A 60,948-nucleotide genomic window follows, 5' to 3' on the forward strand; every position below is an offset into this window, starting at 1 on the left:
TGGTGATCAGTTTGAGTTTTCTATATAGACTAAAAGTTTTATTCATTAACCTAGAAAGCCTTACTTGTTAACCTTCAAACCAAGAATGCATCGCTAGAATGACTGAATCTACAAGCTGTTAATTTCCACAGAGGGAAATAAATAATTGCAGCCGTTTTTTATTATCCCCTTAGACAGTCATATCAGTGTCTGACTGATTGTTAAGTAGGATTGACTACTGGCTAGTTTTAATTTCAAGCCAAATCTTCCACCTGTTTCTTTTCTTGCACGTTGCTATGGTGAAGATTATCATAGACTGCATACAACAGTGAAACACAGAAGGATCATTGAAAAAAACATCCAGACAAAGACATGTAATAATAACTGAACAAAAGCATATTGCTTGGTAGGTGCCATTAAGCACTCATATTTTTCTGGCCATGTTTTGCTGCTGACCTATCCAGAAATATATTTGGAATCATAAACTTTAAATTGTTTCAATTTTCCTGAGAAAATCTTTCTAACAAATACAAAAAATTGTCATTACATGTCCCATTAGGTCAAGGGCTGTACTGTGTGCTGGCACTGCAGCTCCTACCTCTTTTGGCTACTTTCATTCACACCCCGTTAGCTCTCCTGGACTGTGATGCTTCAGTCACTGAGGATTAACATCCCACAGAGAGATGGGAATATTTTGCAGAGCTCAGGCCAGAAAAAGCCAAACAAAGTGCCCTTATCTGTAGGTGCCTGTGTGGGTAGGCTGTCACAGTCCAATGTAATTCATGAATGCTGGATATTTGCATTGCATATTCAAGTTCGGCAGAACTTGAAACCCAAAAGGCAAAGTATACCCTTGATAATCCTAGGAACTTATAAATGTTCCTCAGATATTACAGTAATGTCTGGAATTCAGTTTAAAAGCTTTATTTTAAAGACAAACACTTTATAATCGCTCCTCTAAAAGGACCCTCCCCACTGGACGACAATGCTTTGAAGGGAGAAGCAAAATACTAGCGCTAATCTTTCATTAAGTTCTCTTGCTGTTACTCCTGAAGTGCCAGATCTCAGTTTCATTTGAACTTCATTTCCCCTGAGATACAAGCCCCTTCTACCCTCTCAAATGGGTCTATTTACTTTTATGATGTCTTTCCAGTGGTTTCTTCATATATTGTTTCAGTGGGATGGGTATTATTGGGCAGCCACTAAAGTTCAAGATCTAACTCCAACAACCCTCTTGGGAGCATGTTTGAGTCCAAATGATTCAAACTCTTTCTTTGGCAAAAGACTCGTCCAGTTAAGTGGGAATCTTGCCTGTAAAAGAGAAATGGGGCCCAAATGTTCTTGTAAGAAGGATGTCCTGTGAAGGCATCTAATCTGTAGTAGCAGAAATGAATAAGATTGAAAATCACAAATGTCCTTCTAGCAGAACCTCTAGAGCTTTGGAAGATGATCAAGGCCATTTGGGACAGAATTGTCTGAGCAGAAGTCACAAAAGCAGAAAATTTTCTGGCAATATTCCAGTAATAGAAACAAGAGATTTCCGTAGTTTGAGGGGAAATAAAAAGTTCACTAAAATTTTAAAGACTGAAAAGGAATCATTTTTATTTCAAGTCCAAACTGAATTTATTCAGAACTATATATCCATCCTTAATTATTCTTCACTGAGCCCTCTCAAGCAGGACAGTCCAGAGCTACAAGTACCAAATGGGATGAAGTTTCTGTGTTCCACACTGGACCTGCCAGTGTTTCAGGATGTGTGCCTCAGCTCATATCCCTGCATGTCACTTTTCCCCAGTATAAAACTGTGGCATTCTTTCTGTTCTTGTAGGCTGGACCACACACTGTTTTTCAGATTTCATGGCAAATTATTAGGAACACGAGCTAATGGTATTAATTGTGCATTAATTATTTACTCAGTGGTCAATTATTAATTAGTAAAGGTCTTGTTTTACTCTAGGTTGAAATGGATTGCTAGGTACTTGGAAATTATTATTAATACACTGTAACTCCATCAGTTTTTGCAGCACTCTGTTTTGCAATTCAGTTTCAGTGGAATGTACTTTCCAAACCTTTACATTCAACAGTAAGGCAGATACAAACATTGAAGCCAAATGCTACAGTGAGATTCCTCAGCAGCACAGACACATGGTTAAGAGGTTTTAGCTTTCTTCATGAGGGATTACATACAACCTGAAATATTTGGCTGGTGCACTGTGCCTGGTTTGGTCCCTGCCTCTTAATAGGAATGCAAGAAGTGCAATCAGCAGCACTGTGTAAGTTGCCCAGAGTTATTCCTGGGACTAAAGCTACATCCCAACAGACAACCCATGTAAATAGGCCATGTGCAAACTTGTGGGATCATGAATGAATTCTCTTGTTTGGCTGCTGAGCCATTCTCTAAGGAGGCAGGGGATCCACCAACTATCTGCAAGGTGCCAAGCTAAGAACTGTAGAGTAATGCAGAGCATGGTTGTATCTTCTGGTGGTATAATTACATTCCTTCAGACACAAGAAAGAAAAAAAAGATGTCATAAACCTACCAGTTAACCCTTTAGCTCACACCTCCTTAGAACAGAAGGACCACTTTTCCACCCTAGAATAGAAGGTGTCCCTGCAGAGCTGATCCCTGCAATGAACAAAGACATAACTTCAGCTACTCCTTTTCTACTATGTTGAATGTCTCACCACAGGAACTGACTCAAATAAATAGTTGTGGCCCTTGTGGGTGTATTTTCCTCAGTGGTTCTGGCCTTTATGGAATCAAGTGTTAAGTCCTCCACGTCTGTCCTTAACACTGTTTCCTTGTGTCCAGCCTTATTCAGTGCTCTGGGATTTCCATTCCCTTTACACACCATGCCCAGATTTTGGCTTACATCCTCATGAGCCTCTCCTCAGAGATATCTAAGCCTCAGACATCTGTAAGTCAACTTTCAGTCCAAAATGGACTTACTGGGTTAAATAATTTAATCACTTACTGGAAATAATGACTAGGAAATAAACTAATTGTGATTCCACAGGCTTTAAAATAGCTTAGTGCTTCTTTGTGAAGATGTAAGAGCTTCCCGTTTTCACTGTTTTCATCTGGTTTTGGGAGCTTCATTTTTTATCTCAGTTTTTTTCCTTCTGCAACTGACAAGCAATGGCTTGTTAGAAGAACCTGAAGCTGGAATTAGGAAGGAGTTTAGAGCATATATATGAATGATCAGAAATGAGCTGGGGACCACCAAGGCAGAGTTTCACGACCCTGGAGCAAGAGATGTCCATCAAAGGCTCCAGGAGAACATAGTAAATGAGCCATAATAAGTCCCAGTGGGACTTGGAGAGTTTTAGTGGCCTCTTCCTGAGCTGCAAAGCACCCAGGGCAGCAGCCAGGCTGGCTCAACAAGGATTATGTGCCATAATGGTTAAAGTCTTGGCACCAATCTCAGGTCTTCTTCTATTCATATTCTCAGTGGTGGGTTTGTATCAGTGCTAGGAGATTTGGAAAAAATTATTAATATGAATACTTTGGTATTGTTTTATATGGAAGGTGCACAAACCCTAAAAAGACTATTCACAGCATAAAGTCAAGAGTTTGGCAGACAGACAAGCCTAAACTAGAGAGATGTCTGGTTAAAGGAATTCACCCCATGAAAGACCACCTGAAGGTGTAGGAATTTTGCACTGCACTAAACTACTCAAGGTTTCCGTTGGTGATGGCTCTCAAGTTTTTGAGGCTGCTCAACGTGCCTGAGTTTTACAAACTGCTGGAGGTATTTGTTAAAGCTTTTTGGGTTACTTGATTTCCTACTCCAAAGCAAATACCAATTTTTCAATTTTCCCCCCTCATAATATATGTAAATTTTGAAGTCTTGCTACAGAAATAAAATTGAGAAAGTCAGATTTAGAGGTAAAAAATAAGTCCTTTGGAAAGTATTAGAATTTTTTTCAGGAAAAATATTAGAGAAAATTAAGTATACTGCTATGAAATATGGGTTGAAGACCAGAAAAAAGTCATTAGCATGTGCTAATAGAAAAGGCAAAACAAAATATGACACAAAGATAAAATCCAAACTAAATGGTCTCCTTTGTTTGGATTAAACTTCCTCAATATCAACTTGTTCTGACAAAACATTTCAATTTTGCCAAAATTGCATTTTCTGGCAGAAATGGACTCTGTAAAAAGGTTTTGACTAGCACAAGTACATGTATGCCAAGTGATTCCTTTTGTGTGTTGTGGTTTTCATCCACCGTGGAGTGAACTTTTACTGAGCCTCATTCATTCATCTGCCCCACCATAAAAATGCACGGCTATTTTAAGCACGTTGTAAAGTGAACCATGTCACTTGGCCAGGCTGCCCAATTGTGGGAGTGTGGGACGGGAATCCCTCTCTGCACCCACCCACGCCCACCCTTGCCACCCCCCGGGATGCATCAACCCCGCAAGCCCAACGGGAGCAAGCGCAAAGTGCCTCCTTCTGGAGGTGTCTGTAACTTCAGCTCATCCGCAGCAGCCGGGATGGCTCATATAATGAGATATCTGCATTTCTCTTTCTCCCCCCTCTCAAACATCTTTCTTTACATAAGGAAAGCTGCTTTCTCCCTTCTGAGCACTGAGCCAATAAACCCATCACAAAAGGCATCTGTTGCCAGAGTCCAGAAAGGGTTAAGGCAGCAGTTGGAGAGGTTTGGGGTGACGTGTGCTTCTGGACGCCTGAGAAGTCTCTTGAAGGTAGTTCCCCTCTGGTGAGGATGGGAGCGTGCTGAGGTCTGAAATCCGAGATCCCTCGCAGCCTGGAGCTGGTGAGGTCCCAGTAAAAGCTGTTTGCCTGCTTTCCCTTCCTGAGCAGTCACACCGCTGCACTGGCCTGGGCAGCATGGAGCGAGCACCCTGGACACTTGTAGGACTCACTCTTCTCCAGCTCCTGCTCATCTCCTGCTTGCCAAGAGGTACTGTAAGAGAGCGTGTGCGTTCCCGGCATGGGCGAATGAGTCCCTTTCCTTCAGTGTGGTCAGAGGGGTTTCATCTCATGCGCTGTCATGGGAAGCAGAGAGATCTGCGGGGACAGCAATAATAGAAGGGGCTCTGCTTTATGTATTTTTTTTCTTGCCAGCATGGAGAGTGTGTGTGTGTGTGTGTAGGTTTACCCAGGAATGATTTTCAGGCAAACTTAATAGCCTTAAAAAGAAACAACTGGCTGAATTTGTTTGCCAATGGCCATTAAAAAAAAGGTATGCAATCACTTTGCTTATTACTCCTTTTATTTTCTCAACACTCAGTGCTACGGAAATGATGATAAAAAGAGGCATTTAAGTCTCTGAATTGTAAAGCGTAATTTGTTTACTTTGGCAAGACGAGATTTTCCTCTCCAGCCCCAACACCAAGAATGAAGGCAAGGGAGAAAAAAAGTGAAGGAAAAAAAGAAAACAAAACCCACACATTGTTTCCAATCTGGGATTTAGTTCTGCCAATATTATTCTTTCGAAGGGGAAGCCTTGTTAAAGCAGAACGATCTTTTTCATACTCAAGCCCCATCCCACTTTCTGCTGAACCAGCATGTATTATCTTGATAAGGTTGAGCAAAAAGCATTTACTGTTGAGCGCAAATTTGCTGTAGTTATGGCCACGAACCCGGGCTGTTTACACCTGGAGGTGTCTGGACCTGCTTGCAGCAGCCAGCTGTCAGCATCGTGGGCTGCTTTCTTGGGAGCTGCAGCCCTAAGGACTGGGAGGTGAGGTGCCCTGAAGTCACCCACCCTTGAAGCTGCTGCATATTTTGGCACTGCTGACTCCTCTTACCAGGGGACCTGTCAGATCGGCAGGCACTCGGATCTCAGTGACTGTAAAGAATTGGTGTCAAGGATGGTGGTTCAGAGCCCCCCTCACGAGGGGCCCTGGCAGAGGGTCTGCCTCTGCAGTGCCCTCCCCTGCTGACCCCTGAGGACGCAGGGAACAGGTGATGATCAGGGGTGTCTGCCCACCAGGCGGGCCACCAGCGCCTGGAGCCGTGCTGGGAGGCTGGCCTCCTGCCAAAGCTCCCCCTGGGTCGCAAGCACAGAGAGCTTCTCCCTACCTCTGGGCCACGTGCACGGACTTGTCCCTGCAGTGGCCTGTCCCTCAGACATGTGCCAGCTTGCACACTGGCCAAGCGAGGTGGCTCCATGGCATGTGCTGGAGTGGCACAGAACTAGCCCTGTCAGTGGCAGAGCATCCCCATGGCTGTCAGGCAGCTGGGTGGGCATAAACCCCTCCTGCTGCAGGGGCAGCACATCTTTCTCGTGGCAAGAATCTGGTCCACAGAGTAATCCAGCACCGAGTCCCCCCAGCAGCAGGGATGAGGGGAGGCAGGAGGAAGGACAACGATGGGCAGTGGGACACAAGGTCTGTGGGGCTGTGAGCTTTGGAGGGAGGGCGCTGGTTGCCCCAACACCCACTCCTCATGCACCAGGAGCAACGTGAGAAGAGCCTGTGGGACACATGGGTGTGAGCCATCCCCTCTCCCCCTGCCCTTCCTTGCCATGCCTCCCCTGCCCTGGTGCTGGTAGTGGAGCAGCTGGTGGCACTTGCCCAGCTGGCAGCATGAGGGGGCCAGGAGCTCCCCTGCAGCCACAGCAGGAGGGGCTCTCAGATACAGGGGAGCGACTCAGAAGTGCAGTGGCCTTAACATGTCAGGGCAGGTTGGAAAACAGCATTTTGTCTCCTCCTCACAGATGTATCCAATTTTTATCCATATTTATCACACCCAGTTGCACACGGCCTGCCTCGAGAGCTGGGGGCAGGAGTCAGGGCGGTCTGGGAATTTATTTTTTGGAATAAACTTGGAGTGCAAGTGACTCATGTTTCCTTAAAAATATATGTGTGGTTTTGTGTGTTTCTGCCTATCTAAACCCTTCCCAACCTCTCTTCCCCTCCCCCTCCAGCCTCTGTCTAGAGAAGTGAAGGCCAGATGCACTCAGACACATCCAGATGCATTCAATCTTACCAAATGGGTTACTTCAGTTCACAAGTTTAGGCTTCTAGCATGGACAAAGGGAAAGGGACTTGCTTTTTATTTTGGAAAAAAAGCTGGGGTTACTTGCTTTTGACCCTGAGGCCTCTTTAAGTAGCTCCCAGGTGTCACTGCAAGCCTGCCAGTGCCCAGGATTTTTCTCTCCACCAGCCCTGAAGGACCCCTCACCACCATAGGATGATGAAGTTGTCAGCAGCAGGACCTGCCTTGGGCATGTGGATGCTCCTCTCCCTCCTGCAAGACCAGGGACATGGTGAGGGGCAAACTGGAAGGAAGGTCACAGGGCAGGGAGGCAAGAGATCAGCAGGGACAGAGGCCTGGCAGACTGAGGGCATCTTCAGTCCTTGGTTAGGGCTGGACTACACACTCCAGGGGAGATGTAAGGACTAAAATTTGAGGAGAGTTGCCACTGTCTGTGTGGACTGTTTCTATCTGGACAACATTAACTGTGAACAAGTTGTCAACATGTTGCAGGTCTCACGCCATTACAAGAGAAGCCCTCAAGACAGGTCCAGCACCACTCCTCTACGTTTAGGACACGAGGACATTCTCATGTTATATGGTCATGAATTTCAATGCAGCAGCTGCTTCTTCTCTGCATATTTCCAAACATTCTCCTCTATTGCAGAAGTCTAACCTCATCAACTCTGTCACTAACTCAAAAGTTCTACGTTCATTACTTGTTCCTGTTCCTTGTCTTGCAGCACAGAGAAAACAAATTCTCTTCATGGTCATACTAGTACAATTTTTCTGCCCAGAATAAGATCTTGTCCCAGAAAGAATCAAAGCCTAAAGGGTAATGTGGCAACCTCTGAGTTTTAGCCTTAACCTGGCTATTTCTTCCTGTCACAGCTTTTCTCAGATGAAGCCACAAGGCCACAGCACCAATAATAAAATCACAAATGTCAGGTCATAAATACAGAGAAGAAACTAAAGAAGGGGGATATTTAAAAAGGACAGTCAAATTAGTGTGCATTTATTAAGATTCCACTTAGTATTGTATATTTCCTCCTGTGTTCTCCCACTGGGTTTGATTTTTTTTAAATAGAAATCCTTTCTTTCTGCCTCTCCCCACTTGCCACTTTGTGAAAGCACACACTACTGGCAGAAAAGGATGCTAACTGACTCTGTAGAAGCAGAAGTCTAATTATTCAGCAAAGGTCTCTGACCATAAAGTAAGCACAATGAGTAAAACTAAAACATGGATGTATTTTAGCTCCTCTTTCAATTAGCCCAGCTGCTGAAAAGAGTAATAGGTACATAATTTCTAAAGAGAAGCAAGTGATTTTAGAGACAGCATCATCTCTTTCATCCTCTTAACACATCAAATAGACAAATAGACATAATTTGCACAGTAGTTTATCTGAGGCAAAAAGGTTAACAATAAAGACCCGCACTTCCTTTATTATTGAGGGTTTGGGGTACATCATGTTCCAAGACCCCCAGTAAGAGTCTCTTAAAGGGAACATCCCTCTTCCCTTCCAAGGTCTCTTCCTCTTGGCCTTACTGAAATCAAGTGGAGAATTTTACTATTCATCCCAATGGAGCCACAGTTTCGGCCAGCGTTGTGCTCAGAGCATTTCCTGTTGTTAATGTCCACACACCTGATTCCTGTGGGGTGAGGCCCAGCTGCACAATGGCAGAAGAGCCAAGTGAGAAAGGAGCAGAAAAATGAGATGGACCTAAGGAAAGAGTAAGCTGCTACCAGGGTTCATCTCTGTTGAAGCTGTTTTTTCTTTAATGACAAAGCTTCCTTTCAGAACTATTACATGGCCAAACATTCCCTACTAACAGCCTTGAGAAACTGCTCCTTCAAATTCAACTGCTTGTTTCTTTGGCAGAAGACAGTAGTTGTTGTTGAGCAGCATGCTGAAAAATTAAGTTGAAATCAAATACAAAGGGGCATGTTCTCACCTGTGGAACATGAACTGGTTAAACAATCACTTTGAAAAAGTCATCCTCTATGGACTCAAATTCCACAGATGTATCTGTATCTCCTCTTACTGACACTACACAGTTACTGCAAATGACACTTTTCAAAGCAACTTGAAATAATATTTCTTTGAGCTTAAGTAGTGTTTACCAATGTACTGATGGATAAATTGAGGCATGGAAGGAGAACCTTTGCAGGATAACAGAATGGAATTGTGGGATAGGAAGTTCTCCCCAAGGACAGAGATGGCAAACTAGTTTTCTGCTCACACTAGTCTGATCCCTCCACATAGCAGCTACTGTCAGCACAAATACAGGGAGTGGGAATGGGAAGTCAGGGAGAGGAGAGAGAAAAATATCCCATCTCAGCAGCAGCACAGGCTTATATCATCTTAAAGTGACTGTACTCTAAAAAAATTCTCATTCTTCCAAAGAAGTGGCAGACACAAGAGATAATTGGTATAAGTGGGCTTGCTTCAATTCACCTTGGTTCTTAGCTATACAATTTTCCCAGATCTCAGATCTTTGGAGCAGAAATCCCTTTGTATTTTATGAGGTATCTATGATGTACAAATTCACTATGGCAAAAGATTAGTCAGCTCATGCTGACATTTTACCATGATGAGCTGCCTGACCCACCCCTGAGGCAGCAATGTGTTTCTGAATCTGCTCCTGAATCACCAAAGCTTTAAGCCTGATCTCAGCCCTGGGGATGAGGGGAGGCAGCAGCATCACCAAGGTGAATTGTTGTTGGACTGACACTTGCCAACAAGGCAGACATTGCCTGGGAGCATCGACTCCTACTGCTGTCCTTCAAAATCCATCACTGACAGCCTCTAGGATCTGACGTGTGCTGTAGGGATTAGGAGGTCTTGCTAGGTGCAGATGTCAATGGCAAGCATGAAAGTATTGCCATCTGAATCTGAAAATGTTGATCTCCCACCTCACAGTCCTCCTCAGGCTGGACCCAAAGCATCTGGTGAAGTGTTGTGTTGGGCTGTGCCAAGCTCCTGAGCCAAGCAGGTCTTCCCTCCAGCACACGCCCTGGACATTTGTGTGCTTTCCCAACACAGGCATTTCTTGCTTGGTTTCCATGGTCTTGACCTGCTTCTATGTGAGCTGTTTATGTCTGGATTTAATGGGCTTTTCTTCCATCATTAAAATCTCATAAATTAATCCACTGTTTATTTGCCTGTCCAGAGTCTTATTTGTTCTTTGCAGCTAAATATTTTGCATGGGTTGTCAAGCAGCTTCTCCCAGCTTGTCCAAAAATCAAAGACACAGTCACTGCCTGCAAGCCAGACTGCCTGCTTGGAAGATTATCAAAGTAAAGCTCACAAAACACCCCACAATTATCTCTGCCACAGCTGGCTGAGGCCTCGCTTTCAGTATTTTACTCAGTCAATAAATCTTCCCCCACTTTTCTCTGCCTCATTCTCTTCTGTTTTGGGGTGATAATGACCAAGTGTGTGGGGGGGGAGCTGCCAATGGTTACCCATCCCCAAACACACAAGTAGGAGCAGGGTTATGCCTCTGCCTCCCTGGAGCACAGGCTGAGCTCAGCCACACAAACAAACATTGATTACACACATAAGTGGCTCTGTGCATATCCCTCTTAAACTTCTGAGGCAAAGGTTTTATTTGCCTTTTTTTTTGGTAGCCCAGAGACAAAACAAAAGGAATCCTGCCATTATTAAAGGGGTGCAGAAAGTCTTCAATCAAATTTCTTTAAAGAATATCTTCTACAGAACCTCAAAATAATAGATTCCATGATTTCTGTGAAGAAAATCCTAGAAGGGCAACTTTAAAAAAATCTCAAATCCACATATTTCCTTGGCGAGGCTATATGAATTGCCCAAACTGCAGAAACCGAGAACCTGAAAGGGAATTAAATTGTCAGTAAATCAAAAGACAGTTTATTTTCATTGTCTAAGTTGAGACAAAGGCAAGAAGTGAGCAAACAGCATTTCTAGGTGGCAGCAAGTATATTTTTACAATTCTTTAAGCAGAGATCTGCTGCTCCCTTCTTAACACTAAATATTACCTCAAGGTCAACTTATTCTACAAATGCACACATTTGATCCACCAAGAATAAGTATGGCCTCTGGTTTTTGGCTCTGTTGTGTACACAAGCTCTTCATATAAAAATAAATATGCATATGCTCACATTCACACTCTCTACACACACACAAACACATGTGTAATATTTTAGGGAAGAATAGAGAACTTGGGTTGAAAGGGACATGGTCCAGCACATCTTGGTGCTAACTTGCAAGTTAAGTTGTGTTGCTCACAGCCTTATCTTGCCAGGGTTTGAGTTCCTGCAAGGATGGAGACATTCCTTTGTCACCCCAATGTAACTTTGCCTGTGAATATTTGGATCATTTTACAGACAGAAATTTCTTGGATAATATAGCCACTTTATTAATAAACTTTAGCAATCTTGAGATAAATTAGATTTCTAGCTTGAGTTAGAAAAGATGAGAATTTGAAGGAAGCCTTAGAAAATCTCTGAGTGTTGGGTAGTTATTTATTAGTCAGACTTTGGAGAGTACTGCTTCAGCAAGAAGTGAGACCCTCACTGCATACACCAGAGACACAGCTATTGTCTGTCTTGTATGGCAAGATGTACCAAACTGAGTGTCAGTTCTACTGAGATAATTAGATGCGTGTAATTAATTTTCCCTGGAATCTGAATCAGATACAATTCATAAATAAAAGGCTTAATTAAAAGAGAATAATAGCCATAGGTTAAGAAGTCCCAGCTTGGCCAGGTTGATTGACTGCCGTTCTGGGAATTAGAAGGCATGAATTTAATTCCTGACTCTGCTATTGTTTTTCTCTGGGACCTTGAGCAAAGTCACTTCACCTCCCTCGTGCTTCATTTTCCCATCTGGAAAGAGGACTTTGTAAAGCATGTCAAGATCTACAGACAAAAGGGTCTATAACTGCTGAACACTAAGGTTATTTCAATGCAAGATTCCACTACGGGAATAAAGAATTTTAGAACCTTATTGACATCTGACAGAAGCAGCTTTTTCTTTTTGGAATGATTGTAGGCACAGAGAGGGGGGATGGAAATGTTTCAGCGCAAACAGCAGCCTCATTCCTAAAGTTCGAGCAGCAGTGGACTCTCCCTGGTTGGTACACCAGGCATAAGGGAAAGGCTCAGTTCTGAGGAGCACAAAGGGCTGCATTTCATTTCCCAGCCAAAGGGGATAAAAAAAAAAGAAGAAACAGTTTGGTGGTCCTTTTTATATAGAGTCAGTAAAAATCATTAGGGGAGAAGATAAGCTTCCGGGAACCAGGCATGAGGTCATGAAGAGTCAAGTGAGACAGAGCAGCAAGGCTCAGTGGTAGGGAGCTGCAGCAGGCGCAGTAATTAGGTTATCAGCAACAATGAAACAAAAAACAGTTGTGTGAGAAGAGAGCCAGGTACAGGCACCGATGGGAGTGCTCCACCTTAGAGATGTATGGCTTGTTTCTTGTTTCATGACAAGGCAACCCTGTTTCAGAGTTTAATACACAAGGAAAAAGGTTGTTACCTAACCACAATTAAAAAAAAAAAAAAAAAAAAAAAAAAGAAAGAAAGAAAAAAGAGGAGGATAGAAGGGGAAAAAAGATCTAGTCTCATTATGTTTCCTTCATGTCTCATCTTTCTAGTCTGCTCTCTCTTTTTACTATCAAACTCCATGAAAGCAGTCATCAGGGCTGTCAGCTGGTTAGAAGGCATGCTGACAGCTCTGTGCACTCCTTAGATCTCTCTTTGTAGGATTTAGACAGCACACTGGTGGGGAAAGACAGGATCTGCACTTATTGTGGCAGTCCTGAGTCACAGTCTGAGGTTGTTTCTTAAAAGGGTACTTCCAGAATAGCTTAAATATCATATGAGGTTATGCTAAATAATAGAAAGATGTTACCATATTAGAAATGCCAGGCAAAATGAACCTTTAAAAATAACGAAAAATCTTGTTTCCTCTGGCAGTGAAGTCAAATGTAACAACATGCGCTTCTGAGTGAAAATAGGGAGTGAAACCAGCTAAAATCCAACTTTAAAAGTGGCCTTTCCTGGTGGGCCCCCTAGTTTTCAAAAATAGCAAATTCACAAGCAGAAATACAACCAGAACATGCTATCATAGTTTAAATAATCTAAACTACATATGATGCTGTAAAGCAGTCCTGCAATCTGAAGAAACGTTCTCATGTGATGTCATCCTCTGTGGATTTTTAAAGCTGTTTTCCTCACCACAGAAGTCGGAAGGCCTTGCAGAGAAAGTGAACATATTCCTTCCCTCTGGTCTGTTTGCAAAACTCCTGCATGTTCTTTAGGCACCCAAACCATGCTGACATTTCAGGCTCATGTTACCACATAGTTTGGGTTCTTCTGGGCCCAAGACCTTGGCCAGCCTCATGCCATCCATGATCTGACAAATCACTGGATAATAGATCCTGCCAGTCCTCACCAGATAATGGATTACTTCCGTGTGTCCTCCTCTCTGTTCTCTGCAGAGTACACAGTGATCAATGAAAACTGCCCAGGAGCTGAGTGGAATATCATGTGTCGGGAATGCTGCGAATATGACCAAATCGAGTGCATCTGCCCAGGACAGAAACAAAGAGTGGGCTACACCATTCCCTGCTGCAGGAATGAGGAGAACGAGTGTGACTCCTGTTTAATCCACCCAGGTATGTTTATGGCTGTCCTGCATTCACAGCAAATCTTTGGCCATGACATCATGGCAGATGCTGAGCAGGGCAGTGGTGAGCAGGCACATCTCACTGAGGCATGGGATTGTCTTGCATTTCCTCAGGAACTTCATCTGCCACTCTGCTGACAGCAGCAAGACACTTGGTAAGGTTCCCCCAAAGCGGGTAACATCACTGCCCAAAAAGAAATAACACACTTTCTACCAGCAGTGTTGTCCTCAGGATGTCTTGGGCAGGCTTGGGAGCTGCCAAAGGGTGACATGGTTGCTGGCTTCACACCAAGAGTGTTTTGGTGGTGCTCTGGGATGAGTTGCATCCCCAAAGCAAGAAAGCAGAGACAACTTGGAGGTCCCACTAGTAAAGAGGAAAAAGAAAAGTGAAAGGTGAGAGGAGGAGAGAGCAGGAGGAGCTAGGACCAGTTTAGAAGTCATCAGAATCATTTGGGCTGGGCCCGAGTGGCACCATCACACGCATTCAGACTCCTGAGAGAGGCATTTACAGTTGGAGCAATGAGATTTAGAGGTTTGGGCAAGTCGGACCGGGACTTTGGTTCCAAATCTCACAGTCTGAGCTGCCTAGGGCATGGCAGTTGGGTATGGTTCCAGTGGGGAAGCTGTCAGCACCACAGCAGTCACTAATGTCATTGGCATTTTCTGTGGAAAAGACAGAGAGGCTGCTCCTCTTCCTGAAGGACAATCCACCTTGGCTTTCATCTAACACAGTGGCGCTCTTTCTAGGCTGCACCATCTTTGAGAACTGCAAGTCCTGTCGCAATGGCTCCTGGGGAGGGACACTTGACGACTTCTACATCAAGGGTATCTACTGTGCAGAGTGCAGAGCCGGCTGGTACGGAGGGGACTGCATGAGTAAGTGTCCTACACGGGCAGGGAGGGATGCTGGGACAGGGAGTGGTGGGACAGAGCCAGCGCCATGCTGTGCCTTTGCAGCTATTCCTGTACTCTTGCAAAGGGCACAAGCAGGAGAGGGCAAACACAACCAGGCAGACAGCAGATCTACAATTAGGAAAACTTCTCTCCCAGTGCTTCTCTGAGAGGAATTGGACTGGGCCCCATGTCGTTAAGAACCCTACTAAATGTCTGGTTTGGTTTGGTTTATTTTAAAACTTTAACTACCCTGACTCCAGAAATGTTCTGTAATCTGCATTTCTTGGACGCAATTCATCACAGCCCCAGAGCATAAGAATAAACCTTTACAAGGCCAACAGCTTTATCAAAGAGCTTACCCTCTATCCTCCTTCAACCCCTGCTAGCCCCAAGGAAGTCCCATTGTTTCCTCCCTTTGTCACACATCTTCAACACACTCCAAGGCACCTCTAGAAAACACTGTCTTGCAACTTCTGACTCCATCATGACCATGAGTGTTTCAGGCCCTCGTAGCAATATCTAAAGGTTTTGTTCCTGATGGTGTGCAAAAGCTCCTGCTTTTTAGTTTTGCTAAGTTGTTAATCCCAATTCTGTCTTTCAATAATGAATTCCATCAGCGAATAGTATAGTGTTTAAGACTGGTATTTCCTTTACCAATTTCCCACCAGTGAAGGTGTAGCTCTCTCAAAATTTTTATTGACAGTCTCTTTGTTCATATTTATCTGGAAGGGATGAAAGCAGAGTCTGCTTTCCCTACTCTGTTCTGTCCATTGTGCTACATACCTTAGGTACCTTACCTAATGTCCTGTTAGTCATTCATTTTAAAGCAACAATTTAACTTGCTTTCACAACATTGCCCATGACCATTCAGGAGGTGAAAGCATATGAAATAAAATCATTGCTTCAAACAGCAGAATGAGCTTTGTCTCAGCAAAAGAGCTAACAGAGTCAGCAACAGAGCTAACTCAACCTTAAAGCTTTGGAAGTTGATAAACTTCTTCCCTTGCTGTTTATGGTGTGATTTCTGAGAGCACTTTAAAGTCCCATTTGCTCTAAGTCAATGTTAGAGCTTCTCTGGAATTTTCTTAAAAGCAGAGCCAAGAAAGAGTCATTAACTCATCTAATTTTTCCTCTATCTGCCTGAGTATATTGGTTGCCTACCATATATTTCAGTCTATTCTTCATACTTGAAGAAAATACGCCTTCATACAGAGGTCTATTTGGACTTTTTTTGCAGTACTGAAATTTTGGACAGCTTTGTCTTATAGTGTTTTTCTTACTATTTGCACTTTTAAGGGAACCAGTGTGACACTCAGATCTGGACTCTTTCATGTGATTCTGTGGTACTTGAGAGGTAGGGTAGGAAGGTCAGATAGTGCTGTTGTTGTCCCTTCCACTCTTAAAGTGGGGACACCGAGGATAGGTGTGACTCCGGCACATCCTGAGCTCCCCTTTTGTGGCTCTCATGGCTATCTCAATTCTGGTCTTGATGGTAGGCTTAGGCATGCAGAGACTGCATGTCTGGAAAGCAGCCTATAACCATGATGGGTGCTGGACTGCGGGCTCACAGCGGTGTGGCTTTGGGTCTGGAGGGTGGCCAGTAAGTAGCCTTTGAATGCCAGCAGGCACTGGCTGCTGGAGCCGTGGATGTGCTAACACATCACAGCTGGGAGAACACAGGAGGAGGCATCTCTCTTTGGTACCTGCACACGGCATCGCAGCTGAAACTTTGCAGCCAGCCTTGGGTACCTCGCCAGCGGCAGAGGGCAAGTAAATCCCAGAATTACAAGCAGTCGCCACCACGGTAATGGCGGGATGTAATCTGCCTACTTCGTCCTACATTGCCAATGCCAGAGCTGCCGGGGCTCGGCCCGGCCCCTCGGGCAGAGCGGGAGGCGCGGGCGGGCGGCAGCTCCCGGCTCCCGGCGGGGCGGCCCGCGGAGGGAGCGCCGGGCTCTGTCTCCCTCTCGTGGGGCCGGCGGGCGCTGCGCGGTGCTGCGGCTCCGGCGCCGGGCCCGACCGGGAGGGCGAGCACCGCTCCGGCCGCGTCCCTGCGCTGCCGGGCCGTGCTGGGGCTGCGGGCGCCGCGTCCTGCGGCCACCGCCCCGGCCGGCCGCGGGCCCCGCCGGCACCGGCGCCTCACGGGCGGTAGGTGGCGGCCGGGGGCCCCGCAGGAGGCCGCGCCGTGAGGCCCCGTCATCCCGGGGGAGAGGCGCGAGGAGGGGAGTGCGGGCATGCGGAGGATCCTGCGAGCAGGATCAGTGCCTGTTTAACACTGCCCGGCGGGGGAGCTGAATGCAGGGTCTGGGTACCCCCGGGAGAGCAATGAGGCCTGGCCCCGGGGCAGCGCTCGAGGGGCTGAGTGCGTTCACCAGCGCAGGGCGAGCCCCCGGGAGAGATTTGTGGGAACTGCCAGCAAAAGCAATGATGATGGAGGGCCGTGGCAAGGAAGAAGTACCATGGGATGGCTCATGGGTCTGTCCGGTTTGTAGTATCCACTGGCATAGCTGGAAGTGTGGGCATGGCTGAAAACCCACCAAAGGACACCAGACCATTTGGTAAAACGATAAATTATATAGGTTAGGTCAAAGGAGTGTTATTAGGAGATAAACACGCTGATTAGATTTATTTGGGTGCTAGGGCGTTTCCTAATGGGACTTCTATTGGATTGAATTATCATGACCTAAAAGGCACATCAGGTGTCATCAGAAGAAAACCAGCCCTGCCGAACCCTTTCCCCTGTACCATGCACTCCAACAGCTTTTGTCAACCCCCAGTTGTAATGTCACTTTAAGGCACATGCTCCATCAAAGCAGGGGAGAAAGTGGTGTTTTCTAACAGCTGTCCTCAGCTCTGCTGTCCAGATGTGGACCTTCTGCCAGACAACAGTATTTGTGGTTTCTGAAACTTTGTGAACATCAGTGTTTCACATAATACTGGTGACCAACAACCAACAGGAAGCAGCAAGTTGTGACAAGTGACAGCTGCCTTCCCATATCAGCCTGTTTCTGAATAGCAGTAACTTTTCTACTGTCTTTCTCCTCTGTTCAGTCATCTCGACCTTTGAAGGAGCCTCACATCTAAGATGCAGCACTCAAACAGAAGATAATGAGTTCTTACCAGAGGTCATCTCAGGACCTCTCCCTCCATCGACCCATGGGTCTCTGTGGGCTACAACTCAGAGGTCTCCTGAATTTTTTTATTCTCTGTTAGTAACAAGCCTTGGAGGAAATCTTACTGTGGCCCTGAAAGCTGCCTTTTTTTCAGGAACAGGAACGGAACAAGGATGCTGATACTCTGCCAAAGTGGTTTATTTTTTTGTAAATGAGGCAGAATTTGCCAGCATTTGTGTTTATGATGTAAATTATTTTTGAGAGCTTTCCAGGTCTCCCGCAGATTTAGAATAGGAAAAGAAAAGACTCTTTTTGATCAATGTATGATTGAACTGTTGGTCTGGGGAGTCAGCCTAACTTCTGCTAGAAGGGCTGGAGATTTAAGAGCACAGATTCGATGTGATCGCAAAGGTGCTTCGTGCAGAGACGGGTGGGAGCAAACCTGAGAACGTTCTTTTGGAGAGGGTCACTGAATGGCTCCTCTTTAGTCTCTGGACCACCTGCTTTGCTGGCCAAACCTACTTCCTCGGTGCCAGTGTTCAGAGAGTTCAGGCTGTACCACGGCAAACAGAGAAGTGTGTTTAGTATGCCATACATACAAGTATCTCTTTGCACCAGTTCTTTGGCTTTCCTTTGTTAAAGGCATTGAAAACTCAAAAGCCCTTCAGGACGAAAGGGAAACTTTCTTTGAGGTGGTCCAAGCCCCCTGTCAAACCCTCTGAAGATTTCTAGCAGCTTTGTCTCAGGCTGTTTTTGAGGCAGGAGCCAATGGCAGCACAAGGGCCTGTTTCTTGCTGTGGGAAGGAGCATTATCATTTTCACCACAGCAGATCCTGCTGTACTCGTTGAATCCTAATGTGGTTGCTGGGCACACTCATTAATCCTTGCCTTTTACAGAGGGAACTGAGCGAGCCACAGAAGAGGATGAAACACTTTTGAGGAACTCTTCTGAGCAGGTTTTCTGTTTCCTTGGGTCCTGCTTAATTAAGGGTAACTGAGGGTAAATGAACAAAGGGTATTTTATTTGAGCAACACTTTCTTAAGAAGAAAGAGGAGGAATTGACCTGCAGTCTTCATGTTTCCCCATAGACCAGATGCAGCAGGATTGATTTCCAGACACTATGATCAATGGGAACCACAGATGCTCGGTACTTCACCAAATCAGGTCACTGTCACCCTTTCTCCGTAGGGAAGGAAGGGCCCGGAGGCGAGTGTTAAAACCTGCTGTTTCAGTAGGAAACATTCATCCTGGGTTACTGGTTAAAAGCTATGGGTTTCTCTAGGGAAACAGATGGAAGCAGCAGTTCTGTTGGACTAAAGAGGTAAAAAGAAGTGAGAGAATTGCTGTGGAGGTCTTTTGGGTGATTTGACTTTTTACTTATCCTCATCTGTGGTGTGTAGGCTCTCCTGGTTAGGTGACGCTGTTAGACTGAATTGCAATTTTTGGCTTACGGATACAGCCTCACACTCCAGCAAAGCAACAGAAGGCTTACCAGGGGATGTAGCCATGTGCAAGAATCCACTCAGAAAGATGTAGTCAGGAAAGTAGAAACTGAGAAATTATCTCTGTCTGGTACATAGTGATTTAACTGTGCATTTTGCTAGGACTTGCATGTACAGATCACAGTAAGCTCTGCAAAAATCACTGAACAACTTTTCATCTTCCACAGAGGAAAATATCATTAGCCATATTTTATAGCTGGGAAAAAGGGAGAGGTTACCGAAGGTGAGAGAACTCTCTGGGCTAAAAATGTTCAGCATTCAAGATGAGGAATTAGGATAACTATCCCTGGACAGATGCCTAGGGACAGCTGCAGGATAGTCATGAAAAGATATTGCTTCCCCGGTGTGACCTTGTCTGCTGTTTGTTCAGCTCATTGTCCTCTGATGGTTTTCTTAGACTGGGCACAAATGACTGAAACACTTCATCTTATCCTGTTGGTGCTGGACACTGAAGTACATTCCATAGTATGGTGAAAAACTGAGAGCAGCACAGGCAGAGTGGAACAAGACTAGAGGAAGGATCAGAATGAACCTGAAAGAAGGGATAAGGGCTGTATATTCTGTGTGTGTCACACTGAGTCATCGGTGTCACAGTGATGACAGAGGAGCTGTGATGTTTATATATCTTCACTGGCATGGTGGCATTAATATGAAAGGATGATGTAGTGAATCCTGAGGACAAAGGTGTCTTCTGGGAATACATCAGCTCTTTTTCCTCCTAGAGTCTCCTTATGAAGGACTAGAAACCATGATGTTGGGTGCCACAGATTTTTCTCTCATTCTTTTGCTCACTTGAGCTAATTCAAGTGTTCATTTTAGTTTTGTCACTTTCTCACCAGCTTCCTCAGCTTCAGGGGTTGCAAATGTCAACATGGGCTCCATCAAAACTATTCTGAGCTAGAGCATCAGCCAGGTGAGTGGGTGGGCTAATTAACAGAGAGGCAAAAGCTGCAAGAAATGGTTTCATGGGGCTACATTGCAAACCAGGGAGAAGCAATCAACTACAGCTTTCCCAGGGGTACTCTCAGCATAGACAATACTTCAATATAGTCATAACTCTTTACAACTGTTGTGTGGCTATCCCAATATTTTATACACTGCCTTGTAAGAAGGAGTGTATCTTCCTAAGCCATCTTGTCTTCTCATTCAGGTGTTGTTTCTACATATATTTTCTTCAAATGTCTCTTGCAGGTCCTTCACACAATTTTTTTTTGGTTTTTTGCTCCCCAGGGTGCGGGCAGGTTCTTCGGGCTTCTAGAGGTCAGATTTTGCTGGAGGGTTACCCACTGAATGCACGATGTGAATGGACTATCCATGTTCAAGCTGGATTTAACATTGAATTAAGGTGGGTCCTACTGACTTTTAGCCAGCACTGACTTCAGGTGGACATTGGGGCATGTGGATAACCAAGAGTCAATGAGGGTCAGCAGCTGGGAGCCCTGGGGCAGTGAAGGTGTGACAACCACATTGCGTTTGACACCAAGCCTCTCTCCTATGGTCTGGCTTGCGATGGACAGGCACTGGACAAATCAGTGCTGTGCTTTCAATTCCCATTTAGGGCAGCTGGAAGCTAAGGAGAATTTCTAAGGCATTGGGTAAAATGTGTCTCTTTAGAGGTCTTTTCAAGACCTTGACAGCAAAGTACCAAATATTTTCTGAAGACTGTACCAGGATGAACTAGGAACATTTTAATATGATGTCCCATGCAAGGAGAGAGTTGCCCATGGGTCCTGCCTTGCATTTAGCCTACATTTTCCCTCTGTTATTTTTTTTTCACTCATTTCATCAGCCCTGTCTTCTATCAGCCTCAGTTATTCCTCTCACCATTCCTATGCCTGGAGGATGTGATTGGTTCTCCTGCAAGTCAGAATCACAGAATCATACCGTTAACTAGGTTGGAAAACACCTTTGAGAACATCAAGTCCAACCTATGACCTAACACCACCTTATCAACTCAACCATGGCACTCAGTGCCACATCCAGTCTTTTTTTAAACACCTCCAGAGACAGTGACTCCACCACCTCCCTGAGCAGCCCATTCCAATGCCCCATCACTCTTTCTGTGATTATTTTTTCCTAATATCTAGCCTAAACTTTCACTCACACAGCTTGTGTCCTATTGTCCTGTCATCGCTCTTCTGACCTGCGTATGCTTAAACCTGTTAACCCACTCCTAATGACTCAAACTCACAGTCACTGCCTAGTGCAGGAGAGCCTCTTGTTGGGGTAATTAATAATCTTTTCACATGTGTGCAGCAGGGTGCTCACACATGCAGCAGGAAGTATGGCAGGGGATCTATTTGAAACACTAGCTAATATAATAAAAAGGATAGCTAAACCCTTCACATCAATATTTCACTGACTTTGGAGCCCAGGCAGAAGAACTATGCTAGATACACAAACAGTTAAAATATGTTTAAACAGTATAAATATGTTCCTGTATGTTTGAAGACAAACTGAATGAGAGGAAGAACAACAAATCCATTGAATAGAAGAGCTTGGGGTTTTTCCACACTGATGCACTTTTTTCAGACCTGCAAATGCAAGCCTATTGTGTAGTTATGAGCAATTATTGCCTGGATAGCATTGTGTAGAAGGCACAGGAGCAATGCGGTGAGGAAGAGTTTTGTGTTCTTGTGACATAAGTTTGCATCAGTCTCAGCGCGCATGGGTTGTACCTGCCTTGTTTTTAAGAGATATTTTTGGTGAGGTGTGTGATTTGCACGGCACAAGCTTAGGGAGGTGATTTTTTTTTACATTTCCGAACAGGGCTTTGTCAATTGTGAGCCTTAAAAAGTGCTTCAGGAGCTACAGGTGTCACTCTCTGGCTTCACTGTTGTGGGAATGGGTGTGAAAGTGGAAATGGATCCTGTGCATGCACGTAACTGTTGAATGCACCCATCTCTAGGTAAAGTGTTAACAGCCAGATGGCATCAGACACAAGGTGCAAGAAAGGGACAAAATGTTGTTTTAAAACAGGACACTATATCAAAGGGCAGAACTTGCTGTAGCTGCATTAAAGAAACTCTAATCTGTTTTCAAAGCAGTAGAATGGGGAGTGCTGTAAAATTAACAGATGTACTAACTCTTTAGAGAAATCAAACTTCCATTCTAAACCCTGAGGGCCACCCACACGCAGCCTAGGAAGATGTAAGCGTCACATTAGCTCCGTACAGTTCACGGTCTGGTTCACAGTTCACTGTCCAACTTTGCTGTTGCAGAAGATGGAAAACTTTAACACAAGAGCGCCTTTCTCTTCCTCCCCATGTCCATCCTTCCTGCAATCAAATAAACGTAATACTAAGTATCAGCTTGATGTGACATAATGTTACATTCCAACTGTGAAATTTCCAGGAGGGAAGCCTGAACTACCAAACTTCTGTTGTTAGCATCTAATTTATCTGAGCTGGGTAACGTTGGAGAAGCCTAAAGCCCTTTGCCTAGCGTGATGATGAGCCTAATGTCTGAATGCCTAAAAATCTCAGTAGATGACATAGCACTCCTAGGAACTCTTCTGAATGTCCACAGTTAACCCTGCCACCCTGCAAGTCCTGCAGGAGGCATAGAGGAAACCTTCATGGCAAAGATGGAACAGGAGGTCCTCACAAGGTAGCCCTGTAGTGTGTTCTGAGTCAGCTGACATCTTCAAGGTGCACCACCTCAGAGCTGTCCATCGAGGTACTTCAGCAGTTAGATATTGTGGAAAACATGTACATTTAACCTGAAACTTCACCTTTTGTCGGCTCCTACAGAGAAGGGCAGGCTCAGCTAAGCTAACCACCAGAGCCTGCCTCCTGGGTCTGCCATCCTCATTTCCTTCACTGTATTTTCATACAAACGTGCTGATCCCCTCTGTGGGTGGTAACTGCTTAGAGCTGTAATGCACAGCCAACACTGTGCTGAATCAGCACAACTGCCAACAAAAGAACTCCTTTTTTCATTCTCTCTGTGCACAAATCCTGTTTGCTGCCACCCTGGCTTGCAAGGGCAGGGATGGGGACAACATAATACAGGCAGCCAACAAAGTGCTTGTCTTTGCTTACATAGGGCAGGAAGAGTAAAACTCCCGGGAGCACAGATAAATCTTCCCTTGCTTTAAGCTGTGCCATGCAGTCCTTTGGGGGTTGGCTTAGTAGAGCTGTTTTGATAAATAGTGTCCATGTTGTGGTGGTAGTTTGTTTTATCTGCTTTTTTTGCCAGCCTGGGGGGTTTTTTGGGTTGTGATGTATAGGCTCCCTCAGCCTGAGCCATGTCAGGGATGTCATATCGCAGTAGAAGTAGCTCACAATTTTCAATTCTATTCTTTAGTGTTTCAGCAGAGATGCAGTTTTAAATATGTGCTTTGGCTAGAAGCTTTCCTCAGAGGGGTTGGCCAGTGTATGCACACTGCAGACACTGATGAAATCAAGACAATACTTTGCATTCCACTTTGTGTCTGATGACCTGTAGCACAAAATTAGCATGCTTAGTTTTATAATATCCAAGAGAATTATGATATAGTTACACTTCCACTGGGGAGGAAACTGAGGTTCATTGCATTGTGTGTACCTGTGGCTTAAGCAGCAATAGACCTCACGGTCTGTAAAGGGTCCTGTCAGCTGGGCCGTAGCCAGGAGGTTTTTAAAAGCTTTGGCAAGTTTCCTGACCTGCCAATTCTGAGTCTTAATCACGGGATCCCATGTTGTCAGTACAGTGTATCTGCTTCTATGCCAAGTTAAATAAAATGCAAGTCAGAATGCCTATGCCTTTCACATTTTCCACTCTGTTTTCTTCATTTTTTAAAACAGAGAAAGCAATCAATTAAAACCAGTATTCTGTGTATGGTTCTTTCGTTCTCTGTGCATATGTCTTGATATTCTTTGTTCAGGGACACACATCAAGACACAGTTTACCTTTACATCTATAAATAATACTGTTCCCAGTACATGGTGGGCATTCCAGAAATTTTTCTTCTGTACTTGCACACATACTTAAGTTTAATCAGAAATGTACCAGTTCAGAAAATCCGAAAATATTTATAGGATTGGGTCAGGATAAACTATAGCCTGATTAATATGACAAAGATGAATGGGTTAATTTGTATTGCTCTGTAACTTCCATAAGGGTAGATCCCTGGGGTATGTTTCACCAGCGAAAGAATGTTTTGAAAATGTAGTGTATAACCTGTGAGGACATCTCTGACAAACCTGACAGAACTAGAATTCAACTCATGCATTTTATGCAAAGCTAAGTTGAATTATCTCTCTCTAATTCATATTTAAAGCAGATGTCATTTTTTTTTATTCTACATTCCGTCAGATGATTTAAAAAAATGAAGGGCTCTGCTCCATTGGTGTAGCTTCCTACAACTGCTCAGTCGTTTCTCTGTAGGCAGCGTAGTCCTGATGCTCAAAAACCAACCATGTGACCAGAACAAAGGTGGCTGAGTGAAGAGGCTTCTTAAGTCAGCTTATGAGTTGTCAAAGAAAGGTAATTTCACATAACGTGGGGGCCTCCTTAATATGGGGGCCTGAGTCTCGAGATGAGAAGAGTAGGAAATAGATTCCAGAACTCTCTTCCCTTCAGACTGTGAGGTCCAGGAGCAGATCCAAAATTTTTCTCACCTCTTTGGTGTGAAAATGCAGTCTTTGCAAACCACTAGGCCCACACTGGAATAGGCAATGTGGGAGATACAGCCTAATCCTAGATACACATCTTCAGTGTTAGGAGTCCTCAGGAGGATCAAGTACATAACGAGTTTCATTTATAAAATATCCTGCTGAACAATTAGCAGCATGGCCTCTCCCAGGCCCATTTCTTCTCCTTTTCCTGCTGTAGCAGGGCTGAGCCCAGCCCCCTGACCATTGCACATTCTCCAGAAGCACTTGGTGTTGTTCGCTCTGTTTCTCATTCATATTCTGGTGGGGTGCTTTGGCTCTGTGCCCACCTGAATTCCAATAGCAGCATATAGCATGGCTCTTAATGAACAAAAGCCTTGCACAGTGGCTGGATCGAAGCTAGGAAAGGACAGACATTGTGGGAAAAGGCTTTAAGTATTTCCCTTCTGCACTAATTCCTGTGCCTTATTTCTGCTCTCAAAAGACAGGCAAGTGCCACACATTGGGGATTTACTACCATTTTGCTTTCTAATGCAAAACGTGCTGTAGTATTTTGATTCCGTTTCCCTGGCTGTTTCTGCTTCTGTTACATCCCCAGGCTTTCCTTGTATCCCTAATTGCCGACTTCTGAACATCACAATGTAAATAGCTTTTGAACCTTGTTATTTGATACCATAACTTTCAGTACTTAGAACTTTATTTAGGGCAAACAGAACAATCTTTAGCAAACAGCCACAATAGAAATATGCCCCCTGCAGTGCCTGGCCCTGGATGAAAGTTCTGACATTGTATTATGGTTAGGGACCTGATGCATTTGGACTGACTGTATGACTTCAATTTAGACTTCACCCTTCTGACACTTGAATGGTCTCATGGAGCAACTGTATAGAGTGGAGCCAGATTCCAGGGATCATGATGCAAAAATTGAGATGAGTAAGGGGTCTTCATGTGGTTAGGGACTTGTTGATTCACTGAGGGGGTAGGCCCTAAATACCTAAATATCCAAAAAAGTAGTATTCAGGGTGCACAGGTAAGCAGTCTGACTGTTTGTCCTTGTTCCCCAAGATTTTCCATGCTGAGCCTGGAGTTTGACTATATGTGCCAGTATGACTATGTGGAGATCCGTGATGGGGACAATTTGGACAGTCGAATAATAAAGAAATTCTGTGGAAATGAGAGGCCACCTCCTATCCGAAGCACTGGGTCTTCACTCCATGTCCTCTTCCAGTCTGATGGGTCCAAGAACTTTGATGGATTTCTTGCTGTCTTTGAAGAAATTACAGGTAAAATAATCTAAAAGTGGAACATGCCACTCATTCTCATTAATTCAATTTCACTAATCTCTTTCCCTGTTTTGCTTCATTAAAAACTTTCATGCTGTGTTGCCAGCAGCAACTTACATAAAGTCAGTGTGGGGAAGATTCAAAAGCTGTCAGATGGCATGTGAATGTGAGGCTCTTCTAAAGAAGACTAAATTCCTTCTACTTGTGTGAAGAACAAGCACATCAGCCAGCAGAGAAAAGCTGCTGTTTTGTGTGACTTTCCTGTTTGAATCAAAGAATTAAGAGCACAGAAGGAAGTAGAGGAAGGAGCATGTGTATCTGCAATGGCAGAATTGCTCAATGCTGTATGCAGGAGCACAGCCACTGTCTCAAGTAGCAAAAGCCTTATGCAAAGTCTCATAGATAGCTCAGTGAAAATGCCCTCACAGAACTCTTGTGTTGGCTCATGTACCATTAGGAATTAAAAAAACTACCCAACAACCAAGAACAAAACAAACAAAAAAACCCCAAGTGTGTACGAAGAACGGATTATTTTCTTAAAGAAAAAAAAAATAAAAAATGAAGAGGCGTTTCCTGTTCTGTGATGATCTCAGTGTTATGAATGACAGAAGGAGGGCTCCAGAATTACTGGTTTTGTTACTACTCAGTGCTTGAGTCCCCTACATTGCTTTCCATAGTCTCTTTCTGGCTACAAAATAGTACTGAGAGTGCAGCTGGCTCCTCATTTTGCCATCGTATTTGCAGCAGCCTCTGCGCTCTTCCTGGATCTTCCTTGTTTAGCTATGTAAGGAATTGTGGTCAAATCTATCTACAGTACTCCTGGCACAGAAGGTTAATCAGACTGTGCTGCTTTGCCACAGCTAAACCCCGCAGGATCTATGACTCACCATAACTTGCCTTTTGTACACCCTGGTGACCCACATTTCATGAGGTCATCCAGGGTATATCTGGCTCAGGAAATTTAGATAGTTTATATAACCCTTATATAAATATACAAACCTGGAGTGCATCAGCTCTTAACAGTGATCTGAGGTGCAACTAGCAATCTGAAATGTTCATACTTCTGGATGCAGCACCTATGCCATTTCTCAGCCTGCCTTGTTCTTCAAATGCCACCTTTAGTATCTGTTGGCAGGAGCAGTTAGCTATTGATAGTTTGCCTGGGCTTACAGCAGGAGAGGTGATATAGAACAAATGAGTGTGGCGTGGGCTATGTTGCATAAGGGCTGCCTACACTCAGGGAACTAACATTTTCCATATGGTGCAAGCTGAATTGGTTCTGTTTTCTCTGCCCAGCAGGGAACACTCGGTATTCGAATATTGTTGAGTACTTTATTTCCGTCCCATTTTGAATGGTAATTATTCTGAGGCTGTGAGGCTGCAAGTGTGGTAATCCACACAGAGCACATTGTAAAGGGCTTCTCAGAGTTTGTGAGGAGCTCTATTTGTGCACTTTATTAAGAGGCTGTTCTGGTCTAATGTGTAATGCAGTGAAAGGCTTTTCAAACACTCCCAGTGTCTTTTTATGTGGAGCACTAACCTGGCCAGCAGGACCATTTAAGGGAAGAATACAGTGTGCATCGGGCAGCATAGAATTGAAAGCGGGGGCAGCACAGGATCGAAAGCTCTGGCAGCACATTGAAAACTGAAGCATTTGCCCTGAAATTTCGCTTTGTGCACAGCACTGTGGAAGAGCCAAGGTCCCCAGAACAGATTTCACAGGGCTTATTAAATCAATTCCCTATGCTGCAGGTGAGAGCAGCAGCACCAGAGGTGCTTACAGGATGTGAACTAGGACATGAAGGTGATCTGGTGTCCCCAGCAGCTTCGTGGTATAGTGGAAAGGACTGAAGAAGCATGTCAAAAGTGAATTCCTTCCTTTTCTGCCTCCTCTTCCTATGAGCTCTGTACTTGCTTAGAAGTCATAGTTTGCTGAAGCAGGGGCACTGACTGGACAGAGATCACTGGTTCAAATGCCAGAAAGGTCTTGATTGATACAAAATAAGCTGCAAAGCCTATATCTCCTTTAGGAAAGGTCACTGTGTGTGTAGTTATTAAAGGATGAAACCACACAACCTGCTGTGCTGCCTAGTCTGGCGGCAGGTGCTAGGTCCCATCCCATGCCAAGTGTGAAATGGGAACCAGTAATTGGCATGAGTGACTAGAAGTCACTCAACAGAATTCAGATGAGAAGCATGGGAGGCCAGATGGGGAGCTATCAGAGCCTCTTAAGGATTAGACATATGCTGGATCCAGTTAGATGGAAGCCTGTTACTCACTTTCAATAACGCCTTCCTTTCTGTACCCCCAAGCTAGTGATAAAACATAGTGGCTTTAAACTTTTGTAGTATTGTCCCTTGTTGTTTGACTTAAGCCAGGAAATCAAGACTCCTTAAAACAGAAAAAATATTTAGTGGTTTTTACTATCAGACATTTTCAAGGAGTATCTGACATTTACCCTTCTTCACTTGACATGCTTACTTTTCCAGAATCATGAGACAAAACTGGGAAAAAGACAAAGTTTCACTAGCTTCAACCAGTGACTACAAAATGTCAGTCTGTAAGGAATCTTTTGCTTCTCCTTCCCTTTCTCAGTGATATTTTACATTAGTATAATTGCCATATATATATTTTATTTTAACGAATGAATTACTGTATTTAGTCAGGCCTTAATCTTTAATGAGACATGGAAGATATTCATTGCCTGGCCATGTATAAATTGCTCTTACATCACCACATGAAACCTCCAGAGAAATCCATGTGGCATCTATATATTTCTTACCTCATGCCATCTGGATATAAGAAACTTCTCTGAGAGAAGCTGCTCTGAGGTTGGTCCATATGGTGGCAGTGACAGATCCTGGCACATGGGGGCTTTTCCTGAGGTGGGAGACACCCAAGCAGCTTGTGGGAGGTGCTGAGGAGATCTGCACATTGCCAGAAGAAGCACCCCTCTGTACGCCCATGCCTTTCAGTGCAGCCCCCGGAGCAGCCAGGGGTGCGCGGCAGTTCACGGCACCTTGGGAGGGCAAGGCAGGGAGGGCAAGGTCCTGCTGCAGCTGCAGAGCTGAGCCCAGGCAAAGCTCAGCACCCCCTGGGAGGGAGCGCAGCCTCAGTGTCCCCTCGGCAGGAGCTGTGTCCTCTGCATGCGCCAGGAAGGAAGTGGCCACCCAGGCAAGGCTCCCACATAAACATGGAGCCATCCAGGTCTGGCTGCTGGGAGGGCCAGAGCCTTTCTCTTTTGACACAGTCATCGCTGGCAACCTCTCTTCCCACACTTCTCAAGCAGATGGACTGCAAGGCAAGGACTGGGGCAGCAAAGTCCTTCCCACCGTAAGAGAAAATCAGTGTTGTGACCTCCTGAGGAACCTGAACATCCATAAGTCTATGGGACCTGATGACATGCATCCCAGAGTCCTGAGGGAATTTGCTGATGTAGTTTCCAAGTCACTTTTCATGATATTTGAAAAGTCATGGCAGTTAGGTGAAGTTCCTGGTGACTGGAAAAGAGATAAAAATGCACCCATTTTTAGAAAGGGATAGAAAGAAGGACCTCAGAAACTACTGACCTGTCGGCCTCACCTCTATGCCTGGGAAGTTCATGGAATCTCCTAAAAGCTGTGATAAGGCACGTAGAGGACAGGGAGGTGACTTGGAACAGCCAGAACAGCTTCACCAAGGGCAAGTCCTGCCTGACCAATTTAGTGGCTTTCTACAGTGGAGGGACTAAATCAGTGCACAAGGGAAGGGCTACAGATGCCATCTCTGTGGACTTTCGTAAGGCCTTTAGGCATGGCCACAACATCCTTCTGGCTAAACTGGAGAGAGATGGATTTGATGGGTGAACTGTTCAGTGGATGAGCAATTGTTTGGATGGTTAGATCTAGAGGGTAGTGGTCAACAGCTCAATGCCCCAGTGGACATCAGTGACAAGTGGTGTCCCTCGGGAGGCCATATTGTGGTTTGGATTTTGTATGATAACACACTAGTATTTTAGTGATTGTTAAGTAGTGCTTACTCTAAATCAAGGACTTGCCAGTTTCCCTTGCTTTGCTGGTGAGGAGTTGCACAAGAAGCTGGGAGGGAGCATGGCCAGGACAGCTGACCCAAACTGGCCAAAGGGATATTCCATACCACAGAATATCATGCTCAGCATAAAAACCGGGGGGATTTGTTTGGGAGCATGGTTTGCTGCCTGGGGAGGGGCTGGGCTTCAGTCAGTGGTGGGGTGAACAACTGTGTTCTGGATAGATAGTTTTTTTCTTTCCAGTGTTATTTCTCTCTCTCTCTCTCTACCTCTTTCAATGTAATTATTATTCCTATTATTATTATCATCATCATATTTTATTTCAATTATTAAACTATTAATATCTCAACTGATGAGGTTTATTTTTTCTTTCTCAATTCTCCTCCCCACCAGAGGTGGTGGGGTGGGTGTGTACTTATGGTACATGGGCATGGTACTTATCTGCCAGCTGGGGTTAAACCACAACAGTCCTATTCGCTCATCTCCCCTTAGAACAGGCACCAAAGAACATGTGTTATTGCACAATGGAATTTGCTGATATTTAATGCACAGTTACACATTCTGATGTTGTTATGCTAGTGTGTACAGTTTGATGTGTATCACTGTTAGATTATTGTATGCAAGAGTTTCCCAGGGAAAAAACAACTCCCAAAATCTAAAACAACAAGATCCGAGACACAAAAAAACCCTCAAAACCCATGGATCCCAGAATTTATCCCTAAACTCTGGGTTGAATGGCAGGAAAACTGTAGGTTGCTATTAAAATTCTTTAATTTAGGCTAAGCTTTAAACATTAATTGAACTTGATGTAAATTATTTTCCTTCCATAAATCTTTCTCACCACTTGACTGCAGTTAAAGGGAAATGGTAAAAGTAATGTATGCTGGGAAAATAATTGCTTATCCCTACTAGATCTCTTCTCTAGTTAAGTAAGAGAAGAAGACTTTTTGACATGCATCAGGCCCTTTACTGTGTCTTCCTAACTTCTAACCAAAACAGGTAATTTACCCCAAGACACAACCACCATGAGGAAAAACAGATAGGTTCCCCATCCCACGAGAGAACATGAACATTCTTGATTTTCTTTTACAGCTTGTTCTTCATCTCCATGTCTTCATGATGGGACGTGCATTCTAGACAAAAGCAGTACCTACAAGTGTGCCTGTCTGGCTGGCTATACAGGGCATCGCTGTGAAAACTGTGAGTACAGGCTCTGTGTGCATGACCAGCCTCCAGGGTTGTCACTAATGTATTAATTGTTAGGAGTGCCATTGGTGTGTAGGTTTGGTCAGTCATAGAGCCAGAGAAGGCGCTGAGCTTCTTGTGGCATTTTTAAAGACATGTTTCTTGCAGTTCATGAAGATTTCCACTGAATCATTCTGGAGCTTTATGTCAATGTGTAAAAAGGTAAAACACACTTGGAGCTGGGAAGCTGCACACAAGAAATCTTTGTAATGGATTGGCATTATCAGACAGAGGTATCCCTGCCTGCTGCTTTCCACTATGTGGATCAGCTGTTCTCTACTGAAAACACATACCCCAGCTGAGCCCTGTGCTTAATGCTCTAGACTGAGTCAGACATAGGAAATTCATCTTCCCTCATAACCATCTGAAAAGTAGAATTTTGGCACCATGAATGAGAGAGACTTGGGATCAAAACAAATGAAAAAGGGTAGATTCTGTCCATATCTGTATTGGTAGTCCTCACTGTACCTATAGTCATATACCTGGTTTTGTCTGACGAGTGATTTGTAAAATAACTGGATTCAAATCAATTGTCTGTTCCAGTGATTTACTTCTTCATGCATGAAAAAATCTTCACCTAACAGGGCTCAAAAGAGCACGAGGGAGTAAGAATTTTGTAATCTATGTCATTATAAAGGCTACACCATCTATACTAGTTGAAAGGAGCCTTCTGCAATATTTAAAGTCACTGAGCTAGAGCTGACCATGGAGGATTTCAGTGGTAGTGGTGAAATCCACTTGGGATCATATTTGGCCCAAGACAGAAAGCATGGCTTACTGTATCCTGCTGTGCCATTCCTCTGCCCATAAAACACACAATGCCTTGCCTACTAGCAGAATTTTCAGTTCTGCGTCAGAGGAACCAATATACACCAAACCTCACTTCAAAATCTTTCCCCCACATATTCCAGTGATAGGAGTAGATTTATCTCCTGGAATTTCTTTTATTTCATCAGGGGAGTTAAATCATAGTGGCGTAATACCTCCTTTGATGAATCATTTTGAGGTAAAAGACCTTTCCGTTTCCAGAAGTAGCTCAGAAATGAGGAGAAATCATTTCGTATTTTCTGTAAATCTGAAAAAATTTTGTTTCTGAACAGCATGCCACCTTCTGCCAGTCCGCACAGATTCCTGGTATATTTTCTGTAGGGAAGAGGTTGCTAAAAATTGAAGGTTCCTAACCTCAGGACTAAGAGTGTCTGTCTCTTCTGCTGACAGCCTCTTTCCTGGGAGTAGTCATTTAGCAGGTCATTTAGGGACTGGAACCTCCTGAGCTCTTTGCAACTGCTCAGCAAGATTAGTTCTGCTACTTTAGAACAGCGTTTAAAAAAAAGGAAAGATTCCTGTCTGATTCAGAACCAACTGAAATTTCAAGTAATTACATTTCCAGCAAACCTCAGCCCTAGTTTTGGCAGGCTCTACAGTACCGGCATGGCAAGGAATGAAGCTCATATTCTTTTACTGACTTTCTTTTGTAATTCCAGTGTAGAAACTTCACACAGCAAACAACAGGGGAGGTGGTTGAAAAACAATAGGATGAGACTTCTGACATTGTAAGCAATGAAAGGTACAGGTAGTAACAGGATGAAATAGAGGAGACACTTAAACATATATACAGTAAGAGTTTTAAGTTCATGGGAATACTGTAGTTTGATTTGTGAAAGAACAATTTCAGTAGATAAAATTCTGTTACTTTATGATGTTTGTGGCTGTATGTTTGCCTTTTGCTTATGCTAGGCATAATATTGTTTTCCAGCACCTATATTGCTGTCTTCTATGTGAATAGCAAACCTCACAGTTGGAAAACATCATGGCAAATCTTTTTTCTCTCTGGCTTCAAGTAATTTTTTTTCTTAAGATATTTCCTTCAGTTTTGCCAAAATGCATCCTAAGTATTTTCCAATGTATGGGGAGAAAAGTCAGAAAATTAAAGTTTGGTTTGTTTTTTTAAGAGGAAAAGGAAGAACTGGGAAAAATATCTACGGCTATAATTCTTTAAAAACTAGTTGTAGTTTCCTGACCAGCCTTTTAGTTTAAATGTTAGAGAGATTGTGTCTTCCTCAGAATCTTTCTTTCTGTTAGGCCTTTCAGCAAAAGTGCTGTCTTGTGAGGTGGAGCCCAGGGAAATAAATTTATTTCTGCAGAAAACTGTCATAAAATAATCACTTTTGGAATACGGAATATTACTTTGGACACTATAAGACTGACTTTTTTTCAGTCTGGTTTTTTTTGAGTAAGTCATGTGCAATCCCATTAAAGTTAATGGATGAAAAATAGGTATAAGAGAGAAGAAAATTGGAGCCCCTTAATGTTAAGTGCATGTAGAAGCTCTGAGGTGGTACAACAGAAGGTACCCAGAGAGATATGAGGGTTTTAAAGAAATCCAAGGGACATAGTTCAGATGAAGGGAGACTGTGAGATTATCTCATTGAGGAATAAGTTAAGGCCAAATTAAATAAATTTAGCAATGGGTATTTCATGATAGAATCAGACATTTTTTAAGTCCCTTACTAGCCCAATGCAGCTCTGTCTTTTTGTCTGTTACCAAGTTTAATTTTGAAGATGTGGGAATCACTATTGGAATTATGGAAATCACTTTAATGAGATAAACCACAGGGAACCTATTGTTTCCTCCATTAAATTAAATTCCATCTATTTAGCAGGATGATCAACATTGGTCAAGCTGCTTTCCTGGGGTCATATTTAACCCTAATTGCTCTGTCACTTACAATTTGCAGTATTAATAAAATAATTCAAGGTACAGGTTACTTACAACAAGCAGTCTCTTTTTATCTTCTACTATAGCAGCCAGGAAATTAACATTTTGTTTACAATTTGAAGGGCTAATATAGTGATTTAAAGGCTTCAACAGCATGGAGTGAAATGTAGACATGTATCTTTCTGACAGCTGCTAATATATTTCAGTGCGTCCTGTTTCAGAGCAAGAAATATTTTATATAAATATGTCTGATTTCACTTCAGAGACTGTTAAAAAAAATTTATGAAATTGTAAAACAAATGCTAACCTTCTATCTTCTGACCCCAAACACAATAAACACAAATCCTAAGCATAGCAAAAAATACCTTCTTACAGATCAGCATGCTTTGTTATCATGATACAGCAGGTAGAGAAAATGAATTCCTGTTTTAAATACTTGGGCTTCTTTCTGATCTTAAAGTGAATTTGCAGTGTGCCTACATAGCCCTCCCAGTGACCCTTAACCATGCTGACATGATTGAGATCCAACTCAGGCTTTTCTCTTTGACCTTTGTGGATTTTAATGCTGTCAGAGGCATTAGGAACCCACAGAATCAGATAATCTTGTTCTCCTAGCCTGCAAGTACACTGAGACAGACCAGCAACTTCATCAAAAGATGCAGGGCAATAGTAGCAAGCTGACTAGTGCACAGCCTGGATGCTGAAAACCATCCACTCCATTGTCAGACTGTCCATGACTCTGTACAGCATGACAACTACTTGTTCAACTCAAACTAAGAGAAGTCTTTTCCAAAGTCACCCTGTTGAGTTTGCCTGCTGAGGATGCAGCTGTAGAGATGGTATTACTGGTACCCCATGGCAAATGCTCTTGCCCTCTGCTTGTCCTCCTCCTAGGACGGGCTGTTCTGACTCAAGAGTCCTCCCAGGGCTTGCTGGCCCCAAAGCAAGAGACCTTGACCTCATCCTGCCCAGAAATTTCCTGTTACCTTTATTTCAAACAAAGCCAGGCAAACTGGAGCTCCTACGCAAATAAGAAGAGCGTCGCTGAATGGGGAATTCAGGGCTGAGATCTGATTTCCATTTTTATTCTGTTTCTCGCTCCTGTCTGCCAAGTAGAAGAGGTTTGTTCTGCATCCTAATGAAGAGTCTAATCCAACTGACAAAACTATATAAACTAACTCCTTGCTGTAGCCTTTGATGTTGCTAGAGCTGGCCTTACTGTGTGCCAACAGGCCACTGAATATAGCTTTCAGGCCTTTCCCCACTGCTGACAAAATCCACTTCCATCTTTTTTGGCCCCATGCATCTGTTACTTGGGCTGGTTCTTAGGGAAGCGCTCATCCAATCAGAGTGACTGATATCTAAGATAGGGAGGAAGCATTAACATCCCACCAACCACACCCCACCCCCTGTTCCGCTGTGGGAGAAAGGAGCCCAGCTGTCAGTGCTTGGCATAAGCTAGACAGAGTTTGAAAACCAGCAGAGCTTAGGATGAGACACTGGGGGAAGGTTCTGGGTATTAAACCTAGTTTTCTTACCTAACCATGGACATGTAATACAAAGTCTTTTAATAGAACACTTGGGGTTTTTTTAAAATTTTGTCAGAAAGATTCTCAGTAATAGATTTCAAGGAGTGCCATAATCACTGCATAAGTGTTTAATTATCAGTTAAATATCAGTGTATAATCACTGGTATGTACTGAGCCACCATTTGCAGCTCACATGTTACCCTACACTGCATGATTACAATGGAGAACTTCAGGTATTACAAAATAAATGCCCCTGACTCCTTTCTTGACACGTTGTCCTGGAAATCAGTCCTGTTCCAGTTAGGGAAAGTGTTCCAAATAGAAATATGACTCTTAATTTGCCTGCTTCTGAGGCTGCCATTGGGAAGGTTTGGGGTTTTTTTTTTATTGTTTGTTGGGCTTTGCCTGGCTTTTCCAGTGGAAAAACATTTGTAACAGCTTTTTTTAAACAGACAGAGTCCTTCCTCACTTGTGTCAAGGTCATTTTTTTTTGGTGGCTATGTCAGAGAGATGAAATTAATGCCACTCCTTCTTCACCTCATTTCCACTGTCCTCCCTATAGGCATATGTGTATGGGATGGGAAATAAAAACCCTGCTCCTGCTGTTGAAGGACATATATACCTGGAGCTGCTAAGGAGTAAAGGCTAGTGGCCTTTGTCACTGTTACAATCCAAGGGTTCACCTGCCTTGAGACCCACACAAAAACCTTTCACTTAATGTGGCAGTTCTCGAGTTTTGAAGATCCATGGGGGCTACAAGCTTAACACAGCACCAGCCTTTAGCTTGTCATGCAGCAGCTCTGGAGTGTGCCCACATGACAATCTCAGAGGTGGCTGTTCTCTAGAACCTTCCTGGAACTGCCTCTGAGAGACAACATAATATGGAGAGTTTTTTAATAAGTCACTTCAGAGTTCAGTTCTGGTGGCATAATGCCCTCCTTTGTTTTACTGAGCTGATCAGAAGAACATTTTATGCTGCCTAGATGTTTGCTAGGATGTTATCCTTGCTTCCCCATCCTGCCTCACAGCATACTCACTGCCCCACAGCGTACTCCTTTCCAGGAGAATCATGTGTTTACAAGGCAATCTGTGCTGGTTAGTGCCTAGTGCAGGAATTTGAAGGGCTTGGGTTGAGATGGAGGTAGAGATTTCTGCTCCCAGTTTGCAGTTCAGTATATATCCTGGAGATTTCTCCCTTGGTTAGAAGGATGTTGGAACTGTTCACACAGAAACTGCCAAACCACCAAACATTATGTCTGGTGCTTTAAGATAACCTAACATCAATTTTGGGTTGTCTTAATTCACTGAGCAATAAACTAAAGCTGTGCAGCCCCTGTTACACAAACAACCAAGACACCTCATAGGAGGACAGAAACGCCTAAGAGAAAAATTATGTTGATGCCTGAGGATGGATATTGCCACAAACATCTGAAGCAGCCACTAAACTACAGCTGCCTGTAAATCAACTTGCAGAAAACTGGTCCCTAGGACTGGTCTTTCCCTCGGTTCCATCAGTAAGACTGTTGGATTGGGTAAGTCATGCACTCTGGGAGGAAGGTGCTCATACCATTTAACAGTGTGTGATCTCATAGTAATTGTTTAGTGCTTTGAAACTCCAGTGCATAAGCGCCACTGACAGCAAGGCTGAAAGAGACAGAACATCTGCTTTACTGTCAGCTCCTCTTGTCCCTCTGTTATTTCCTCAGTGTCAATTAACCAGACAATTTTTTTAGTTTTTCAGAAAGTATAACATATCTGGTAAAACCCCATGGTATTCTGCCCAGAGCATAGCTCCAGGCATTGCTATCATCTAAATAAACCAGAAATTGTCTCTTTGTTAATGCAATCCATCCAAGGATAGGCCTGCCGTGGGAAAAAAAGTGTATTTCTTAACTCCATTAAGTATATTCATAGGGAGTCTCTACTTGCCCACCCCAAAACAATATTGAACTTTTTCCTCAGTCTGCTAAGACATCTTAGAGATAAAACCCTCCATAGGATTCTCCCTGGTATGACTTGCCATGTGGAAAGATGAATCAGTATCAGGAGGACAGGCTGGACCAAGCTACATCCCAGGTATTTTTGCCACACTGGATGGAACAAAGATACTTTTTCCTGTCATTTCACCACTGCATCACTTAGGAGGCTGAGTGTCTCTGACAAGCCTCCTCTAAAGCATGGTATAAACCAGCTTTTCAGCACAGAATAACTGCAAACTGGCCAAAAACCAGTCTGCATCACTGGCACACTTCAAGCTCAGCCCCACCTTTTGCAAAGGTCACAGAGTATGGGGGGCTGGCATACAGTTGTTAAGTTGCTGATGGAGATGCTTTCTGCCTCCAAGCTGAGCATGAGGAGATGTAGCTTTTGGGTTTTTTGGAGCTAGAAGAACTGAGAGAAGGGCCCAGAGTAGATTTTAGATTTAGGATCTCTGTCTGTATCAACCATTCATCATTGCTGGCCAGCTAGCCTCCCTCACCTGCTTCACCACCCTCCTAATCCTCTTCTCCATTACTGGAGCCCTAGAAAAACATAATAGTCAATTTCTAAAAATACTCCAATAGTTTAGAAAAAAACGTTGGTCTTCTGAACCAGTGAGTGAAGACTACACCTCTTCTTAGAATTCCACAAATCACCTCAGGAAAAAAGGACGTAAACCTCTATCTCTGAATCCCAAAGGTGGTATTTTACATTAAACTGTTCTCTGATTTCTAGCCTTAAACTGCCTGAATGACCATGTCAGATAACCTCAAGTTCCAAAACAACAAATCAAGTTAGTAACAGACCCCACCAAAACCATCCCTACCCTTACACCACTGAAATCTGATTGAACAGAAGACATCCCGCTATCAACAGCAGCCACCCCAAACTTTCAGCATTCAGTAAACTCCCCCAATAACTACCTCCAAGAACTAAAACAAGACCCATACCATAACAACCAATCCCCCCAGGTCTCTGGAAAAGGATCTGCCACTAAAGACAAAGAATAAACATAATCCACTTACATTCCACCCAAACAAACCATAAATAGCACCAATGACACAAAGGAGACCCCCAAACTCAGCAACCACCCACACCCTGCGATAGATGCCAACACCAAACCTACCTCTCCATAATACAGTGATGGGTTAGATGCAACTGCTAACCCTCCCAAAACAAAGCACAACCCAAAGAAAAGTACAAAATAGGTCAGAATTGTTCCTGCTTGGCCTCTCTCCAGTGTCTATGGCCTGAAAACATGTTGTCGTAAGCTTCAGTTGCAGGAACCTTCCCAAAATACAGCTTTTTTTTCTTCCCCCTCCTACCCCTCTGTTCAGTCCTCTCTGAAGACTGCTGATACACTGCTTGTACTTCTGGGGTGCAAGCATACAGACTGCAGCTCTTGCAGTGCTTTGGGGTAACCTTAAAATTGCTTTGAAAGTTTGCTAAAATAATCAGCATTCTTCAGCGCTGACTGTTTTGTTCTTTCCCTTCCTCCTTCCCCCAAGTTCATGAAAAAGCTTTGTTCCTCCTTGAGGATTTTACACTCACACATCTCTGAGGCAGCTACTTTACACACTTCCCTTCATGGGAATCATTTCATTGTCTTCCATGCTGTTTGCTGGTGATGCAAAACACTGCCAAGGCAGAATGGCCCCAGGAGGCAGGAATGATGACAAAATTGACCAGGCAGAATCCCACTTGTTCTTTCTTATGACTCCCACTCTCCATTTTGGTTTCTTCAAGAGCTCAGAAACTCCATTTCACAGCCAATCAAATTGTCCTGCTACTTTCTTTGTACTCTTCTGCTTTTAAGTTCCCATCATTTTCTTTTCCCTATACTCTCATCTCAACACTTGGTAATTTCCATCTCTTTTTCTAAAATGGGCAATGCCAGATCTTCCTTCCCATATGAAATTCAGCTCAGACCCCTGCAAAAGGCTGAATGAAGTATTCTGTCAGCTATGCTAGGGTGATCTATATCATTAAATATTGTTCTCTTGTTTCAGTTAATGCACATTCAGAAACATTTTTTCACAGCAATATGCATTTGTTTAGAGTGCCTTTTTTATCCAGTATTGCCTGGGCTTGTCCTGTTTATCTGGAAAGATGACATCTCCACAATGAAACACCTCAGGATTATTTACTCTCTCATTTGTAATTTGATGTAATAATGAGCATATCCACTTCTTTCTTGCCCTACAATCTTCCCCCTGAGCAGACAGTCCTCTCCCCTCAAGCGTGATACTGTGATGTTTTCCAAGGGACATGTTAGGGAACTTATGATAAATATTAGTTCTTGCTACTGATAGAGAAAATGAATGTTGAGGACTGTTAGGATTTCATTCACTCCAGTATCCCATGCACAAACAGGTTCAGTTGTATAATTAAATAGGCCATCCAAGTACCGGAAAGGTTGTATCCAGAGACACAGCTTTCTAAGGGCTAGGAACAATGCTGATAAAGATCAAGTGGCTAATTGTAAGCAACAGCCTCCAAATTGCCTCCGGATGAATAAATCACAGTGAGTGATCCAAGCATATTTTCTCATGGATACGGTCTCATTCACAGAGGCAGGGAGCTAGAAAACATCAGGGGTGACTTCCAATTGGCTGGAAGGGAATGAAAAGATTTGGTTTTCAGTAGGGGTTACGTCATAATTTTGTGTAATTATTCCTAGCTGGTGGAACTACTGCAAAAGCAAAGAGGCCCAGAGAGCAGGACTGGAAACCTACTCTCTGGTTCTTGGAGCTTGTTGATCAGCTGCTCTTGTTATGATTTCCTTTGACATTTCCAGGATTAATGTGAGGACTGACAAAATGCAATGAGAGGAGATTTGAACTTCCAGGACTTTCATGGGGGACAGATTAAGGCCAAAGACCTTTGTAATGAATAGTCTGCCCCAGCACTTCTGCATGAGCTGTGGCTGAAGCTGGGCAGGGAGCTGGGAGGATGTGTCCTGGGATACCACAAGAGGCATGAAGGAGGGTAGAGTGTTTCCTCTCTTTTGGAACACAAGCGACAGAGGGCAGAGATAGTTTATCAAAAATCCTCCCTTGCCAACAACCTAAATGGAAGCTCCTGCAATGCATGGGCACACTTTCAGGGAAAAATTGTTACTCCTTCAGGACTTTTATTTGATACTGAAGGCCAAGTTCCTGAGGGACATTTGCTCTTTTAGCTATTGCAATCACCATGACATGAGCACTTTTGTGGAGCTTAGCCTTGGCTAAGTGCCTGTGATAACACAGAGGTTTGAGGTACCTCTGAGGCCCCTGCCTAGAGCCTCACCCACTCATTGCTGAGTGTGTGGTGACAGGCATGACCAAGTAGAGCAGAGCTCCTTTGATATGTGCCTGTAGCTGTTCAGAAAACACTGCCCTCACTGTGAACACCTTTTTTATCACAGTAGTTTCCATGCCCTTTCCTGTACAGGATCTACTGTAGTGTTTCCAAGCATTTATTCTCTGCTATGAGAGTCTTGCTTTAAAAATAATTAATTTTCAATCCAAACCTGAGCACTCTAGGCTTTCCTCATTCACCCTCTTCTAATTTCTTGTTCTAAAATTTGCAGTCACATTCTTTTTTCACCTAAAGTGCAGAGCCTGTCAGGTCCAAAAAGTAAAAGTTCTGAGAGGAATCAAAGAAGACAAGCGAGCATTCTAGTCATCACCAGCCCCCTCAGACACAGCCCGTGTAAACACACACCACCCCCACAAAGCATTTTCTTCAGAGTCCTGACCAAGACCACCTGTCTTCCAAAGCTGTTCAGCTCCCAGCAGTCTGTTCCTGCTGTGGGGAAGAATGAAGATCACATTGCAAAGCTAATGCCATCGAGCCTCTCTGGCTCCCATTCACATGCAGCTCTTGCCAGAATCTGGAGCAGAACAGCTGGGCTCCTCAGTGTGGCTTCTTAGTCATCAGTGCTCTCCAGTGTAGGAGAGGTGGGATGTTCAGAGAGGTGGTGGAAGAATGTTAGTTTCCTTATGCTGGATCCTGCAGTGTTTGCTCCATTTATTCAGGAGATGTTGAGCTGAGAGTTATTCTTGAGAATAGCATCAGAAGACGCCAGGCTCTTTCCTGAGTGTAAGCACCACCACTGTGAGTTGAGCTCCTTGTAGGAACAAAGCCTTTGCTGAAAGAATTGTAGACTCAGGGAGAGTGCCAGCAGTGTCACAGAGAGGAGATTCCCATCACAGTTTACACAGCTTGCTCTACGAGGCACTACAGGGCCTCACAAATCCAATGTTGCTATCAGCAGACTTCTGATGTGCCCATGATCCCAGTGTGTAGAGAACCTTGAAGGCAGAAAAGAGTCAGACAAGAACACTGGGACTCCTAAAGAATCATTCCAGAGTCAGGGTTCCTGCCTCATAGTGCGTGTGACCTAATACATGAAGGTCTCTCAGGCCTGAGCAGAGAAGAGTGCAGAGGCACGCTGCCTCAGGATGGCAGGAGGGCCTGACACCTCCCAGTGCAGACTATTTTATCAAATCCATTGCCAAACTCATATGCTAGTTTGAAAGCCCTGTACACTGCTTATGGGAAGCAATAGAAAAGCAGGTTTGAGCACTCTGAACCACGGCCTCTAGGAATCCCTCACCTCATTCTCTTAGAGGATACAGCCATTCTAAAAATATTTTTACAGCCAATATCGTTATGCTTTTGGCTAAAGTTAGTCTCTGTGGGCTTATGTGATAGGCATTAACCATCTCTGGCTGCTATGCCAAACTGCAAAAGGAGGATGTCTCAGGAGAACCATCTGAGCCCTCCCCCATGGCAGTTCTCCTCTGCCAGCAAACCCTCTGAGAACCTGGGGCGTCCTCACCTTGTGGATGCATGCTGGGCAGAGAAGGGATAAGCATAGGAATAAATAGTATCAGAGATTTACATGGACCAACAGAGCTCATGGGCCAAGATTAGGAAATAAACTGAGTGAAGACTCCAGATTCTGTAAGTCTGAATTCAGAAGAGCTCTTTACACATGGGGCTTTGCAAAGGGAATCACAATACCCAGCAGTAGCTGCTTAATGGCTTGTGGCTGGGTCCCTCCTTAACTCATGTGCTTCGTGTTCAGACACACTGAACTATCTGCTCCCATATGGCTCCATTGCCTTTGGACAAAACCCTGCTGCTGAGAATAATATGTAGATTACAAAATGGTATAATTATTTACTGCTGATTTCTGCACAAAGTCAGGTCAGTTTAAATGTAAATGTAGTAAGAATATCAGGAGATGACAGGACTGTTCCTAGCTCTGCCAGTCACTCACTGTTTGCCCTCAGGTTAATGACCTGGTAACTCCCTGCTCTAGCATCCCCAGCAGTAAAATGCAGATATTCTAATGTTATAAAAAATTTTGGAAAAACAGAGATAACTGTTATGTAATGATACTCAGATAATCAGGCTTGCCTTCTAAACAAAACTTAAACCAAGGAAAAGAATTTGATCAAATCAGACTTACAGTCAAAACGTCAACCATGATGGGATTTATCACTATTGACTTCAGCAGGCTAGGCTGTAGGCAGCCTTTGCAAATATCAGTGAGCTGTATGAAGTTCATGTATGTGGAGCTGGCTGGGAGTTTTCTGTTAGAATGGTTTCATAGCAGTAAATTTCAAAGAAATTTGTATTTTCTGCTGGATTTTTCCATTAATTTTTGTTTCCTTAATCATAGCGAGGAAAAGAAAGTCACTTTCATATACTCTGTATGTTGTGCTCCCTCCAGCAACAGGATCTTGGGGCCATGTTTCTCAGGCTTCTAGGCTCTCTGGCTCCAGAGCACTTGTTGGCCACTGCGGTGAAACCATGAAACCCCAAAGCTCTGATCCAAAATCCTGCTGCTCAGAATCCCTGCGCAGGCGTTTTTCTGGCTCACGGGTTGCTGTGGCTTTTAGCAGCATGCAGAGTAATGACAGCGTTCACTGGGGAAGAGAATGTAATTTAGGCTTCCTCCAGACAAAATGTCCTCTTTTTGAGGATAGTTATTTAAATTTCTTCAGTTTCAGTCTATCAGGCTTTCTCTGACAGTCATTAGACTGGTTTAGGTAGCATGGTGGCCCCAGGGGTTCCAATGTAAGTCCATAATTCTCTCTTTTTCTGCAGCAAGATGCTAGGATTCATAACAGCAGAAGCTGCTCTATTCCCCAGCTGGTTACCCAGTGCGGTTTCTGTGACCATTTTCAGTGTTTGGCCTCCACTGAGCACACCAGCACACCTTATGCAAAAGCAACATTACAAGCACTTAGAAAAGCTCTGTGGCCTCTAACACAAGAGTGATGTGGACCTCTTGGAACAAGTCCAGAGGAGGGCCAGGAAGATGATCAGAGGGCTGGAGCATCTCTCCTATGAGAACAGGCTGAGACAGCTGGGGTTGTTCAGCCTGGAGAAGAGAAGGCTCTGGGAAGATCTTAGAGCAGCTTTCCATTACCTGAAGGAGGCTACAAGAGATCTAGAGAGAGACTTTTCACAGGGGCAGATAGTGATAGGACAAGGGAGAATGGCTTTAAGCAGAATGAAGGTAGATTTAGGTTAGATATCAAGAAGGAATTCTTTACTGTGAGGGTGATGAGGCACTGGAACAGATTGACCAGAGAAGCTGTGGATGCCCCATCCTTGGAAGTCTTCAAGGCCAGACTGGATGTGGTTCCGAGCAGCCTGGCCTATTGGAAGGTTCCCTGCCCATGCCAGGGAGGTTGGAACTAGGTGATCTTTAAGATCCTTTTCAACCCAAACCACACTGTGATTCTATAAAAAAATGTCCAGAGCTATACTACATAGGCAAAATGAGCTATATACAGTAGCATGGGTCAGCCTGAAAGCCAAACTCTGATTTGGGAATATGCAACAAGATAAATTTCTTTAGCAGTAGCAATATTAAAAAATGTTGTAAGTAAATTAAGAGCAAAATTCCATGCAAGCTCTTGCACCTAATTTCAGGCAGGGACAAAAAGGGAAATACAATCCCCTTATTGGTACCAGCAGTGAGAAATGAGGTTTATTTCAGGCATGCAATATATTATTGAAAGGTTGTGCAGAATTTAGACATAATAAATTATATGTAGGAGGGGTATATATTATTTAACAAAGTGGGTGAGAGGAAAGCAGCAGAAAAAAAATAGTGTTCATTTAGTGAACAGACTCTGGGACAAAAGCAAATGATAATTCCATCAGGCAAGATTTGAAGGATACTGGAGAGAGAAAAGTGTAGCTCAGGAGATCATCTAATTTATCTCACTGGTGCTAAAATGAGCCCGAAGACTATTTCTAAATGGCAGATAATTCTGATCTGAGGAATGTCTCTTACATATAATTTAAAAGGGAAAGGAATTGTGCTGTTACTATTAATAATAGAATATTTTACTTAAAAATTCAGGAACTTACTGTTCCTCTAGTCAAGTTTTTCTCAGATTTAGTGAAGTTATCTGTGAAATGTGAAGCTAATTTAATGTTTCATATGGGACAGAAATTGTTTTCTTTTTCCCAAGACACCACAGTAAGAGGCAAGATGTGTAATAATTTTTATCAGGAATGTGTGAGTTTGTGATACAAACACTTGAGGCAGCTCTGGTTTTTATTATCTAACAGCTGGGCTGTCACAACTGAGCATTTCTGCCAGAGGAGCCTGTAACCACCCTATCATATACATTCCTACTTTGCTCTCTTATGAGCTGTACAGAGCTGTATCAAGCCAAAATTCACCTCCAACCCTAAAGTGGCAAGGGTTACCTATAGATAATCTATACCTGTATAGATTAACTGTGGAACTTCCCAGGAACAACACTGTGTAGCAAAATATAGAAAAAATTAAAACAAACAAAAATCTCTCCACTCATGATGTGTTTGCTGGTGTTGCCCTGTTCCCTACAAAGTCTGTTCTATTTTTTTAGCTAGAGTTTCAGTTTTCAAATGATGAGACTCATATAATTTCTACTTACATCCTACTACTGCCTTTCCAACATTTGTCAAGGAGACTTTCATAAATTTTTTTTTGAGTAAGAATTATCCTGTTCCTAATTTTATCCTGCTTGAATATACCTTTTTGTCCTCCTTTAAACATTTTAATATATCCTTTCTGTATATATTTTCTTTATCTTTTATCTTTTCAATTATTATAGTTTTTAACTTTTGTGTGAGCAGGGTGGTCATTCTTAGCTCTTAATCACTCTCAATATTATTTTTCCCTAACATTAGTTTCACCTTTCTCAATATAAATTCACCAGGAACTTTATCGATCTGATGACATCCTGGCAGGAAAAAATGGGATCAGCCTGACCCTCATGGAGTCTCTGGGTTGCTCAGATGTTTTTTGACAGAACTTGAATGAATGTCTTTCATATTTGGCTGTCCATTACCACCTCATAGTAGAATTCTGTAGACACCTAGTCCATTTTCTGGGTTCCTGGTGGGTTTGGTCCAAGAGGAAGGTGCAGAGGTAGAACACTTGACACATGTCCAACTTGCCCCAAAGGTAGGAAGCTGGAGTCACAGGGAATAGGAATGTTGTTTGATTTGGGGTTTTTTTCATGTGGAGCAGAGCAGTCTAACTGGTGGCCTAAGAATAGTTCAGGATCATGGAGTACTCCTGGCCAGCCCACCACCTGCTTCCCTCATAGCTCATAGCCCTGTCTGGGCTGCAACAGTCAGGCTAGACCAGGCACAGGTATAGCTGGGGGTGGATACAAGCTGGGATGGTGATGGCTGCAGGTGAGTGAGAGCTGTGAGGGGCATCCAGCCCTCTCTGCTGGACCATGTACAGAAGGAGGACTGATATTCAGAAATACTCAATAGATGGCAGGGAAAGGTACATCCTGCCTAAGCAAGGGAATCTGAAATAATATCAAATACCTTAGAAAGCCTAGAAACTGAAGAGAAGTGGGTCAGATCATGTGGTTGGATTTTATGGCTAATGTGTATCCAGAGGGCAGAGCTAGGTATGAATGACATTTACAAAATGTTCTTTTCCTTTCTTTTTGACTTCTGAGAAATGTCTGTTGAAGAGTTGGATTTAGTTGTACACTAGAAGAGAATGTTGAAAGACTTCAGTAAAATATCTCAAACAAAAAAGGCTGTCTGAAAATTCAATGGAATACACTGAACATTCTGAAAGATGTAAGAACCAGACAAATTCACTCTTGATGGGAAGCTATCCACAAAAAAATAAGATAGACTTGGATGAAACACAGGGGCTAGGATTCCCTTCATAATAACTCTTCAAAACCCCATTGCCTGAAGTGTTCACAAGTAAAGGGAAAAGGTGGAAAAGATCTCCTTGAAACATATTAGGTGAAAGGGATAAAAGGCGAGTCAAACTGAAGAAGAAAAAACCTACAGAGCTCAAACCAAAGCAGTAGAAACAGTTACTGGAGTAACTGTATGAGACTTTCAGACTAGATAATATCACTGAAAACAGAGAGCTCAGCTGTGGGACTGAGATGCAGGGAACATCTCAAGATTTAAAACTACATTTAATTTGTAGAAAGAATGAGCTTACAAAATGATCCACAGAAAAAAAAAAAAACAACAACAAATGGAGTGGCTGTGCCTCCAGTGGCAAATTTTAAACTATAGGAGAAATGATGAAGACCCTGTGTTACAAGAGAATAGACAACCAGTTGCTAAAGTCATGGGTAACAATAGGACACATCTATTAATAATACTAAGGTGTTTTGCCATCAGAGAAACCCTGCAGTGGCTCTGCAACAAAAGTGGGTATGAGCTAATGCTTGTAACATCCCTATGATGAAGGGTGCTCTTATTTGTCACATACAGCAGATGAAGCAACCTACCTATGACCACATTTTTTTAGCTATGATTAGATCTCATGACCTTCTGCCTCCATGTCCTCTGCTCTAGGCCATAGTTCAGTACTAAATGAATCTGTGTATGAAATACTGAATTTACATCATAAATAAAACCAGAGTTGTTCCGGCTGGCTCACAGGGGCACAGCAAATCTAAAGAAAGTCTGGCAACAAACAAATCAAAAGGACTAGAAACTCAATATCTTAAGCACTTAGGGACTGAACAAGCACAGATACTTATACTTAGTAAGCAACTGTAGCTTGGTGACATTTTTTCCAGGATGGACCTAGAACACAAAAGCACCAAAATATTTGTTCTGCAGAGCTGAACTGGACCATAAGCAAAACAGAAAACATGTATTTATGACAAAAAGTAGAAGTCTGAGTGGTGCAGAGATGGTTCATCTAATTTTCTCATTTGACAAGCTGAGCGTGACTTTACATTGAAAGAGAGAAATGTAAGTGTAGGGAAATGGATTGCTGCTCAGAGAAAGATATGGAGGGAGTGGCTGGGAACACACAGATCATGAGTGGGAACATAACTGTTCCGAGAATTAAAAACACCTAGAAATTCTATGTTCCCATTATTTCTGTTTCATTTATCTATGTGCTTATGTATACACGTACCCACCTATATATGTATACACATCTATGTGTTTATATTTCACATGAGAAACATCAAGGGCTAGGAATGAATTTTTTAGAAGTTTTATCATTATTTGTTTGCTAATGATGACATTGATGCAGAATACTTGGAGCCAAGAGGAAATGTAGAGCTCCCCTTAACTGGATGTGTTTTGATTAGGAGCATTATAGTCCAAGCCCCTCTCTAATGCTTAATTTTTAGACAGTTTTTCTTGCCAAGACCTTTGCTCACTAGTGCACAAATGATTCTTTTAACTTGTTTGGTGTCTTCTTTATATGAATCATTGGATGGTCCACAATCCATATAAATACATGCATTGATGTGTGTTCCGTGTAAGGATTACAGGGCAGAGGCCTTTGGAAAGTTTTTCCTCTGAAAGTTTTAAGTATCAAAATTTGGTTACAGGTTAGCAAGCAGCTGGCTATGAGGCAAAACAGAAAAGCCAAATTCTTAAAGCATAAAGTAGGGATGATCTCTTTAGCATTGATCTATCTATGGTCAGCAGAGCACCACAGGTGACAGGTAAAAACCCCATATGTGTATCTATGTCTTGCACTGAATCCTCTCCCATGCAGTTTTTCACAATGAATGGCCCAGGCAAAGCCAGAGACAAAGAGATGGGTAACTGTGTAGATAATAAATCATGCATTTCCTACATTGCCTACAGAAACACACGTCATTTCTACATACAGGAAACTGGCCTTAAAAAGTGTAAAAAGTGACTTGGAGAAGCTTAATAGGGTGTGGATATTCTCTGCCTCTCAAAAGAAAGTACAGTATCAAATAAAATTATCAGGTGGCAGGCTAGAAAAAAAACTAAAGAAGGCAGTGCATTTTTTGCACTTTGCCTGTAGAATTCATTGCCACAGGATATTGTGGACAGTGAGTGTGTGGTTGCGTTTAGAAAATACTAAGACAAATAAATGTTAAAAAAATATCAGCAGGGTAGGTTATACCAAAAATACCACTGTAGTTCAGGTAGTCCTTGAGCTTCAGACTTCTGAATGCTGACAGAATATGCCAGGAAAGTATTCTATATGCTTGTTCTGTTTTTATAGTCCTTCCTTCAAATCTGCTGTTTACCACAATTGGACAGGTTTCTGTGCCGGGTGGATCATAGCATGGTTGGCTTGATGCTGTCAAAGAAATCTTGCTTTTGATGCTTAATTTCTTATTTACTACTTGCAGTACTTATATAGACCATGATCTGTATTTTCCCAATAGAGCAAATCCTGTGGAAAGGGCAAATATCCCAGTTTAGTTAATATCAAGGCTCCTTTTAAATGTAATTATGTTAATGTTCAATTTACACAAATAATGATGTGTTAATATTTCTGAGACGTTATCTGAAAATTATATAAAATGCAAAGAGGAATTAAAAAGAATTTCAGTATAAGGCTTTTAAGGATCTAAATTTTTTCTTGACCAAGGATGGTAGTTCATTCACAACTCCTGTTAAAAGGGAAAGTACTTCAAGTACTAATATTCTGACCAAATGAGCCCTAATGATTCAAACACTTATACAACATGATCTTGTGACACTTCAGAGTAATCCCATTGAACCTAATGGATCTAGATAGATTTTGAAAAGTGGGATGTAAGTGTGTGTAGAGTTGACATCTAAGCAACTTTCAAAAGATCAGCATATACTGGTCTTAAAATTTTGACTCCTGTGTCCATTGTAATTGGTTTTTCAATGTTCTAAGTAAAGAATCATCCTAACACAGTCCTGTTTTTTGTAATAAAGTGGATTTTTTTGAAATATCTGAACTGTCAGTGGTGATGTGTAGGACTCCAGGTGCTCCCGCTCATGGTATTGTGGAAGGAGATGACTTTAAATACGGGGCCCGGGTTTACTTCAAGTGCAACGCAGGTTACAGCTTAAAAGGCAGCCGTGTTGCCTACTGTCAGCTTGATGGGATTTGGTCAACACGTCATCCTGAATGTGGTAAGGTCACTTTAAGTTTTAAATCTTATCAAATATTTTGGCCAGTGTATTCCCATGAAACTAGACTATCTAAATCTCACTTGAAATTTGGAAGGTCTGTGACATAACACATCCTTTTGTCTTCCTTGTCTTCCAGTAGGAATTCTTATTTTACTTTGCTGGAACCCCAGCCTGCAAGACTTTTTTATATAAAGGTCTGACTGAAACTTAAATTCACTGAAAATTAATAACCTCAAAGTCTTTAGGCATATATCCTTCTTACACACAGATTGAAAATGCCCAGGACCAAAGTCAAGTGAGGGACATAGTGCGACAATGAATAGTTACTCCCATTACTCTGTATGTCTGACACCTTCTCTGCAGAAGTCTGGTGCACTCTGTGGAGGTGAATAGGGGCTTACTGTGTGAACACTAGACTCTTATTTCAACAGAATTCCCATCCTAGACAAAAATTGATTAAAAAGAAACTTCCATTCATTCTGACTGTGCAGGATGGCATGCCTACCATTCACATTGGTTCAGCTGTAAAATTCCTTCTTGTCATCCAAAGAGACTTTAAATTTTCTTTAGTTGATTTGCACTGCACAATTTACTTTCCATATTCCAGAATAATTTGTGTCAAACGATAAAGTGTTTTTACAACTGTGTTATGTCAAACAATGTACATTTTGGGGGGAGTGTTGTAACACAGCTGTATATAAATTCATTTGAAAGAGCAAGCAATAGGTATTCTTCTATCTAGAGAGAAGTCTCCAACTGCAGTAAATGTAATGTCAGGATCATGCCAAGTCCCTGCTGCATCATGGCCCTGCCTAAAGATCTATAGAAAGAGCTGTCTCTAGACTTGGCAGTCACTGAAGTGCTAGGTCTCTCCTTCCCAGATGTTTTCTCTTTGTTTTTAATAAATCAAAAAGGTCATAACCCTGAGCCTAAGGAAAAAGACAATTACTGTCAAAGTACTGAAATAAGAGAAGGCCTTAAGTGACTTACGTGGTCAAGCTTTTGGTACATTTGGAAACACGCACTCTGCTGATCAGATGATGCCTCCAGGCCAGCCATCAGTGCAGAAGGCAACTTGCAAATAAAGCATTATTCTGTGGGGGATTCTCTGTAGTCTTTAGCTGCTATCAAGTTATCAGTCACTTATGGCTCAAAAGTGAGAGAGCCTGTCTGGTACAAAGAAGGAAAATGAAGCCAAATAAAAAGGAGACAGGGCTCTCTGTTCTTCCCTTTCTCCTGGGAAAAAGGAAGTTCAGACCTCCTTGTTTACCGGATACGACCTGTGGAAAAGTATTTAAGTACATGTATAGCCTTCAGCATATGCTAAAATCCAATGCTTGCAAAGAAAACACTGCAATATAGACTTAGCTTGAATGATAAACTCACTGTTAAAAGCACATGCTCTTTGAAGTGGCATTGTTATGGCTGGCTGTGTGTTTACACACTTTGCTGAGCTGGGCTTTGTCTGGTGGCACAAGGTAGGACTTTGTGATGTGACAGGGCCATACCTTTGCACTGTAACTGCGCTGATTTCACAGCGATTTAAATAAATGTTATATGTTGGTGCTTTTGTGAACTGAGGCTCAGCAGGCAGCCGAGTCTGAAGCAATGATATGAAGAGGTAATTTTGGGGCAATTGATATGTCCCAGTCCTCTGGGCCCTCTGTGAGCAGCACCAACACCAGCTGTCTAAACTAGATGTTCACTGGTTATCATGCACTGAGATGCCAGGAAGAGAAATTAAACAGAGTTGCATGTTACTGTTGTCCTGACAAGAAAACTGAGGTAAAATCCAAAGAGAAAAAAAGTACCTTGTCAGCTGCTAAATAGAAAGAGCAGAGGAGTTAAAAATAAAGGAAAAATCATCTTCTAGCATCACATAGTGAATACTGTCCTCTAGATTTAGGCCAAAAATCTAAGTTTATTGAGAAAAAAAAAAAAACAGAACAAAAAAAACCCAACAAAAATTAAAAAGAAGTGGAAAATACTGGGAAGGGGGAACTAAAAGAGGTTTTATAGGCAGAATATAGCATGAGTAAGCTTTTCATATTAAATTTTTATTGTCAGTAAATACACACATATGTTCTCTTTCAATTCCTGTATTTCCCTGGATTATTGAGATATCTCTCTCAGTGCTAAGAAAATAAAATGCAACCAAACATAAAAGCAAAATTAAGTAGTCTAGTTTTATTATCCAAGTGCAGTGAAGTATTGAAAATACAGAAAAGGGAAAAGAATGCCAAGGGCCTGTTTCCTGCAAATATTTTAAGTGCAGCCTTTTATGCTGTTGAAGAAGCCTTGTTAATATTAATGGCATGTTAACATCATCTAAAGTCAAGGTTCTTTTTCAGGATTGTCAGCTATTTCTTAAGGTTTTAACAATTTGAGAATTTTTAGCAATTTAAGAATCTTATGCTTTCAGTGAGACTAAAGTATGTGTTATAAACAGACATCTCTATATTATAATTTCTTCTTTAATATTTGACATTTTCAAAGACAGGAATCCCAGATGGGTCTTGAAAAGGCATCTTTAATAAAGTGTAGATTGTTTAGTAACATCTGAATGAAATGCCAAGCAATTTGATGGGTGAAATTAATGTAGTGAACCTGATAAAATGATTACTATCTTTTTCCCCTATCATTAGTTCTAGAAGAAAAAAACTGCTCAGATCCTGGTGGCCCACTCAATGGCTACAGAAGAGTAGTAGAAGACACTGGGCTCTTGAATGGACGCTATGCAAAAATTGGCACAGTCATTGCTTTCTTTTGTAACAACTCCTATGTTCTTAGTGGCAATGAACAGAGGACCTGCCAAGACGATGGAGAATGGTCAGGGAAGCAACCAATCTGCATAAAAGGTAGTTTACAAACTTTTTTACCACAACTCACACAAGCTGCTATGGTTTTACTGGATTGTGTTTAATATCATTTGCACTTGACAAACAATCATTTTTGCTAAGAATAAGCTGTCTGGCTGATACCTGATACTGAGCTTGGTAGTTTGCCAGCTCTACTGGCTGCTATACTCAGACAGAGAAGATGCCAATGATTCCAGAAGATTCCATCTTTAAACAGGGAAAGGAATGTTCCCTAAGACTCTTATTGTCCTCATTCTAGGATTGAACCTGCATGATATCAAAATCAAAGAAGATCAGGTGGGAGTTGAAATAGAATGAAATCATTGTTTCATGAGACCATTAACAATCAGTTGCTGTCATAGGGAATAGCTGTCCTCTCACAATCCTTTTAAAACACTGGGACCAGTCATGAGTGCAAAAGGCAGGGCCTATACATTACAGCCTTAAAGACATGATTAAATTATCTGTATTCATCAAAACACTGAATCACACCTTTAAATTGTTTGCTGAAAAGGGAATTATGCTCTTGACCTGGAGCTATTCTACTAAGTGTGTATGAACCCCTGAGTTAGTGAATGAATGAATGAATGAATGAATGAATGAATGAATGAATGAATTTGGGCTGGGGAACTGCTAAATTCATTTTATGAAAGCAATTTCTTGACATATGGATTTTTGTTTAAACTGAAATGGTGCTAATATAAGGAAATATGTGTCCCCTAGGGAATTTGCTTTATTCTGTTGTTTTAGATGAAAATAATCTCTCCCTGCAGCATATAATCATCTGTGGAAAGCATCTTTATTGATGCTTACTGTGATACTGACATAATGGTTAACATATAAATCAATCACAAAGAACTAGATATTGTTAGATTACACAGAGCACAAGTGCTCAGGCATACAGATAAAATCCATCCTGGAAGGTTCCTTTCCTTCCACTCAGGGCAGCAGGAAAGAGATCCTGGCAGAGTTATTTGAACTGATAAACCTGAATATTTTATCTTATTCTTAAAGAAAGTAAACGGAATATGCAAAACTAGAAATCGTAGATCTCCTTTCTGTTATTTTATGCATATTCAAGTAACTTCGAGGGGCTCCTTTGAATCAGAGCCTCCAATTCCTTCTATGAGTACACAATCAGATTCTTAGAAGGCCATAACATCCTGCAGCCTTTCTCAGTATGCCTACTCACTGGGATTAGCTGTGTGGGGCTACACAGATGGAAATTAGGTATTTTAATATATAATTCCATTACTGGAAAAGTTTGCTCTGATACAAAACCATCAGCCATAGTGGTGCAAGTCTGGCATTCAGACACACTGAATGGTGTAAAAATCTTCCTCTTCCACTGTCTGGAAGTCCCAGTACAGAGGATGTTCAGTAGCTTACACTGTTGTAAATGGGATAGACCTTGTGAACTGTGGAGAAATATTTTTCCAAGGCTTTAGGTTTTAGATCTATCTTTATTTTAATGCACATAACTTAACTGCCTCTTTTCTTAATCCAGTCCACTATAGTTAGCGAGAGGAAAGGTTGGAAATGTGTATGAACCATAGCACTTGAGCTGTGAATGTGAAAAAGTACTGTGCAACATTATATTTTTTCTAGCCTGCAGAGAGCCAAAGATCTCTGACCTGGTGAGACAGAAAGTGCTTCCAATGCAGGTTCAGTCAAGGTGAGAATGCAATATCTCAACTACAGTTTAAAGAAAAAATGTGATTGCTTTCCCCCTCCTCTCCTTTTCACTCCATGTGTTTAGCCTGCCTGAGCAGCGATTCCTACAAAACCACTGATAACTGAGCAATGCTGGGAGGGGAGGTCTGATTAAGCACAGGTTGCCAGCTACTGGAGGCAGCCAGGAAGAAATGCACAGATAGAGATGGGCAAACTACAGGATGATGCTGGAATTCTGCTCGCAAGCTTGTGATGGACTATGAGAACAGTCTAAGAACAGTTCCTTGGGGCTAGTGATGTGTGTTAAAATATGAACATGTGCCATCTTAGTGCACAGGGAGAGCACAAGGAGAGAAGAGAGTATAGCAGTGCAATCTGCTCCCAGTAAGTTTCACCATCCAAAGCAATATAGCACGATTTATATAGGCTGGGCATGAGGGAGAGGAGGAAGTAGAGTAGGAGGAGAGGAAGGAATGAAAGATTAGACCCTTCCTGGGCTTACCCTTCTGATGATTTCTTGAAATAAACCCAGTCTGAATTAGTTATATTGCAATGTTCAGGTTCATTTTCGTCCAAGTAGTAATTTCTCATTTCAGGGTTATTTTTGAAGTACATGACTCATTTAATTTTAGTTGCAGTGCAAGAACTGTCCTCATCTTTGGTCTTAAGAACAGTCATATCAGGTCAGAATAAAGGTCCAGCTCAAGCCATAGCCTGTCTCTGGCAATAGCCAGTAGCAGGTGCCTAGAGAAGATTTGAGGAACAAGGCAAGCATATACTTCCCAATCGCTCTGCCACTCTCCAGGTCTGTGATGTATGATTGTAGAGATGGCCCTGAGAAGCCGACATAAGGCTTTAGTAGCCATTAGCAGATTTTTCTCCCTTAAATTTCTTTCTTAACTTTTGGATACAGGTCTTGTTAGGCTAAATGTTTCAGATATGAATACCAGCTGTATTGAGAGCATATACATGCCTCCCATCCATAAGATGCCATGAGATATTGGCATCTCATGGTTTTTTGACTGTTTTTAATCCCTTGAAGTAGAATCTCCATTTGATAGGTCAAGAGTGAGGCAAAATCTGGATTATGCAATATTGCAAGTCACCTGTGAGTTTGGAATGGGACCCTGGCAGACTAAGTATGACCACAGCAGCTCTCATCCTTCTTCCAAAATCCAAGAGACTTGCCATTGCTCTTGTTCTTAGTAATTTTACTTTCCTATTATGTATCGCCTCACAGACTGGATATGATGGAGGTGCCTGTGTCTTGCTGTGATAAAAAATGAAATCATCATGAGAAAAAAAATAATGTCTTTTCTGGATGTAGGCAATACCAGAAATCTCAAGGGAAACTAATTTCCTGCTGCATTTTTCAGACATGAAAAGGGTTTTTTTGTAGATGTGAGCTTTTAAGCATTAGAGCAAGGGACTCATTCTAAATTATAAAAATTGAAGTATGACTGGAGTCAAGCTTATGGTCCATATCTAAGCTGGTGCATATATTTACTTCTTAATTGTGCGCCCTGTTTCAGCTAATCAGTACAATTTCTAAGTGGAAGCTTAGCGATTATGAAATTATAAAATCTCTGTGGTGAGACAATTATCTCTGTTAATTGCTAACTCAAGCAACTTTAGCAACATCATTAATCTGAATCAATTCCTAATACTGTCTATTAAAATACTCACTAGAGAAAAGATGTGCCTAGCTCCCCTCTACTGAGAATTAATTACAACAATGCCAAATTCAGGTGTAATTTCTTTATTTAAAAAATGGCATCTCAGTCCTTTTGTGAGTGGAAAAACTTCCACATTCAGAGGCAACCGATTGCAATTCAGAAACTGTAAAATGAAAAAAGAGACACAAATAGGATATGTACAAACATATGTGTAATTATATATGTGTGCATACATATGTAAATAAAATAGCTGGGATGTAGATGGGAGTATTGCTAAACTATGCTGGAATGATAATTTTTCCTTATTCTTTCACAAGAAACGTCATATGATTTTAAATGATACTTAACACAACTGGTGATACAGTTATGGTAATGATTCCTTTTATAATATTATAATGATTGTGTTCTTTGTGCCTTGAAACAGAGAAACACCTTTGCATCAACTTTACTCTTCTGCATTCAGCAAGCAAAAGCTTCAAATCTATCCAACCAAGAAGCCAGCACTGCCATTTGGAGAACTGCCCCCAGGGTACCAGCACTTGCACACTCAGCTCCAGTATGAGTGCGTTTCTCCTTTCTACCGCCGCCTGGGCAGCAGCAGGAGGACTTGCCTGAAGACAGGAAAATGGAGTGGGAGAGCCCCTGTGTGTATTCCAAGTGAGTCTCCAAGGGAAAGAAATGTGCACATCTCTTGGGTGAATGAGGGAAAAGGATGTGTGTTCATCTTAGATATTTAAAGAGTCACAGCAGTGTAGGCTGCCTATACTTCCAGCTGGGAGAAAGGAGCGATAAAGCTTGAAGGATATATGTGTCTTTTTATCCACCAGTAGAACTTGAGCAGTTGATGGTAAAGTGATCAGGCTTTCAGCACTGCAATTTGCCATTAATTTTTCTACTCTTTTATTGAGCAAAAGGTGTAGTGAGTCTTGCTCCTGATTTGAAATAGCTTTCCTACTACCACTTCATGCTTTTCTGTATTATTTACTACAAATGGGATTTTTCTTTTATTTGTATACTTTGGCACACAGCTGACAAAACCATCAAAGTTTAAGCAATAGAAGGGAGAGACTGCAATTTTAAAGAGGCTCTTCCTTTAATAAACCCTGCTAAGGAAGGGTTCATATTGCAAACTGTAAGTCTACATAAAATCTTATGCAGAGCTAGTGCACAAAGCAAGTTAGGGTAAGAATGTCAAAAGATTTGGGGAACGCCACTACTGACATCAAGCAAACTGTGAAAAGTAGATCTTAACAATAGACAATTTTTTATTGTTCTTGTTTGTGGTTTTACTTTGAGATCATATAATATATTTTGAAAAGTATCATGTTCAATCTCTCTCACTATGGACAGGCACACACTCTATCCCAGAAAAAGCTTCCTAAGGGAGACTAAAAAATGCAACCATGCAAGATAACTCTTTCAACTGAAGTAAACCTTTCATAATATAAGGGATTTTACCCCAGGTTCAAGCCTGGATAACATATTCCTACAACAAGGCAGAGCTTTTTATTTTCCCCAGGATGACTGTTGATTTAGATGCATTTGCTTCAACATTCTTGTTGCAAGACAAGTCTGTTCTTATAGGCATGAATTGGCCTGTGCAAAGATTCATGCCAGGGGAGGCCTCACAATTACACTGTGACTGCCTAGGATGAATTTTAGTGCACTGATGGCTTTATGGCATTTTATGATAGACAAGAATCAGGGGTGTTCTTTCCATTTCTTTGTGCGGTCATCTCATTATAGTGCAGCTCAATAAGGTTGTTGTGAAAATTCACCCAGTCAAGTGCTAAACCCACATTCCTACTTTACCCAGGAATTCAGATAATAATGGAAAACTTGACTATTTTTTTAAAGTTATATAAAATACTCCTATAATTTTGCAAGTCAGAGACAGAGGCTAATTAGACAACTGTCCTTCATACTCATCATTGCAGTTTAGTTTCTTTTGGCACATCCTAAGAAGGAATCAAGAATAATACTCAGATTCTTTCAGGGAGAAGGTGTTACCTACTTTTTGCTTCATGTTTCCTCAGTCTGTGGAAAAGCAGAGAACATCACCCTTCAGAAGGCAGTGACCTCTATGAGGTGGCCATGGCAAGCAGCCATCTATCGCACAGCCAGTGGGGTGAAGGAGCACAGCCTTCGGAAAGGGGCCTGGATCCTTATCTGCAGCGGGGCCCTGGTGAACGAGCGCACCGTGGTGGTGGCAGCTCACTGTGTCACTGACCTGGGCAAGACTACTGTTCTCAAGACAGCAGAGCTCAAGGTGGTTCTGGGCAAATTCTACAGAGATGATGACAGGGACGAAAAGACTATCCAGAACCTGCGGGTGAGTAAGTCCAACAGGAGTGAAAAATGATGAGCACAGGTAGAGGCTGATCACATCTGTCTTGTATGGGGAGAAAAAGTTCAGCCTTTGGGCAATACACTCTTCTATCTGCTGTTTTTTGAAATGCATGTGTAGATACTTCAGTGCCATGGCACAAGAAGGGCACATGCTGCAGTTCATTGAATTCCTCGAAGCTGTCCAACTAATATATTCACCCCTAACACAAAACATTAAGAAAATAGCTCAGGTTCTGTGGGCCATAATGTCTTGAGTGATATTGCCAGAAAAAAGTAGAAGAGATGCCAGCTACTGTCAAAATTGATTAGCATAATTTATGAGGGAAACACTTGTGCTCTAAATCCTGGTGATGCCATGAGCACATTTCACTTCTCAGCCCCAAGGCCGTACAGCTCTAAACTGAAAAGAAGTTTATGTCTGACTCCAGCTCCAAAAATAGCACCTTGGGCTCATCAGAGTGATTTGCTTTTTTCAAGTAGAACTAGAAAGACTGAAGTCAAACTGAGGAGAAATACAGCAAATTTGGGTATGCACGTCACTTTTTGGGGGGAACTGTGGGGCCTCTGAGTTAATTAATGGATTTTATCCAAAATATCATAAATAACTTGGTTCTTTCCCTCCTGACCCCTTTTTAATTTCTTTCTCTAATCCCATCTTTTTCATAATTTTCCTGTAATAAAATATATTACTTTTTTTTACAGTATTTCCTTATAGGAATCCTATCTGTTCTTGTAGCATTTCATTAAGGAGACAAGTAGTAAGGTTTGGCCCCAATACTATGTAATGCATTGCTAGTACTCTTTTTTGGTGGGAAGTCAGTTGCAGTTCAATAAGAAGGTAACATTTTAGTTCAAAGCCCTACTCCCATCCAAATTCCACAGGCTGAAGGTATCATGGCAGGTAAAACCTTTTCAGTACACAGTAGAAAAACCTGAACTGCATATTAACTCCCCATTTTGCTAAAAAATGTCCTTGACTGCTTTTGAGTAAGAAGTGTTTCATGCAATAAAAACTGTCCTGAAATCCAAGAGAAAAAAAATGTCAGAAGATTCTTGATCCGTGCACGTTTCTCATTTCAGTGAAAGAACACCATAGGTGGGGATAGAGGAGAAGTACGCAAAATAAACTTACTTGTATTTTAGTAGTATGGAAAGAGGGCTGATGACTTGCCGTTGCTGTTAACCCTGCAATTCTTCCTACTCTGTTTCCTCTCCAGATTTCTGCCATCATAGTGCATCCCAATTATGACCCCATATTACTTGATTCTGATATAGCTGTCATAAAACTCTTGGACAAAGCCAGGATCAGCAGTCGTGTTCAACCCATTTGCTTGTCATCTTCTCATGACTTGACTTCATCTACAGAGGATTTAAAGATAATGGTTACTGGCTGGAAGGTATTGGCTGACATTAAAGATCCCGGATACAAGAATGACACAATCCGCATGGGAGTTGTTCAGATGGTGGATTCACTGTTGTGTGAGCAACAGTATGAGGATAATGGGATACAAGTCAGCATCACTGACAGTATGTTCTGTGCCAAACAAGACCACACAGCCTTTTCTAATATCTGCCCTGCTGAGACTGGTGGGATTGCAGCCATAACTTTGCCAGGAAAAGCATCTCCTGAGCTAAGGTGGCACCTGATGGGATTAGTGAGCTGGGGTTATGATAAAACTTGCAGCCTAGAACTCTACAGTGGCTACACCAAAGCTCTTCCCTTCAAAGACTGGATTGAGAAGAACATGAAATAAAAATCTGAGTCTGAAAATGTCATTTTTTAATATAATATCTCTCTCAGTCTCTGCTACTTAGGTTTCTCATCCCAGTGATGAGACATATCTGGGATAAGGTTAAGGCAGACAGCCTGGTAATGTGTCCTAGGATCAGATATTTCATCAGGCTACTTTTACTTAACCCATGACAGAGGGTCTTGGTGCATGAGAAGTTTTGCCATATTTTGTCTGTCTCCCCTGGTGGGAGGATGATGCTTTGCTCCTGAGTCTGACATGCAGAAACAGGACAGTAAATTCTGTCTGAAATTATCCTGTAGTGTGGAGTTCCCTGGAGAAATTGATGGTGAGCCTCTCCCAAAGATCTGTGTGACTGAGTGGATTAAGAGTCTGGAAAGAGTAGCCTGCATTCATCATGACGGATGAGCTTGTTACGGTATGTGCTGTCTGTATTGCCATAGTACAATGTAATCTTCTTCCCTCCCAAGTACTTTACACATTTAAATAAACCATGGTTTGTTTTTTTAACCAACATACTCATCATCTGACATTATTTAGGTCCATTGTTGCTTTATCTGTGTCACACTCTAGGAACTCTCTATTGCCCTTGTCTCTTTGCATATCACTCTCACTTGGGACTCTTCAGGAACACTAAAAGGCAGAATCAGCACAAAATTCAAGGACTATATAAAAAACAAGGTTTTTTTTCTTAATACACCCAGTGCTGCTATTGTACATGAACCACTACAATGAAATGTACAGAGGTGTTCTCTTT

At 42.5% G+C, this 60,948-nt stretch overlaps 1 protein-coding gene across 3 annotated transcripts; it reads left to right on the top strand.

Moving 5' to 3' along the window:
- Nucleotides 1–4,705: 4,705 nt before the first annotated feature.
- PAMR1 (peptidase domain containing associated with muscle regeneration 1) lies at nucleotides 4,706–60,705 on the top strand. 3 transcript variants are annotated; one of them, XM_048308273.1, is made up of 12 exons: nucleotides 4,706–4,908; nucleotides 13,410–13,586; nucleotides 14,345–14,473; nucleotides 20,338–20,452; nucleotides 25,770–25,987; nucleotides 31,107–31,214; nucleotides 49,683–49,883; nucleotides 52,529–52,741; nucleotides 54,350–54,416; nucleotides 56,516–56,748; nucleotides 58,128–58,423; nucleotides 59,658–60,705. In XM_048308273.1, the coding sequence occupies exons 1-12, from the start codon at nucleotides 4,836–4,838 to the stop codon at nucleotides 60,192–60,194; spliced, it is 2,367 nt and encodes a 788-aa protein (XP_048164230.1). In that variant the 5' UTR covers nucleotides 4,706–4,835; the 3' UTR covers nucleotides 60,195–60,705. The 3 variants fall into 3 exon arrangements, with proteins under 3 accessions (XP_048164230.1, XP_048164231.1, XP_048164232.1); XM_048308274.1 differs by having other exon boundaries at nucleotides 49,713–49,883; XM_048308275.1 differs by lacking the exon at nucleotides 49,683–49,883.
- The last annotated feature ends 243 nt before the right edge of the window (nucleotides 60,706–60,948 follow it).

Source organism: Corvus hawaiiensis, chromosome 6 (assembly GCF_020740725.1).
Source record: "Corvus hawaiiensis isolate bCorHaw1 chromosome 6, bCorHaw1.pri.cur, whole genome shotgun sequence".
Lineage (NCBI taxonomy): Eukaryota > Metazoa > Chordata > Aves > Passeriformes > Corvidae > Corvus > Corvus hawaiiensis.

Coding starts and splice junctions, on each gene's coding strand:
- PAMR1 (XM_048308273.1), top strand. CDS start 4,836: ATGGAGCGAGCACCCTGGACACTTGTAGGACTCACTCTTCTCCAGCTC. Junction 31,215..49,682: donor AGGGCATCGCTGTGAAAACT/GTGAGTACAGGC, acceptor TTTGTAATAAAG/TGGATTTTTTTGAAATATCT. Junction 49,884..52,528: donor AACACGTCATCCTGAATGTG/GTAAGGTCACTT, acceptor CCCTATCATTAG/TTCTAGAAGAAAAAAACTGC.